The sequence below is a fragment of the Grammomys surdaster genome, unplaced genomic scaffold (genome assembly GCF_004785775.1).
Source record: "Grammomys surdaster isolate TR1022 unplaced genomic scaffold, NIH_TR_1.0 169, whole genome shotgun sequence".
Lineage (NCBI taxonomy): Eukaryota > Metazoa > Chordata > Mammalia > Rodentia > Muridae > Grammomys > Grammomys surdaster.
The window spans coordinates 316,736-388,824 of record NW_021604617.1 but is presented as its reverse complement, the minus strand read 5'-3'; the positions used below and the strand labels follow the sequence as shown (position 1 = coordinate 388,824).

General features: G+C 36.2%; 1 protein-coding gene, 1 long non-coding RNA gene and 1 pseudogene across 2 annotated transcripts; 2 read left to right on the top strand and 1 right to left on the bottom strand.

The window, feature by feature from the left end:
- LOC114620551 overlaps window positions 1–10,427 on the top strand; it is a 44,607-nt pseudogene extending 34,180 nt beyond the window's left edge.
- A 12,869-nt stretch (window positions 10,428–23,296) lies between these two features.
- On the top strand, window positions 23,297–50,242 carry LOC114620501 (vomeronasal type-2 receptor 116-like). The gene is made up of 6 exons (XM_028766600.1): window positions 23,297–23,493; window positions 33,033–33,324; window positions 33,960–34,766; window positions 35,819–36,046; window positions 36,394–36,523; window positions 49,335–50,242. Exons 1-6 carry the CDS (start codon window positions 23,297–23,299, stop codon window positions 50,240–50,242), a joined length of 2,562 nt encoding a protein of 853 aa, XP_028622433.1.
- Window positions 36,378–37,590, bottom strand: LOC114620502. The gene is made up of 3 exons (XR_003711327.1): window positions 37,528–37,590; window positions 36,928–36,980; window positions 36,378–36,563 (listed from the first exon to the last, which is right to left on the bottom strand). It is a non-coding gene; the product is annotated as an uncharacterized LOC114620502 (long non-coding RNA).
- Window positions 50,243–72,089: the final 21,847 nt, after the last annotated feature.

Below are 72,089 nucleotides of genomic sequence, written 5' to 3'. Positions count from 1 at the left end.
CATCTAAACAGTCTCATAACCACTAAGGAAATAGAAGCAGTCCTTAAAAGTCTCCCAAAATAAACCAACCAAACAAATGAAGAAAAACTACTTTGGACAATTCTATCAAGCCTGCAAGGCATACCTAATGCAAATATTCTTCAAACTGTTGCACATAATAGAAAAAAAAGATATACTACCCAATTCATTCTATGTAGCCACAATTACATTTATACCTAAACCACACAAAGACCCAACAAATAAAGGAAATTTCAGAACCATATTCTTTATGAATATTGATGCAAAAATACTCAATGAAATTCTTTTTTTTTCAATGAAATTCTTACAAATTGAATCAAAGAACACATGAAACAATCATCCATCATGATCAAGTAGGCTTCAACCCAGGAGTGGTATAGTTGGTTCCTCAGGTAGTACTATTCCCAATTTTCTCATGAACTGCCTGACTGATTTTGAGAGTGCTTGTACCAGCTTGCAATAGCACCAACAATGGAGGCATGTTCCTCTTTCTTCACATCATCACCAGCATCTGCTGTCACTTGAATTTTTAATCTTTGCCATTCTGACAGGTCTGAGGTAGAATCTCCTGGGCGTATACCCAAAAGATGCTCAAATGTATAACAGGGACATATGCTCCACTATGTTTATAACAGCCTTTTTCATAATACCCAGAAGCTCAAAAAAATTAAGATGTCCTTCAACAGAGGAATGGATACAGAAAATCTGGCACATTTACACAATGGAGTACTACTCATCTATTATAAACAATGACTTCATGAAATTCTTAGGCAAATGGATGGAACTAGAATTTATCTTCCTGAGTGAGGTAACCCAGTCACAAAAAAACATACATGGTATGCACTCACTGATAAGTGGATACTAACCCAAAAGCTAAGAATATCCAAGATACAATTTACAGACCACATGAATCTCAAGAAGAAGGAAGACCAACATGTAGATGACTTAGTCTTTCTTAGAAGGGAGAACAAAATACTCATGGGAAGAAATTTGGAGACAACATGTGGAAAAGAGACTGAAGGAAAGGCTGTTCAAGTACTACCTGACCTGGGGATCCATCACATATATAGACACCAACCCAGACACTATTTGAGGATACCAATAAGTGCTTGCTGAAAGGATCTTGATATAGCTGTCTCCTAAGAGAATCTGCCAGAGCCTGACAAATACAGAGTTGTATGCTCACAGTCAACCATTGGAGGTCCCCAAAGGAGGGGTTAGAAAAAGGACTAAAGGAACTGAAGAGGTTTGCATCCCATAGGAAAAACTAAAATATCAATGAACCATAATCCCCAGTGTTGCTGGGGTCTAAACTACCAATCAAAAAGTACACATGGAAGAACACATGCCACATATGTAGCAGAGGATGACCTTGTTGGGCATCAATGGGAGGAGAGGTCCTTGGTCTTTTGAAGGATAAATGCATATGAGAAGGCCAGGGTGGGGAGGTGGGAATAGGTGGGTAGATGTGGAAGCACCCTCATTGAAGCAAGGGGAGTGGAGATGGGATATGGGGTTTCAAAGGGACACTTCTGTAAAGGGGAAAGGGGATAACATTTGAAATATAAAAGAAAATATCTAATAAAATAAATAAATAAATGAAAGATGTGTAAATAAAATTACTAACCAAGAATCTAAAAAAAAAAAAAGTACCTTGTCCTGAGGTTGAGCAGATAGCTCTGTGGTGAACAGCATTATGATACAAGGATGATGAATACCTTAGTTATAACCTATAATGGTCACATTAAAACAGGATATGGCTATACAGGTCTGTAATCCCAATGTTTCTTGGCAAAGACAAGTGACCAAGTAATTTCTAGATAGTCATCTGAGGTTCAAGTTCATGGGGGAACTCTTGTCTCCATGGAACTGATAAAAGAATACATCCTGTATGGTCCTCTGACCTATGTGTTTCATACATCTTGGTATAAAACACACACATACACAAACATAGGCATATTTATACAAACAAAATGCATACATGTGTAACAATACATACAATGTACACTACATACATATTTATACTCCACAAATATGTAAACACATGACACACATACACACACAAAAATACATAGATATGCACACTTATAGCTATATATGAAAGCTCTAGTTCAATCTGGATCCTGAAAAACACATAAACATATATTGATATAACACAAGCATGTCTATAAGTATATGAAATTATGATTATGATGTAATTAAATACATAGTGCATTGTGGGAAAAAATTAGAAAGCCTGCAGTGGTGGAGTCCGTAAGGCTTCCACACTGAGCCAGGTCCCTATACTCAAGGAGGTCTAAGGTTCCCAAGGCCTGGAGGCTTTAGCGGTGGCAGGCCCCAATAACATGAGGAAGTCTTTGGTTCCAAAAGGGTTTATTGTCATGGCGGATGGTAGATGGATCTGGAAGTACCCCCATAAAACTCAGGCCAGTCCCGAGTTAAATAGGGAGGGAGAAAGGGGGAGCATTGCGGGAGGATCTGGGGAGGACCTGGGGAGGCATGCTTAATTTGTTCCACCCTCTGGCCTTCATTAGTATGTAAATCCCTAGGGCCTGAGGCCTCTAGTCACACCCTTTACCTGTGCACTTTGGGAGGGGCTGTCTGGCCTACATGACTGAACAATGTAACACTATGGAGACTAGACTGCTTTTCAGGACCCTGAGTTCTGGGTGTGCACTGAACTCCTGCTGGTTCTCACACAGAGTCTCAGGGTTCTAGGAAACTGCCCAACCATGACCCAGAATACCCGTACGAAGTCCCACATCTCTTCCCTTTTACTTTTTTAAAAAAGGGGTGTCACTGTGTCATCTGTGGTGAAAATTTTGGATGAGGAAACCAAAAGAAAGCACTATATAGGCCAGAGGAGTTAGCACAATTAAGTCATAGGATAAGGGGAGTTCAGGGGGTGTTGAGAAGGTAAGGGATCATTGAATCAATTGATTACAGTTTGAGGTGGTACAGTTTGAGTGTAATAACATCTGACTAATTTAGATAGACATTATGTTTTCCTCACTAACATGTAATTTTAGCTATTTGACTTTGGCAAAAGAGTTCATTTGTAGCTGGAAGGTCTGAATCTGTAGGAATCAGTGTCTCTGGATCTTGGCGTGTGTCTGGAGTTCAGTGTGTGTCTCTGGATCTCAGCATGACTCTGGAGTGTGCAGTCAGGCGGTGTGGCTGCAAGAAGATAGCATGGCATCCTAGGCAGGTTCCAGGAGGTGGCATTGTCTCTGCAGGACTTGTGGGAGCACCTGTAGAATAATCACAACAGGGAAGCAGCACCCAGGTAGGGGGTTGTCTGCAAAGGGTGTGTAGTAAGCATTAAGCTATTTGGGATCAGGCACGTCATGGTGTGCCCTTGAGATCCTAGAAAGACAAAGGTGTTTGAGGAAATTTTAGTCTTTGAAGGCACCTTTGAGTCTGTTTTTGATTGCTGAGGAAGAAAAACATCATGTTAATTATGTCAGCAGCAGTTTGTCTGTAAAAGGAAACTAGTTGTTACTTAAGAGCTGAGAAACGGTGATCAGCATTTTGATTTAACCTGTAGAAGTAGATTAGATGACTTTTGAACCTTTAAGAAGTCTTAAAAATTGAAAAAAAAATGTGGCAAATATATCATGGGTGTTAGAGAGAAAAGGAGACATTTAAACAAAAAGCAAAAAATCTTGGGTTGAAAAGCACAAACAGTTTTGTTTTAGGTGTTCCTGTTGGGGGAAAAGGCATTAATGCCGAGAAAGCATGGACATTGTTGCAGGCATTCCTGTTGCGGAGAAAAGGTTAATGGTGGATTTAGAATTAGTAGGGGAGGGGCTTGCTCTTCCATGTGGTGACTGCTCTAGCAGAGAGGCCAAGGCATTCCCCATTTGTTTTTCTTAGGAATCCTAGATGTAGAGGAGAAAAAGAAGGCCAACCTTGAAGAAAAGTTCAAAGCAAGAAACATAGGTGTTTGATAGGAGAGTCAGAAGGAGTAAAAGGCTGTGTAAAACTGAGCCATGGTGGGGAGACATGTGGAAGCTGGCTTATAGCTGGCAGCTCCTGGGAGCTGGCAGGCAGTGTGCAGTTTCTCCAGGCTCAGCCCAGAGTCTTTAGTTGCAAGAAAGAAACTGTGAGGTACACAGGGGCGAAGGGAGCAGACAAAGTCTCAGACCCTCTGCTTTCAGGCAAGCCAGCTGGGCTGTAGCTGGGTGCAAATGACCTAGGAGGTAAAGGAGGGAAGGGAGCAAGCAGGGAGCCAGCCCTGTTGCTTCAGACAAGCTGGCTGGGCTGTAACCAGAAGGCAGCAAATGGCGGAGGAGTGGAGGACGTCTACACTAGGTTAGCAGGTAGCCTGTGAAAGACTGACCCCTGGGGGAAAATCACTGGGGGCTAGAGTTTAGAGCCAGTGATACTGAGAAGCTAGCAGGCAGAGCTTGAAAAGCTGACCCCTGGCGGAGTGGTAGAGAGCAGAGATTAGGGAATTGCCACCATCTTGTTAAGTTGGAGAACTCGTGGGAAGAAAGAAAGCTATGATAGCAGGCAGCTCCTGAAAGACTGAAGTAGGCACTCCTGAGAGCTCAAAATGAAAGGGGAATCTCTCAACCAAGGAAAAGAGTCTTAGAACAAGAGTCATAGCAGGTGCTGTGGCTTGAAACAGCTGTTAGCTGTGAAGGAGACCTCTCTGTGGAGCTGGGGGATGGGAAAAGTGGAGGCTAGGGAGCTTCTGCCATCTTGCCCTTGAACTGCAGAACTCATGGAAGAGAGGGAGAGAGAGATGGACCTAGTCTTTTGAGCTAGGCAGGAGCTAGTGGTAGCTAAGAGTCAGAGAGAAAATGCTGGCCTGAAATATGTGGAGAGAGAAAGAGAGAGACCTGCCTAGTCTTGGGGACTAGGCTGGAGTTACTCATGGTTCCATGGAGAGGGTCTTCGTAGGTGCCAGCAAGGGGGTATTCTTGGAGCTGGCTTTGGCTGAATCCTCTACCACCTGTAGAGAACGATGTAGGCCCATGCATGGGCAATCACGAGCATGAGTCTCTGTTGTGTTGTGGGTTCATGTGTCTGCCAAGATGTGGTAGGATGGGATTGTAGCTCAGCATGGCAGGAGCACACAGGATCTTGGCTGAGTTTATTCCCTACAACACTGGACTAGCACAGTGGGGCCCCGCCCTGCATGGGGAATTCTCACTCTGGTTCTGCGGGGGTGCAGAGCTCTTGGATTGGAGATCCCTGGGCCAGAAGATGGCCGGGGACTGACTGGTCTCAAGTCCTTGGGCTCTCAGACCACTGAGAGGCCTCCGAAGGACCAAGATGGGGAGATGTGGGTGCATGACCAGACAACCCACAGCCAAGAAAAATGAGGGGGGAAGAAGAAAGAGGCCCTGGCAGCACCCGCGGGAGAGATTTGGTTACTTGCTTAGAAGATTTGGTTGCTTGCTTAGTCAGTGGCCTGGCTAGCTTGCTTGAAGATGTGAGTCCTTATGGCTGAGAAGAGTCAGCATGGGAGAAGCACAGAATCTTCACTGAGTCCATTCCTCACAGCATCGGATAAGCAGGGTGGGAAGCTCGGCTGCATTCTGTAGCAGACTGGGGCAGCCCGGTTCTTGAAATCCTTGAGTGTCTGTGCCCCACCTTGAGTGCCAAAATGTGGGGAAAAATTAGAAAGGCTGCAGCAGTGGAGTCCGGGAAGCTTCCACGATGCACCGTGTCCCACATACTCAAGGAGGTCTAAGGTTCCTGAGGCCTGGAGGCTTTGGCGGTGGCATGTCCGAATGACATAAGGAAGTCCTTGGTTTCAAAAGATTTTATTGTCATGGTGGATGGTAGATGGATCTGGAAGTACCCCCATAAAACTCAGGCCAGTCCCAAGTTAAATAGGGAGGGAGAAAGGGGGAACATTGGGGGAGGATCTGGGGAGGATCTGGGGAGGCATGCTTAATTTGCTCCACCCTCTGGCCTTCATTAGTATGCAAATCCCTAGGGCCTGAAGCCTCTAGTCACACCCTCTACCTGTGCACTTTGGGAGGGGCTGTCTGGCCTACATGACTGAACAATGTAATTCTATGGAGACTAGACTGCTTTTTAGGACCCTGAGTTCTGGGTGTGCACTGAACTGCTGGTTCTCACACAGAGTCTCAGAGTCCTAGGCAACTGCCCAACCATGACCCAGAATACCCTTATGCAGTCTCACAGTGCATAATCTCAATTATGAGTAAATAATAGTTGTGAGTTATGGCCTGAAAATTTATGAAGAAATACAGCATTCTGTATAATATCTACAGGGGGAAAATATCTAATGTCAGCACAGAGCTAGTTCTGATAATATTGGCAAGAGAACACAGAAAATCTCAGAACCATTAGTGCTTCCTGACTAATAGCCACAACATAGGAAGTATGGTGAGACAAGGAACTGCAAGTTTTACTCTAGTATACTTGGCTTCAACCTCACACAGGCCATGCAAAGTGGAAATCGGACAAGAACATATAGTTCAGTTTCTCTCTGTCCTTCATCATGGCCCTTTAGAAATTCTTGATTCACTCTGCCAATCCAGAGGACAACAGTCACTCTTATCAGAACCTCATAAAATATTTTTTTCACTTTTATGAAAGATAGGCATTCAAAGTTAAAAGCATGAGACCACTTTTCATTGGCTGCCTGCTTCATTATTAGGAGACAGTCTTCTTACTTGGTCCACATAAAGTAAATAGATGAAGAAAGTGACCAAATTTTTAAAAAGACTGTAAACTCTGTATGAACAGTTAAACATGACCACAAACAAACCTAGTAATGCCCACAAAAAACTTCTGTTGTAACTGTTTGGTATAGCAAGGTACAGTTCTAACATGGAACCTGTGTGGGGAAGCTTTTGCTCAGTGAATGACAGTTATTATATTCAGTTTGAAATCAATGGTGATGGAAAATTGTTCTATAGCATGTTTTATGTCCTCTACACAGGATCAGTACCAACAACTACCAATTTGTGGTAGCTTTGAAATTTGCCATCAAGGAGATCAATACGAATGCCCTCATTTTAGCTAACATATCTCTGGGATACAGTATTTACAATGCTGGGCAAAGTGAAGAGGAGACAATGAAAAGTTTCCTACTTTGGCTCACAGGGAAGTTCAAACCTTTGCCAAACTACAACTGTAAAAGTGAGGAAAAACTTGTGGCTGTAATCACAGAAACAACACGGGAAATTTCTTCCATAATTGTGATACTGCTGAGACTACATAAACATCCACAGGTGAGATTATAAGGATGGGAATAATTAAAGCATCCTCAATTTATGATATTTGAATACCAAGAAAAAATATAAATGAAGAAGACTTTGCCTGTGTATGATTCAAAATATAATATTTTGGGCTTGATTATGGTCCAGGAGTCAAGAATACATTCTGTGAAATCAAGATGACAGAAATTTAGATGTCAGCACCACTTATGTCCCCATAACAGCATAAAATACCAAAAGTGAGTGTGAATGCCAGGGTTGGAAAAAGATTCTGCCTCAAGAATAAGTGGATGAAAGCAAAGACACCCAATACACACTTTTTCCCTTCTCATGTTTGCATGCACATTCATAGAAACAACCAATAAAAAAAAGCAGTATTTTAAAGTACATGAGCTATATGTTCTGAGACTGTTGGCAATCTACAATTTTTTGTTTGACAAATATAAGAATTGCAGGATACCTTCACAAGTATTTATAATATGTGTGAATATTTCAAATAATTTTCTGAACTCGTCTTCAATATTAGAGTTTGCTCTAAATATAAATTTTACTTTCTATGAATTTAGGTTACTGTTTTATACTCATTGATTCTATAATTTCTGGAAACTCTATGATGGAAACTCATGTCAATTCCTGTTCTCTATTTTTCAGCTCATCTTTGGAACTTTTGAACTAAATATGAATGATCCAGGGAAGGTTCGAATTGTGTGTCAGATGGCCTCCAAAGTCTCTTCTCTGGCCTTAGGCATGGTCTCATTAATTACACATTTCAGGTGGAATTGAGTTGGGATGGTCATCTCAGATGATGAGAATGGCATTCTCCTCGTCTCAGAGTTGATACCAAAGATGGAAAGAAATGGAGTTTGTGTAGCTTTTATGGAAATGATCACTGATGAGCATTGGTTCAGTATAAGAGAATCTGATGTCTATGATAGCCCAATTGTGAGGAACTCAGTAGAAGTTGTTATCATTTATGGTAACACTGACTCTTCTTTAGGTGTGCTCTTTAAAATATGGGAACATATATTTCCATGAAGAATGTGGGTCACTACTTCAAAATGGGAAGTCATCAGTGCTATGAGACATTTCATTCTTGACTCATTCCATGGAACTCTCATATTTTCACAACACCATGGAGAGATTTCTACTTTTAAAGAGTTGTAAAGACAGTGAGCCCTTCCAAATACCCAGATGACATTTTCCTTGCAAGGTTGTGGGAGATTTACTTTGATTGCAGAATAGCTAATGCTTCCTGTAAATCTTTAAAACAATGTTCTTCTAGAGGTTCCTTGGAACTTTGACGTTGGTATCACATTGACATGGCAGTAAGTGATGCCAGTTACCATGTATATAATGCTGTTTACACTGTTGCCCACACCCTTCACAAGATGCTTATACATAAAGTAGACAAACCAGAAATGAAAAATCGAGGAAGAAAAAAGTTTCCTCCCTTTAAGGTAATGGCTTTTCCTATGGATTCTGTACCTGTGTTACCAGGGTAACTTAAAAATAGCATCAAAATGCTTTCAACAGGTACCTTGGAGTTCGTTTTTCAAAAGAGAAGCTTTGTAGACTCCTTTAATGCTCAAAAGAAAATTCTAGACCTGGGAAAATCATAATTAAGATGAAAACATCATAGACTAGAAGTAACTTGAAAATATAGGGAAAAGATTTGAGTGAAAGAGGCAAACAGTATTCTACTATTCAAAGGCCCTCAACTGGAATCTCTTTGCAGGAAGTTCATAAATATGAAAAAGCATAAACTGACAAAGCAAGACACTACATAGTGTATTGTGCCACCAAATAAAGTAATCCTAATACATTGAAGAAAACTATGTCTAATATATACTCTGTTTTAGTTTTATTTACACTTGGTATAATAAATTGTGTGCACAAAATCCACTTCTGTGAGAAAGGGTTTATTTTACTCATAATACCAGTTTGAATATCTTCACAAGGAAGAACTCAAAGTGATGGAGATTTGAAGCAGCTCTCCACATTAACATCCACTAACAGCTGGGAGCAATTAATATGCTATTGCTCAGATGGCTTACTTCAATATATTTGGTCCTGGTCCTGCTCAGGAAAAGAGCATGCTTAAAATCAGGGTGTATTTCATGTGTTAATTAAATCATGTTAGAAAGTCTCTCATAGATGTGCTCAGAGTCCAAATTATACCACACAGGTTGTCAACTGAATCTTTATGCCTAGGTGATGAAGAAATTGTCAAAATAATAATTGAAATTAAAATCAAAAGTTTTGTTGATCAGTGGTAAAATCTAGTAGACTGATTAACAACTTTGTATTTAACTGAATAGTCTATTCACACATTATGTGGATTATGATGTTATTTCATTGTTAGTATTGTTTTTGTTTTATACATGTAATTATGATTTATTTTGAAGTAAAAATTGATGAAATTAACAAAATGGTGTAATTTCATTTTTTATCTTAACAATGACCATGCCTATCACAAATCATGCAACTCTCTTAGTTGAACTACATACTAAAGACCATTCAATTCATGAATCCCAGTGGAGACCTAGTAACATTGAATCCTTCGGAAAGTTTGTATGTAGAATATGACATTCTGAACTTCTGGAATTTCCCACAAGGTCTTTGATATAAAGTAAAACTAGAAATGTTTTCTTCCATATTTTCCACCTGGTCAACAGCTGTTATTGTCTGAGGAATGTATAGAGTGGCATACAGGACTGGGACAGGTGAGTCAACACTGAATTTTACTTAGCCATATGCTTCTCCATAGTTAAAAGATACCTTCACTGCTACATTTACAAATCATTTCCCACATTCAAATATTTTCTTTGTACATTTATCATTACCAATATTTAACACATAATTCAATGTGTATTCACAATGCTAAACATTACATGTGTTTGCATATATATTTTTATGTGTACTATGTATATATCCTATTAGAGTGTTTATATATAATCCATCAGTTAACTGTGTAGGTTTCATAAAAAATCTAATAGCCTAATCAAATTCAGTTACTAGATGAATTCTTACAAATCTTCATATCTCTTATTTTGTCAGACTCCCATGTCTGTACACAGTGAAAGTTGTGGACTTGGATTCAGGAAATCTCTTCAGGATGGAAAGGCTCTATGTTGTTTTGATTGCACCCTCTGTCCAGTAAATGAAATCTCCAATGGAACAGGCAAGTGTGTGCATTTCAGATGAGGTTCCAACTTCTGTTTTTAATCTGTATATTGTAGTGAAAACCATATATGTTATTGTTGCACTAATTTCCTACTCCAAAACGTCCATATAAAAATACACAATCCAGTTACTATATTTATGAGCTACATGCCTAGATTGAGCAAATCTAGAACTATTATAAATTATTCCCCTGCTATGAGACCCTTTGGTGCTTGAAGTATCTCCTGACCACATGATTCTGCTCCATCTTCACTTCTTCCACCTCAATCTGCTTTCCTTCCTTTATTTTTGCTGTCTACCTGCCCCTAATCTCAAAAACGTACTATCCCACCTTTCTCCTTTACTATCACATAACAAACTCTTGCCTTTATTGACTAGTAAATATGGAGAAGGTTCATATGACTTCACCTGAGTATGGGATCCACTGTTCATCTGAGGGACACAACTCTTGAGGAAGCAGAACTAACATCAGATTTCAGACAGCATCAGGACAACCCACAATATTTTACCCTTTATTCCAGTTAAAAATGTGTATTCTCACAGAATGAATTGAGCACAACTATAACAATTATGAAAAATATAAGGTATGATATCCATTTAATGTCCAGTACCTCATAATTGTCAATTTATGCAATGTACTCTACCATCTACCATAACTTATAAAGTTTATAATTTTGTGTCTGCATTATGTTATTTTAACTTTTATTACCATCTGAAACACATCCTTTCAAATCTGAAATATCTTCTTTAATGCTAAACAACTGAAGTTCAATTATGAGGCTATAACTAGACTTCAATCCCGCCACACACCTGAGAAGAAATTAAATACTACTTAAGTATTTAAGAAGCAAAAAAAAAAGATTTCAAACCTATACAATTTTTAGAGACAGCTGACTGCCAGAACAATCTGCTGATTTCTTGTAAAGGTAAACAATCTGTCTTCAGCCTTCTGGTCCAGAACCGTCTGACAGACCTTAAGGGAAGCAGGAATAATGAAGAGGAACTCGCTTACCATCTCTTGGCAGACCTTTGCAGTTGACTATCCCACATATGTTTGTGCTTTTTTTGGACAATATTTTTGTCTGAATCAGAATTAGGGCAATTCTTGCTGAGTAGCTACATTGCCACGTTCGAATCAACTCTTACCTGTAGCTAATGATACTCAATATTTTCCATGAAGAGGAATGGGAATACTGTCAGGAGCACACATGTCTCATAGTTAATTGCTCTCAGTAATGAAGTACTATTAAAGCTATACTCTATGTATCTCATATATATATATATATATATATATATATATATATATATATATATATATGCTGAATTGTCAATAATTGGCTATTGTTAGTTATTAGCTAATTGAATAATATTGAGAACACTTGCTATAATTAACTAAATTAGAATCTAATACAACCATTAGTGAGTCTTACATTCTGACTATTAACTTCTATTATTTAATCATCTTAAACCGCATGAAATAACAGCCATTAAAAGGGCTGGGTCGAAGTCTTTGTATTCTTGAATGATTTACATATGTACTATACTTATATATGCACTATACTTATATAAGAGTGACAGTATTTATTTTAATTTTTTGTCAATACACAAAATATGATACAAATAATAACCTACAATAACCTATATATTAAATCTATAATAATCTATATTCTCAGTGCCAGTGTAAGAAATTATAAGTTTCTATAGCAAGTGGTTTTACCTTTTGAGCCATCTTTTCAGACCCATACTTAATTTCTTACTGTAGGGCATTCCTTACCATGTACCCTAAATCCTTGAATTACAATAAATAAAAACGCCCTTTGGCATTCCCAAGAAAAAAATAGAAATTATAACTTCAATGTTGCAATAAATGTAAAGATTCAATTAATATAAGATAATGGCTAAACAATAATAAAGACTAAAATGAATATCTTATACATATTTATCTACCTTTTTAGTTTCTATAATATTACTATAACCCTCATTTGCTTTTCCATTTCTATATTCATCTAGAAAGGAGAAAAGAGAAGAAAAAAAGAAGAGGTAAAAATCCCTGAGTCTGAGCTTTTTAGTTTCCTCCCTGTCTAAGGCTACCATATATACAAATAATCCCTTAAATGACAACATATCTATAATATAAAAAATAAAAACAGAAACATTCATTTAACATAGGAACTGGGTTGATGACCTTCTTTTGCTTCCTTCTGGTGGTATTGGATCCAAAAATTCCCTTATGGGGACCCAGAGGGATATAGGAAAATCGGATTTGTTAAAGAAAAGCTAGATGGCATCATTTGATGTCTAGTCTCTATGTCCTGAGAAAGTTCATGGCTTAGCTGAAATCCTGACTATAACAGTCTGAAAGGCTGGTTATATGAGATAGCTGTTCTGGAAATGTCCTGGAAGCAAGTCTTTAGAAGAAACAGCTTCCATGCAGTTTAGTTAGAATCAAGCAAAAAGCTAGAATGGCATGTTCCAGAATCTCAGCATCCCTGAGTATAATTTTTGTCAGGGCAGTCTTTCTCTCTTATCATTCTACAATATACAAACGTTACAAGCAACACATAGCTCTGTAAAGATATTCATATGAAACAGGCAGGGTGCACAGGTCAGTTAAAAAAGATCAATAAAGAAAGACAGGTGCTTCACATTAAAGATTAGTTTGATCACATAATCAAACTTCAATACAAATTTCCATTCCTGTCATCTTAAAGGATGGTATGTAATAGCATGTCATTAGAATGTTTTACTGAAAAAGAGTTATTGGCTGAATATAGACATTTAAGTCTCAGCCAGTCCCACTGCTGTCACTATACAGACATATACATCACTTATCTTGTTGATCATGTTGATCTCTTATAATAAAACAAGAAAGGTGGTATATAAATCTGAAGATGTAAGTAAGGTGGCTGAGATTCCATACAAATTTGTTCAAAACTCTGATTTATGTACAATACTTTTGGTTTTATCTGACTTTCAGGAGACTTTTGCTATAGAAACTGACTCTCAATGTCTGGAAACGGTTGTTTTATACTTAGACACTGCTGAACTTATTTGGGATAATTGTGATTTGAATTCACTGTTTATTCAGATACAACAAATGATCAGGAATAGGAATCATTCAAAGTATGTAATACAGATAAGATTCCATACAGGTCTCTCAGGCCTTTTATCACAAGGCAATAATAAAATTGATCAGCTACTTATGTGCTTGCTTTGCTTGTATTCTTTTTTAAAAAGCATATTATCAACTGATAAGTTATAACACTATTCACACTGAATTGCCCCTACCTTATTAAACATTACTTAAAAATATGCACCACAGACTTGTCATTTTCTCAACTAACATTCCTTCTCTCCAGAAACTTGTAGGTTTATATCATGTGATCAAACATCAGTAAGCACAGATATCCCAGAAAAAGCAATCCAATATGCAGAATCCATCTCCTAGAGCAAGGTCACTTGATCAAACATTTTCATTGACAATTGACTCACAATAGTCCAGCAAAGAAAATATTTTTTGTATCCATCAATTGACAAATATATGATTTGATTTTATACATATATGCAACAAAGAATTATGTGGTTAAGAGCAAATAAAAAAAACTCTCAGTTAAGAGGATGGAAAAACATATTCTCTGGATGAGGTTACACAGATAATGTAATACAAATGCTGCAGATACTTTTTAATGTAGATGATAGATATACAGACAGATAGATACAGAATATAGATATAGAAGAGAGAAAAGACACAGACACACACAGAGACACACACATACACACATAATCACTGAACTTAGAAATAATTTCATTTTAGAGTACTGATAGAAGTCATGAAACTAGGGAGGTCCAGTTACAAAGGAGTTTTTGAGAAATAGGGGACAGAGTACGAATACTATAAAGGTAAGAAATGAAATAATGATGCAAGAAGTACTGTACAGGTTCAGGAACTGATGGACAAATTAAAGAGGTATAACACAGGAAGTTATAAATAATATAATAATCCTTTGACAAATTTCTTGAGAAACATTCAAGTAAGAAGCTTGTGAACTATTGTTTACAGACATAGTGATAGTTTCAGTGTGATAACACTGTGTGGGACAACAACACCCTAGTGAATCATCATAGGCTGTCAAACAAAAAGTGAATTAGAAGTATGGGATATTTTTGTTTCAACACTATGGTCAGTGGAATCCCTAGTACAACCTCAAATATTACAAATGAATTCTATAGGTTTTGTTATTTTCCTGAACTTGGTGGTAGTGACTATAGACTTAAGATATTAGACACAAAGAAGGCAAGCAAAAACTGATTTTGAAGCTCTTTACCTACTGACAAGATGACACAGGAAGTTTTTTAAACATAATACTGGAAGAAAAATTATAATCTGTCTTAGTGTTTTGTATCAGTTTTTTCCAAGATAAAGAGCCTGAAGACATAGGATTATTTAAAGGCAGTAAAAATCCCATCCCACAAAGTTTCTTAAGTACAATATATAAAGTAAAAGGCTTCAAGAATCTCCTGAAACTTACCAAATACATTAGAAAACTCCATCTAAAAGTAAATATGAGAAGGAAGGAATATGGGGAAAAACTATAAGAAAAAAGAAGCTGCACAGAAAAGTGACTATCCAAGATGATTGAGATGCTATGAAATTTGTGAAGCTGTTTGAAATTTGTGATATAAACCTCAAGTTCCTTGTTTTTGTAAGTCATCACTCCTCTTGGGTTGGGCTTGTAATGACAGAGTTCCACAAGATATATCTTAGCCATTTTTCTAGTTTTATACAAAACTTATGAGAATTTTGTAAAATATTCATTTACAAGGTATTTAATCATTTAATTTTGTCATCATGTTTTCAGAGGACATTAGTGCTTATGACCAACATATTGGGAAGCCAGATAAGACACTAGCTGACACATTGTTGGAGACATAGCAGAGTGTTTGAAGAGAGACAGAGAGACAGAGAGAATATGGTATAGTACAGTCTCATAAATATTCAGAGACCAACAAAGTGGCACACTTCTGCCATCAATATGAAATCTCCTAAACCTAAATATTTTCACAACACAAACCAAGGATTCATATGGGCCATTCTAATTGAGCCTACCATAAGTATTATTTCCTCTTATTTCTCACATAAATAAATCATTTCTATAAGTCTCCTCAGTAAAGCTCACTGACACTCCAACTTATGTTTTGATGGTATCCTTACTTTGGTCTCCTGTAGGATCAATATCTAGAGTGAGGATATGTCTTCCAAGGAGTAGTGTCACACAAACACTTAATTATCTTTTAACCCTGTGTGCTAAAATAATGTCTCGCCTGAGAATTTATACTCATTGACATACAGTATTTTGGGGAGTAGTCAAACACCTTCTTATTTCTTTAAAAACCCATAACAAATGTTGAATTAATATTTGGTACAATTAACTTAGATAAAGTATGTAGTAGTTAGGTTACAGGTTTAGGGAAAATAGTGTACTATCATTTACTTAAATGGACATAGTAATATATTCATTCCTGATATTACACATATATTCAAAATTATAGAAGCATTATACCAAATCACAGATAATTATTTTTCAGTAGATGGCAGTCAACACAGAAACCAATAGATAAGCAAACAGATAATAGGAATCTGTGGGGACACCTCCAATATAACCCCTAACTCCGTATATCATAGAATATCACTGAAGATTCATAAAATAGGTTATAGAAGCCAGGGTCAGAGGAAGGATTCATCAAACACTATTTTCATATAAGCCAATGTGACATTACTGAGACATACATGTTCGCAAAGCAGCTGTGACTTTATGCTTAGTTCACAGCAAGGTCAAGCCAGGAAAACTCTTTGACTGAAGAAGTTGTTGGATAATGAAGACAAACCCCTAAGTGAGCAGCAATTGGCAGAGAAGTATGAGTCAATTTTCCTTAGACATCAGTTTTCTGAGGGGCTAGAAATGATACAGTGGATGATGCTACATCAATGTACATTCAGACAATATTAAGGAGACTTAGGTAACTTTCAAACAAAACATAAAGTTGGAAAACCAAAGTTTAGAAGATAACCTGGAAGGAGTTGGAAGGGAAAATACACAGTTAGGGAATGACCAAAATGCATATAATTGTTTAGAAAATTCTCCAAAAAGAAGATTAGATAGATAGATAGATAGATAGATAGATAGATAGATAGATGATAGATAGATAGATAGATAGATAGATAGATAGATAGATAGATAGATAAAATGTCTTAGCCCTCTAATCAGCCATTTATAACTTACATCTGTATGTGACTTAGTGTGGGGTAGTGGGCTGTGAGAAGCAGCTGGATAACTGGTAGAGAATTCTTTGAACCCTAAAATTTGAATATGTTGTACCCTAAAGGGATGTTAGGAGTTTGGCATCACTCCATTTGGACAATGTCCAAATTAAGAAAATACGATAAAAAAAAGAGACATAACAGCACACACTGAGGAAATTGAAAAAAAAAAAGATCATTAGCTCTACCTTCAAAAGCCTGCCCAAAGAACAGGTCCACATCTTTCTTTTTCTTATTAAACTTTATTGTTTTCTTTGTTTCTAGTTAAGTGATTTCAGGCCTGAGTTTGATTATTTCCTGCCCTGTAATCCTCTTCAGTTTGTTTGCTTTTTTTTCTTGAGCCTTTAGGTATATTGTTAAGAGGCTAGAAGAAAAAGTCAAACACAAGTAGGTTAAGTACTACCAAGAACAACAAAAATTTGATAAATCCAAAAGAATTAAATTACATGCGCACACAAGCCTTGACACACTCACACACACAAGTGCACACACAGAGTCACATTTACAATATCAAGATAACTGAATTTAACAACAGTTGGTCATCAATATCTCACAACAGCAAGAAAGTCAATTCACCAGTAAAATGACATATGATAACAGACTAGATTTATAAATAGAATCCATAATTATGCTGCATATAAGAAAAACACACTTCAGCAACAAAGATAGATACTAACTCATTATGTCATGAAACCTTCTTAAGTTGATTATCACAAAGGTAGCCTTAACAGAACTATAAACATTTAAATAACATTTTCCATCTTTTCAGATCACTAAAGGCAGATCATTAAAGGCAGACATCAACAACAAAAGAATAAACATATATCCTACAATCCTGTGGAAACTGGACACCTTTATTCTCAAGTATCACTTGGTCAAACAAGAAATAAAGAAATCAAAGGCTTTATAGACTACAATGGAAATGAAGGTACAACATGCTCAAACATATGGGACACAATGAAATCAGTTCTAAGAGTATTTGGCACTAAGTGCCTTCATTTAAAAATGGAGGGATATCAAATGAAAGACTCAAAATGAAAGAACAACATATTCAAATTTAGCACCTTAACTATATATCTAAAAGCTCAAGAAAAAAGCAAACAAACTGAAGAGGATTACAGGGCAGGAAATAATCAAACTCAGGCCTGAAATCACTTAACTAGAAACAAAGAAAACAATAAAAACAAACAAACAAACAAAAAACAACAAAAAAACAAGAGCTGTTTCTTTGAAAAACTCAACAAGATAACCAAACCCTTATCTAAATTAATAAAAAACCACAGAGACGTGTCCAAATTAAGAAAATAAGATATAAAAAAAGAGACAACACAGCATACACTGAGGAAATTAAAAAAAAAAATCATTAGGTCTACCTTCAAAAGCCTGCCCAAAGAACAGGTCCACATCCTTCTTTTTCTTATTCAACTTTTTATTTCAATTTCACTGGTTGGTTGTGGGCTAGCAGAAAGGGTAAAGCATTTAAGTACCCTCAAAAAAGCAAATTTTGGAAAATATAAGCCTGAAATGGAAAACATCAACTCTCAAAGAAAATAGAAATTACAAAGAGCTCCTTTCCCAAAACACCCAGGAAATCCAGCACACAACGAGAAGACCAAACTTAAGGATAATAGGTATAGATGAGAGTGAAGATTCCCTATTTAAAGGACCAGTAAACATCTTCAACAACATAATAGAGAAAAACTTCTCTAACCTAACACAAGAGATGTCCATGAACATAGAAGAAGCCTACAGAACACCAAATAGACTAGACAAGAAAAGAACAACTTGACAACACACATGAAAGCTCTAGAAAAAAAGAGGCAAATACACCCAAGAGGAGTAGATGGCAGGATATAATCAAACTCAGAGCTGAAATCAACTAAGTAGAAACAAAAAGAACTAAACAAAATATCAACAAAAACAGGAGCTGGTTTTTTGAGAAAAGCAACAAGATAGATAAATCCTTAGCCAAACTAACCAGAAGGTACAGAGACAGTATCCAAATTAATAAAATCAGAACTGAAAAGGAAGACATAACAACAGTAATTGAAGAAATTCAAAAAATCATCAGATCCTACTACAAAGCCTAAACTCAACGAAACTGAAAAATGTGGATGAAAAGGAAAAGTTTCTAGACAGATACCAGGTACCAAAGTTAAACCAGGAGCAGATAAACCATCTAAAGAGTCCAATAACACCTAAAGAAATAGCAGCAGTTATTAAAAGTCTCCTCCCCCCCAAAAAAAGCACAGGACCAGATGGGTTTAGTGCAGAATTCTATCAGACTTTCAAGAAAGATCTAATACCAATTCTCTTCAAACTATTCCACAAAATAGAAACAGAAAGAACAATACTCAATTCGATCTTTGAAGCCACAATCTTGCTCATACCTAAATCTCACAAATACCCAACAAAGAGAACTTCAGACAATCTTCCTTATGAATATTGATGTAAAAATACTCAATAAAATTCTCACAAACCAAATCCAAGAACACATCAAAGCCATCATCCATCATGATCAAATAGACTTTATCCCAGGAGTGCTGGGATGGTTCAAAATTCAGAAACACATCAACATAATCCACTACATAAACTCAAAGGGAAAAAAATGATTATCTCACTCACTAGATGCTGAGGCCCCATTTGACAAAATTCAACATCCCTTCATGGGAAAAGTCTTGAAAAGATCAGAAATTCAACGCCCATAACTAAACATAGTTAGAGCAATATGCAGCAAGCCACTAGCCAACATCAAACTGAATGGAGAGAAACTTGATGCAATTTCACTAAAATCAGCAACTAGAAAAGGCTGCCCACTTTTTCCCTACCTATTCAATATAGTAGTGGAAGTCCTAGCCAGAGCAATTAAACAACAAAAGGAAGTCAAAATAGATACAAATAGGAAAGGAAGAAGTCAAAATTTCACTATTTGCAGATGATATGATAGTATACTTAAGTGACTGTAAAACTTCCACCAGAGAACTCCTAAATCTGATAAACAACTTCAGCAATGTGGCTGAACAAAAAAATTAACTCAAATAAATCAGTAGCCTTCCTCTACTTGAAGTATAAACAGGCTGAGAAAGAAATTAGGAAAATGACAACCTTCACAGTAGTCACAAATAATGTAAAATACATTGGTGTGAGTCTAACCAAGCAAATGAAAGAGCTATATGACAAGAACTTCAAGTTTCTGAAGAAAGAAATCAAAGAAGATGTCAGAAGATTCAAACATCTCCCACGCCCATAGACTGGCAAGATTAATATAGTAAAAATGGCCATCTTGCAAAAAGCTATTTACAGATTTAATGTAATCACCATCAAAATTCCAAATCAATTCTTCATAGAGATAGAAAGAACAATCTAAAAAACTCATTTTGAATAACACCCAAGATAGGAAGAACTATTCTCAACATTAAAAGAACTTCTGGGGGAATCACCATCGTTGACCTCAAGCTGTTCTACAGAGAAGTAGTGATAAAAAAAAAAAAAAAACAACTGCATGGTATTGATACAGAGACAGACAGGAAGATCAATGGAATAGAAGTGGAGATCTAGAAATGAACCCAAACACTTATGATCACTTGATCTTTGACAAAGGAACTAAAACTGTCCAGTGGAAAAATGACAGCATCTTCAACAATGGTGCTAGTTCAACTGCAGGTCAGCATGTAGAAGAATGCAAATCGAGCCTTTTTTATCTCCTTGTACAGAGCTCAAGTCCAAGTGGATAAAGGACCTTCACATTAAACCTGATATATAGAAACTAATAGAAGAGAAGGTGGGGAAGACCCTTGAATACATAGGCATGGGAAAAAAGTTCCTGAACAGAACAACAATGGCTTATGCTCTAAGATCAAATGGGACCTCATAAAATTGCAAAGCTTCTGTAAAGTAAAGGACATTGTCAATAGGACAAAATGGCAACCAACATATTGGGAAAAGATCTTTACCAATCCTACATCCTATAAGGGCTAATATACAATATTTACAAAGAAGTCAATAAATTAGACTTTAGAGAATGAAATAACCCTATAAAAATGGGGCACAGATCTAAATAAAGAATTCTCAACTGAGGAAACTCAAATGGCCAAGAAGCACCTAAAGAATATATTCAATATTCTTTAATGCTCAATAAAATGTTCAATATGCTTAGTAAACAGGGAAATGCAAATCAAAACAACCCTGAGATTCTACCTCACACCAGTCAGAATGTCCAAGATCAAAAACTCAGGTGATAGCAGATGCTGGCAAGGATGGGGAGAAAGAAGAACACTCCTCCATTGTTGGTGGGATTTCAAGCTTGTACAACCATTCTGGAAATCAGTCTGGTGGTTCCTCAGAAAATTGGACATAGCATTATCTGAGGACCCAACTATACCACTCCTGGGCATATACCCAAAAGATGCTCCAACATATAAAAAGGATATATCCTCCAATATATTCATAGCAGCCTTGTTTATAATATAGCCAGAAGCTAGAAAGAACCCAGATGTCCTTCACCTGAGGAATGGATACAGAAAATGTGGTACTTTCACACAATGGAATATTACTCAGCTATTAAAAACAATGAATTCTAGAAATTCTCAGATAAATGGATGGAACTAGAAAATATACTGAGTGAGGTAATGCAATCACAATGGAAAACACATGGTATGCACTAACTGATATGTGTATATTAACCTAAAACTTTGGAATAACCAAGAAACTATTCACTGATCACATGAAGCTCAGGAAGAAGGAAGACCAAAGTTTGGATGCTTTGATACTTCTCAGAAGGGGGAGCCAAATGCACACAGATGAAAATCTGGAGACAAACTGTGGAGCAGACACTGAAGGAATGGCCATCCATAGATGACCCCACCTGGGGATTCATCCCATATACAGCCACCAAACACAGACACTATTGTGCATGCCAAGAAGTACTTGCTAACAGGAGCCTGATCTAGCTGTCTTCTGAAAGGATCCACTAGAGCCTGACAAATACTGAGGTGGATGTTCACAGTTCATTGAACTGAGGACTGAGTCCCCATTGGAGAAGTTAAAGAAAGGACTGAAGAAGCTGAAGGGTTTTGCAATGTTGCAGGAAGAAAAATAATATGAACTAACCAGACAAACCCAGGGTCCCCAGAGTGTAAACCCCCAATCAAAGAGTACTCATGGATGAACCCAGGACTCCAGTCACATATGTAGTAGAGGATGGTGTTGTGCACCAATGAGAGGAGAGGACCTTGGCCCTGTGAAGGTCAATGCTCCAGTGAAGGAGAATGCCAGGGTGGAGAGCCTGTGTGTGTGGACTGGGCAATACCCTCAAAGAAGCAAGGTGAGGAGGGATGGAATAGGAATTTTCAGGTGTGGTGGAGAACCACAAAAGAGGATAATATTTCAAATGTAATAAAAGTAAATAACCAATAAAATGTTGTCTTTTAAAAAGAGAAAAACCATGACCAAAAATAAATTTTCAGTGGGAATAATTTTCTTACCTCCTACTTCTGTATCATCATTCATCATCAATGAAATCAGGACAGGAACTCAAAAAGGGAAGGAAACAGCACCAGTCACTGATTGAGTGTGTGTTTTACTGTTTTTCTTCTTAAGGCATCTCACTATGCTTTCTTATAGAATCCAGGCCAAGAGAGGCCCTGGAATAGAACTTTCCATAGTAAGCTGATCCTTCCCACATTCTTAATTGATCACTAATTAAGAAAATACCTTATTATGCTACCTACAACTCAATCATAGAGACATTTACATAGCTGACATCTCTTCCTCTCTGAAGACATTAATTTGTGTCAAGTTGACATAAACATATCAACCAACTATCTATTTAGCAAAACTCTGTGATATCCTCCAAGAATGAGGCATATGATCTCACTAACCAAAAATTTTGATGAGGAACATAGTCTTAGGTATATTTTCTTTAGTGTGGTGTTTGCTGCTGATTCAATTGAATAGCAGTTGGTCATGATCAGAATATTTGTAATAAGACCCTACTACATTTTTTGGTCATTATGCAAAGGAAATAATTGCACATACTAATGGGTATTAAGTGTAGTCAAGTGAGTCCAGAGACACTGTATGTATGAGCTGATGTACCATACTGTGGACTTTGTAAAGCACTTATATGTAGATATTTCCTTCCTGTACATATCCTTGCTCTGTAGAGTTTATTTTGAATCCTCAGAGACTTTTGAATTTCATCATGTCAATCGGTGTTTCTGCCAATGGCATATGGACACTCTTGCCCCATTGGGATCCTGGTAGCTTTGCTATTCTTGGACTGAGATAATGACATAATGACTCCAGCAAATTGAGAGGCTGATCTTCAGATATATTTTTTTCTGCCATGAGTTTGTTACTTGGACAGAAAACTTAAGATGTAAAGCCTGAGGGTAGAAAATGTTGAAGATTTCTCCAGAGAGGGGAGCAAGATGCCATGGAATGAATATGTATCTTAGAGGACTCCACTCTGCAGCATTTATAAATCCACAGACAGGCATAAATGTTCACCTACTGCAGCCTTCATCTGGAATAATTGCTAGTTTCATTTATGCCCAAAGAAACATTCATCATGCCTACTTTGATTTCTTTCTTCTTGATACTGAAACTTTCTATGCTCCAGTGCAGTTTAGATATGTCAAGGTGTTTGAAATCCATGGCAAACAATGTATACCAGGATGGAGACATGGTGATCAATGTATTCTTGCCTCTGTATACCTATCAAACGAAACATACTGAAGGTCCAGAAAACACAAACATTCATCTACGGTAAGTGTCTCCAGTCCTTTCATCCTAGTCCAAATTTCCAATTTTCAGCCTTAGTCTATTTTATCATTTCTTCTCAAGAATTTTCTTCCAGAAAGTGCTCCACTATCAAACTTGTAATCATTTTTGTTAGATGTCTTCTATGTCTATGAATGAATACTGAGCACAAATATACTATCTAGCCATTTTTAGCACATGGGTCTCTCTGAACGATGCCATGCAGGACAGAAATGATGTTTCTTAGAAATATACATTCAGGTATAAATATAGGTCAATAATGAAAGGTGTCAACACAAAGTTGCTTCTACAAAAGTGATTCATCAAAAGCTTCTTCTATGTATTTCCTAATATTCGTACTGACTGGATGCTACTTTGTGTGTCACATTCCTTGAGAGACTACCTACTGTATTTTATGATTTCAGACTATTTGAAATCATGATTTTCTACAAGGTGTGCCCCTGCCACTCCCCCTTGGTACTATTAGGCAGTCAGTAACTAATCTTAGAATGCTTTGATATTTATATTCCCTCTAGTTTGTGATTGATTCACATACAGTACATACTTTTGACTATAAAGATACCACCACTGCAGTAATGAAATAATTAATAAAAGAGTGATACAGACTGGCAGACATTATGAACAGGTTGCTTTTCTTTCTGAGCAGTGTTATTGCCAATGAGAGCAGGTATTGCATCTGCTGTCAGAAGCTGAGGTGGCAGATGTCTACCTTTGTCAGTTGTGCAGAGTGTTAAAGAGAGGTGTCATGGACAATAGGCAACAATTCTTGCTTAGAAATGATCTTATTTCCCTCCAACACCTGTTTGCTGGTATGTTTATATTCTTTTCCACTTTCTTCTATTTGTCTTCTTTTCATATTCTGTAAATCTGCTATTCACATTTACATGCTGGTGTAACTATGTTACCCTTCTTATTTGACTTTCATGTCTGCTGCTCCTCAATAGTGCTTAGAGAGAGATAGCTCTCTCAAACTTTCATGCTTGTAATTGGATTTCTGAATACAACATTTAATTTTTGTGTGTGTGTAATTTGGTAGTAATGTAGCTCTCTAGCATTGAGGACCTGCAGCAAACCTGCTTACTCAGAAGCTTATAGGTAATAAACCCTGGTATATAATTGTAGGCATTTTGTCTTATTTTGTTCATGAACAAATCATAAGTTTATACTTTAAGAGAGTACAAAGTGATATATTGCATAGACAATAGGGTGGCATGATATCAAACTATATAAAATTTAACATATTGAACAATAGGTCCTATGGCAAAATAGGCAATTGCAAACCATATCAGTTGTGCTTTCTCTAATGCAAAGGCATGTCCTTAGTGACAGCATTGTTAACCATGCAGTGTATTGTGTCTTCATATTTTATCCATAATTTTTTTCCTAATTTGAAGTGAAGATTTATCTTATTGCTGATTATTCCTACAATATTTTGTTAATCATTCAATAGATTACAAATATACATATTATATTAAAAACATGTATTCTTGCAATGCTTGCTATTCATTCTTTCCCTTTATCTTTTATTTTTGAATAGCATGCTACATATTAGTTTGGAAGGATAGTGAAATGATTGTATGATTAGTGTATGTTTTACATATGTACTATTGTGCTGTGTTTAAATAGAAAGACTACATGTAGTTAATGAGATTTATGGTTTAGTAAAGGCATGTTTGTATATTATCCTCTAAGATCCATGGCTTCATGACATCTGGGGAGTTGGTTCAGTTTTGATTCCAGTCACAAATCCACACTCATTGAGCACATATTAAGTCCAATGTGGTCTCTACCTGTTCTTTATACTGCTCCTGCTAGCTACAGTTTCACAAAGAGTTCTGATATGGCTATGTTACTTACTCATAAGCTTCTTTCAAATGCTTGTATTTATTTTGCCTAAAAATTACTATATAAACTGGTTTATATATTTGTCAGTCCTTCACTGTGTCTGTCTGTGTATGTTCCGTTTGTCTTTGTGTCTATGTTCCTGTATATGTCATGAGTACAATTTCATTTATTTTTCTGCACTCCACCTTCTTGGAGATCCGGTGTCTTATTCTCTGATCTATGGACAAGGCTAGCTGGCTTATAATGTTATCCTGTATCCATGTTTGATGTACTGTAGAAATGCTGGGTTGCACAAGCCAGCTAACATATGTATGCTTTCAAAATGTAAGTGTATATGTTATTGTGTGTGAATGCAAGTGTGAATGTCTATGTACAAGTATGAGTATGTTAATGTGTGCAAATATGTGTCAGTGTGTTTTTAACAGACATTTGATTCTGTTTGAGAATGAGTGTATATTAGTGTGTGTGTGTGTGTGTGTGTGTGTTGATTGTGTATATATGTGAGTATGGTTGGGTGTGGACATTGAAGTATTTGTCTCTGTGTGTGTGAAGTACATGGGAGAATTTCAAATGCTGTTCCCATCCACTTTGATACAAAGCACTTTTGTTGTTCATTGCTGAACTTACCAGGATGGCAGGGTCATGGCCTTTTAGAATTTTCCTACGTACTCTCCCATCTTTACATGAGAGTGCCAGCATAAAAAAATTTTGCTATTTAATCCTGAATGCACATATTCAAGTACTAATGCATATGAATTCCCAGTATTTGCTCTCACAATCAATTTGAGAGCTCACATGCACAGCGTGACAACTTTACCTGATTCAGATATACTTTTTCTCCAGTGTTTTTTTTTTATCATGGAATTTACAATTCAAGGAACATATTATTTTTGTCATTCACATTTAAAAAAAGCAACAAAAAAACTTGTGTCCTAAGAATACTCCGCTCATGTAGAACAATGCCTTCTCTGAAGGTTTTGGTCCTCCTATTTTTTTTTTTTATAGAATCCAGAACAACTACATTTGAGTTTTGACCTAATTTCTGTGTCAATATAATAACTGCATACAATTTAGTGTGCACATAACTTTATTTATAAAAGTATTTTTTTGCAATTAATGAGAATTAGTTTGTTTGAATGACAAGGATTTGAATGTCAAATCCTTGCAGAAATAAATTGAAAGAGACCTCAGAAGATGGAAAGTTCCTATCTGATCCTATGTTCAAGGATCAGTAGTAGTAACAAAGAAAAAGTGGACATCTTGCAATAATCAATCTACAGATTCTATGCAATTCCAAGCAAAATGCCAACACAGTTCTTCACAGATATAAAAATAGGAATTCTCAACATCACATGGGAAACCAAAAAAAGAAAGTAAGAGAGAGAGAGAGAGAGAGAGAGAGAGAGAGAGAGAGAGGAAGAAAGGAAGGAAGGAAGGAAGAAAGGAAGGAAGGAAGGAAGGAAGGAAGGAAGGAAGGAAGGAAGGAAGGAAGGAAGGAAGAAGCTAACAAAAAGAAACAGGATATCCAAAACAAACCTTGAAAATAAAAACATCTTCTAGAGGAATCAAAACATATGACTTCAAGCTGTACTCCAGAAAAAAACTGATAAGAAACACATGGTATTGGTACAGAGAAAGACAGGTCAATCAACTGGATGGAATCATACCCAGAAATAAACCAACACATCTACAGACATTTGATCATTGACAAAGAACCCAAAACTATACAGTAGACAAAAGAAAGCATCATTGACAAATGTTGTTGTCCTGACTGGTGGTATGGATGTGGAAAAGGCAAAATGATCCATACTTCTTATCCTGCATAAAACTCAAGTTCAAGTAGAATAAAGACCTCAACATCAACCAGATTCCAAGACTAATAGAAATGAAATTCTGAAATAGCCTCGATTGTGTTGGCACATGTAAAATTTTCCTAAAATTGAGAGATGCTAAGAAGTTACAAAAACAATCAGGATCCTTGTGAGGATGCTTCAGTTCCACTTAGAAGAAGAAAAATAGTCATGAGTGGCAAAGGAATTGATCAGGGTGCAAGAGGGGAGAGACAGAAGAATCCATGAAGCTGGATCAGATAGGAGAAAGTAGATAGAGGGCTAGGGACATGAATTGAAATATTCATCTGCCAGCTGCTTGGAAGACATGGAAGAGGGGAGGCTTCCAGGACACATTATTGGTTACCTTAGCAAAAATTCCCAACAGTAGAGATATAGAATCTGAATAGACCACCTTCAGTAGTTAGACATGGTTTCAAGTGGAGGGATGGGGACAACATCCCAACATTCAAGTTTCCACAAAAATCTTTTGATGCCAAAAAAATGCAGGAACAAAAATGGAGCAGGGACCAACTGAATGGCTGGCCAGTGATGAGCCCAACAAAACTTGCAATTTATCCCATGAGCAGGCACTAAACACAGAAACATTAAATACCATATGGGAAAGGAAAGTTACATACCTCATTCAGGAGAAATAAATGTTAAGCGAACATGAAATGTGCTAGAGATACTTGTTTATCAAACTAAAAGTGTGGTCTCATATGCTTGGCAAAGTATAAGTGAAGCAGTACTAAAAGGGACTTGGGAATCCAGGTTCATAAGTAAAAACACTTGTCCAGCAAGCATGAGGATGTGTGTTCTGAATTCTAGCTCCCATGTGAAATATTAGTGTGGCTGAATATGCACCTGAACATCGAGCACAGAAACAGGAAGATCACTGAGGCTTCCTTGTTTCCAGTAAGTCATGCACTTTCAACGAAATAATTTACAGAGACAAAAGGACAGTAGGTCACAAAAATATCTTCTTCTAGCCTATAAATTAACATATATAGATAAACATAAAGTATGCAATACATGACATTACATGACATGACATGTATTACATGACACATGAACACACAAATAAATAATGTTAATACTTATGAAAATATAATACAAAATATGTGAAACTCAACATAAAATCAGAATGATAAAAGTTAAACAAGTACATTCAAAATCAAAATAAATTAAAAAAAATATCCTAGTTACCTATACTCTACAGAATTACAAAGGAATACTCAGCCTTCATAGCTTCACCAAGATATTACTTTATCTGTAACAATCAGAGAATATAAAAAGGACATAAATGAAACATGCGGGAAAAGGCATACCTGGAATTTAGAGCACAGATAAAAATTTATAATTACAAATCACATTATAAAAATGAAGACATCTAATCATTTCTATATTAAGTGTTATTCAATTAAATAAACTATAAGCAGAAAAGGGAAGAAACAAGAATAATAAGTAGAAAATTTCTGTGTTATTCCCTTGTGTTTAGTACAAAGAATTTGTTATACAGAATTCACAAAGAAGACAGAAACTTTATTCTTAGATCACTCTTAAAAAGACTGATTAAATTTAAAAAACCATTAGATCCTACTACAAAAGCCAATACTCAACAAAATTGGAAAATCTGTCTGAAATGGCCAATTTTCTAGACAGATACCAGCTCCCAAAGTTAAATCAGCATCAGATAAACCATCTAAACAGTCGCAAACCCCCCCAGGAGGGGCAAGGGGTGGTGAGAGGTCTCCCCCCCCAAAAAAAAACAACAACCAAATGAAGAAAAACCACTGTATATGAATCTATCAGGCCTGCAAGGAAGACTTAATACAAATACTCTTCAAACTGTTGCACATAATAGAGAAAAAGGTATACTACCCAATTCATTCTATGAGGCCACAACTATGCTTATACCTAAACCACACAAACATGAAACAAAGAAAAACATTCAGAGCAATTTTTTATGAATATTGATGTAAAAATGCTCAGTAAAATTCTTACAAATTAGTGAAGGAACACATGAAAACAATCATCCATCATGATCAAGTAGGCTTCAAACCAGGGATGCGGGATAGTTCTATATATGGAAGTTCATCAAGATAATCCAATATAAAGAAATCAAAAGAAAAAAAAACACCTCATGAACATCTCTTTGGATGTTGAAATAGCATTTGACAAATTTCAACATCCCTTCACAGTAAAAGTCTTGGAAAGATAAGGAATTCAAGAGCCATACATAAACACAGTAAAAGCAATGCACAGGAAGCCAGTAGACAGCATACAATTAATGGAGAGAAACTTGAAGCAATCCCATTAAAATCAGGGGCTAGACAAGGTTTCCTACTCTCTCCCTATCTAGTAATGACAATCTTGCCAAAAGCAGTCTGTACAGTTAAGGCAATTCCCATCAAAATTCTAACTCAATTCTTCACAGAGTTAGAAAGAGCAAATTGTAAATAAATTTGGAATAACAAAAAACTGAGGATAGTGAAAACTATTGTCAACAATAAAGGAAATTCTGGAAGAATCACCATCCCTTCCTTTAAGTTATATTATAGATCAATAGTGACAAAACCTGTGAGGTATTGGTACAGAGACAGGCAGGGAAATAAATAGAATAAGATTGAAGACCCAGAAATTAACACACACATCTATGGTAACTTGATCTTTAACAAAAGAAATAAAGCAATCCAGTGGGAAAAAGACAGCTTTTTTTTTAACAAACAGTTATGGTTCAACTGTGGGCAAAATGTAGAAGTACACAAATCAATCCACCCTTATCTCTTTGTACAAAGCTCATGCCCAAGTGGATCAAGAACCTCCACATAAAACCATATACACTGAAACTAATAGAAAAGTAAATGGGGAGAGCCTCAAATATATGAGTGAAGGAGAGAATTTCCTGAACAGAATACTGATGGCTTCTGCCTGAAGATCAAAAATCAACAAATGGGACCTCATAAAATTGTAAAACTTCTGTAAGGCAAAGGACACTGTCAATAGCACAAAATTGCAACCAATTGATTGTAAAAAGATTGTTACCAATCCTGCATCTTATAGAGGACTCATATACAAAATATACAAAGAACTCAAGTAATTAGACTCCAGAGAACTGAATACCCCTATTTAAAATGGGGTGTAGAGATAAACAAAGTATTCTCAACTTAGGTATATTTAATGGACAAGAAGCTCCTAATGAAATGTTCAACATTCTTAGTCACCAGGGAAATGCAAATCAAAACTACCATGAGATTCTACTTCACACCAGTCAAAATGATAAACATTAAAAATTCAAAGTGACAGTACATACTGGTGATGATTTGGAGAGAGAGGAACACTACTCCACTGTTGGTAGTATTGTAAGCTGGAGCAACCACTCTGGAAATCAGTCTGGCAATTCATCAGAAAATTGGGAGTAGTACTACCTGAAGACCTAACTATACCACTCCTGGACATATACCCAAAAGATCTTCAATTGTAAAGCAGGTACATATGCTCCACTATGTTCATAGCAGCTTTTTTCATAATACTCAGCTCATAAAAATTCAGATGTCCTTCAACAGAGAAATGGATACAGAAAATGTGGCACATTTACACAGTGGAGTACTACTCATCTGTTATAAACAATGACTTCATGAAATTCTTAGGCAAGTGGATGGAAGTAGAACTTATCTTCCTGAGTGAAGTAACCCATTCACAAAATACACACATAGTATGCACTCACTGATAACTGGATAGTAGCCCAAAAGCTCAGAATATTCAAGATACAATTTACAGACAACATGAAGCTCAAAAACAAGGAAGACCAAGTATAGATGATTTAGTCCTTCATAGAAGGGAAAACAAAATACTCATAGGAGGAAATTTGGAGATGACTTGTGGAAAAGAGAATGAAGGAAAGGCTGCACAAGGACTGTCTGACCTGGTGATCCATCCGATATATAGACATCAACCCAAACACTATTGGGGATGCCAAGAAGTGCTTGCTGACACGTTCCTGATATAGCTGTCTCCTAAGAGAATCTGCCAGAGTCTGACAAATACAGAGGTTTATGCTTGCAGCCAACCATTGAATTGAGCAAGAGGTCCCAAATGGAGGAACTGAAAGTGGTTTGCATCCCATAGGAAAAACTAAAATATTAATGAACCAGACCCCCCACAGTTGCCCTGGTCTAAACTATCAACCAAAAATTACACATGGAAGGACACATGCCACATATGTAGAAGAGGATTGCCTTGTTTGGCATCAATTGGAGGAGAGGCCCTTGTCCCTATGAAAGATCAATGCAAAGGGGAAAGCCAGCATACGGAGTTGGGAATGGGTTGGTGGATGGGGCAGCACCCTCATAGAAGCAAGGGGAGGAGAGATGGGATAGGGTACTACCAAGGAGGGATTCTGGAAAGGGGGAAGGGGATAACATTTAAATGTAAATAAAAAATACAATATGAAAATAAATAAATGAAAGTTGTGTAAATAAAACTTACTAACCAAGAACATTAAAAAAGTACCTTTTCCTAATGGTTAAGCAGATAGCTCTGTGGGAAACAGCATTCTAATACAAGCATGAAGAAGACCTTCGTTATAACCTATAAAAGTCATACTAAAACAGGGTATGGCCTCATGGGCCTGTAATCCCAAAGTTTGTTGGCAAAGACAAGTGACCAAGTAATTTCTAGATAGTCATTTGAGCTTCAACTTCATGGGGGAACCCTAGTCTCCATGGAACTGATAAAAAAAATATACCTTGAATGGTCCTCTGGCCTATATGTTTTCATACATCTTGGTATAAAACACACACATACACAAACAGGCATATTTATACAAACACAATGCATATATGCATAACAATAACTACAATATACATCACATACATATTTACACTCCACAAATATGTATACAGATAACATACACACAAAATACATAGATGTACATATTTATAGCTATATATGGAAGCTTTAGTTTAATCCTAATCCCTAAAAACATATAAACATATGTTAATATAACACACACATGTTTATAAGTATATGAAATTATGATTATAATTATTATGTAATTAAATACATAGTGCATAATCTCAAATATGATTTAATTATAGTTATACCAAAAGTTGTGAGTTATGGCCTAAAAATTTATGAAGAAATACAGCATTCTATATAATATCTACATGGGGAAAATATCTAATGTCAGCAAAGAGCTAGTTCTGATAATATTGGCAAGGGAACACAGAAAATCTCAGATCCAGGGGCCTCATGAATGACAGCCACAAAATAAGAAGTGTGGTGAGAAAAGGAACTGTAAGTTTTACTCTAGTTTACTTGGCTTCAACCCTAAACAGGCTACATAAGATGAAAATTGAACAAATACTTATCGCTCAGTTTCCCTCTGTCCTTTCTACATAGCCCTTTAGAAATTATTGATCCACTCTGCCAATCCACAGAATATAGTCACTCTTCCCAGAACCACATAGAATATATTTTTCCACTATTATGAAGGATAGGAATTCAAAGTTAAAAGCATGAGACAACTTTTCATTGACTGTCTGCTTCATTATTAGAAGATAGTCTTCTTCATCCATCCATATGAAGTAAATGGATGAAAGAAGTGATCAAATTTCAGAAAGACCTGAGACTAGGTATGAGCAGTTAAATATAACCATACAAACAGACCTACTGATGTCCAGAAAAAAAATCTTCTGTTGTAACGGTATCAAATAACAAGGTACAGTTCTAACATGGAAGCTGTGAGTGAGAGCTTTTGCTCAGTGAATGACAGTCATTATATTCAGTTTGAAATCAATGGTGATGGAAAATTGTTCTACAGTATGTTTTATGTCCTCTACACAGGATCAGTCCCAACAACTACCAATTTGTGATAGCTTTGAAATTTGCCATTGAGGAGATAAATAAAAATGCCCTCATTTTACCTAACATGTCTCTGGGATACAGTATTTACAATGCTGGGCCAAGTGAAGTGGAGACAATGAAAAGTTTCCTAGTTTGGCTCACAGGGAAGTTCAAACCTTTGCCAAACTACAACTGTAAAAGTGAGGAAAAATCTGTGGCTATAATCACAGGAACAACATGGGAAATTTCCAACATAATTGGGACATTGCTGGTACTATATAAACATCCACAGGTGAGATTATATACACAGGAATAATTACAGCATACTCCATTGATGACAACCTTTGAATACCAAGAGAAAACATAAGTGGAGAAGACTTTGCTTGTGTATGATTCAAAATATAATATTTTGGGCTTGATTATGGTCCAGGAGTCAATAATGCATTCTGTGAAATCAAGAAGATAGGAATTTAGATTTCAGCACCACTTATGTCCACATAATAGCATAACATACAGAATAGAGTAAGAAACCCAGGGTTGGAGAGAGATTCTGCCTTAAGAATGAGTAAGTGGAGGAAAGCAAAGGATACTCAATACACACTTCTTCCCTTCACACACTTGTATGCACATTCATGCAAACAACCAAAAAACTAAAAAATATTATAAAGTACATGAGATATATGCTCAGAGATTGTTGGTTTATCTACATTTTTTTGTTTGACAAATGTAAAAATTGCAAGATAAACTCACAAGTATTTATGATATGTGTGAATATTTCAAATAATTTTCTAAACTGGTCTTCAATATTACAGTTTACTCTAAATACTAATTTGAGTTTCTATGAATTTATGTTACTGTTTTACACTAATTGATTTTATAATTTCTGAAACTCTTCTTCCATTTTAATCCATGTTCTCTTTTTTTCAGCTCACCTTTGGACATTTTGAACCAAGTATGAACGATCCTGAGAAGTTCCCATCTCTGTATCAGATGGCCTCCAAGGACTATTCTCTGGCCTTAGGCATGGTCTCATTAATTACCTATTTCAGGTGGAATTGGGTTGGATTGGCAATCTCAGATGATGAGAAAGGTGTTCACTTTGTCTCAGATTTGATACCAATGATGGAAAGAAATAAAGTTTGTGTAGCTTTTATGGAAATGATCCCAGCTGACCATAAATTCACTATTATAGAATCTAATGTCTATTATAGCCCAATTGCGAGGAACTCAGTAAAAGTGGTTATCATTTATGGTAACACTGACTATTCTTTAGGTGTACTCTTTAGAAGATGGGAACATATATTTCCATGGAGAGTCTGGGTCACTACTTCAAAATGGGAAGTCATGAGTGCTAAGAGACATTTCATTCTTGACTCATTCCATGGCACTCTCATATTTTCACAACACCATGGAGAGATTTCTACTTTTAAAGAGTTTGTAAAGACAGTGAGTCCTTCTAAATACCCAGATGACATTTTTCTTGCAAGATTGTGGGAGATTTACTTTGATTGTGCAATATTTAATACTACCTGTAAATCTTTAAAACATTGTTCCTATAAAGGTTCCTTGGAACTTTTACCTTGGTATCACTTTAACGCAGCAATGAGTGACGGCAGTTACCATGTATATAATGCTGTTTATGCTGTGGCCCACACCCTTCACAAGATGCTTATACATCAAGTAGACATACAAGGAATGAAAAATAGAGGAAAAATAATCTTTCCTCCTTGGAAGGTAAGGGCTTTTCCTATGGATTCTGTACTGGTGTCACCCAGGTAACTTTTAAAAATGCTGTCAAACATGCTCTTAACATCTACCATGGAATTCTTATCAAAAGATATATTTGTAGACTCTTATAGTGCTGAAAAGAAAAATCTAGACCTGGTAAAAAATCATAATTAAGATGGAAACATCACAGAATAAAATATAAAAACATAGGGAAAGGTTTAAGTGAAAGTGACCAGCAGAATCCAACTGTTCTAAGGCCGTCAACTGGAATTTCTAATCAATTTCCAGGAAGTTCTTAAATATGAAAAAAGCATGAACTGACAATGCAAGGCACTAAATAGTGTATTGTGCCATGAAACAAAGTAATCCTAAAACATTGAAGAAAACTATGTCTAATATATACTCTGGTTTTGTTTTATATACACGTTGTATAATAAAATGTGTGCACAAAATATACTTCAATTAGAAAGGGATCATTTTACTCATAATACCAATTTAAAGATTCTCATCAGGAAGAACTCAAAGTCACAGAGATTTGAAGCAGCCCACCACGTTAACATCCACCAAGAGCAGGGAGCAATGAATATGCTATTGCTCAGATGGCTCACTCCAATATATTTGGTCCTGGTCCTGGTCATGCTCAGGAAATGAACCTGCTTAAAATCAGGGTTGATTTTATGCCTTAATTATATCAATTTAGAAAGTCTCTCATAGATTTGCTCAGAGTCCAAATTATGCTATACAAGTTTTCATCTGAGTCCTTGTGCCTAGATGATTGTAGAAATTGCCAGAATCATGATTAAAACTAAACATCACAAATTTTGCTGATCAGTACTAAAAACTAGTAGATTGAGTAACAATTTAAGATTTATCTGAAAAGTCTATTCACATATTATTAGGTTGATTATGATTTTATTTCGTTCTTAGTATTGTGTTTGTTTTATACATGTAACATTGCTTTATTTTGAAGTAGAAATTAATGTAACTAACAAAATGGCATGATTTCATTTTTGTCTTAACAATGACCATGCCTATCACAAATCATGAATCTTTCTTAGTTAAACCAGATACTAAAGACCATTCAATTCATGAATCCAAGTGGAGACCCAGTAACATTGAATCCTTCAGAAAATTTTTATGTAGAATATGACATTCTGAACTTCTGGAATTTTCCACAAGGTCTTGGATATAAAGTAAAAGTAGGAATGTTTTCTCCATATTTACCACGTGGTCAACAATTGTCATTGTCTGAGGAAAGTATAGAGTGGAGTACAGGACTGGGACAGGTGAGTGGACACTCAATTTTGCTTAGCTTCATGCTTCTCCAGAATTAAAAGATTCCTTCACTGCTGCATTTACAAATCGTTTCCCACATTCAAATATTTTCTTTTTATCATTACCAATATTTAACACATAATTCAATGTATATTCACAATTCTAAATGTTATATGTGTTTTCATGTATACTAGTATGTGTAATATATATATTATATAATATATATATCTATCTCCTATTACAATGTTTAACTATCTCATCAATTAACTGAGTGTAAGTTTCATTAAAAATCTAATACCATAATGAAATTCAGTTACCAGATGAATCTTGTAAATCCTCCTGTCTCTTATTTTGTCAGACTCCCATGTCTGTATGCAGTGAAAGTTGTGGACCTGGATTCAGAAAATCTCTTCAGGATGGCAAGGCTCTATGTTGTTTTGATTGCAGTCTCTGCCCAGAAAATGAAATCTCCAATGGAACAGGCAAGTGTGTACATTTCACATGAGGTTCAGACTTCTGTTTTTTAATCTATATATTGTAGCAAAAACCATATACAGTATTATTGTATTAATTTCCAACTCCAGAAAGTACATATAAAAACACACAATCCAGTTACTATATTTATGAGCTATATGCCTAGATTGCGGAGATGCAGAACTATTATAATTTATTACTCTGCTATGGGATCCTTTGCTGCTTGACATATCTACTGGCCATATGGTTCTTGTCCATCTTCACTTCGTCCACCTCCACCTGCTTTCCGTCCTTTACTTCTCTGTCTACCTGCCCTTACTTTCAAAGACCTCCCATCTCACCTTTCTCCTTTACTGCCACATAAAAGACTCTTGCATTTATTGAGTAGTAAATAGGGAGAAGGTTCATATGAGTTTACCTGAGTATGTGATCCACTGTTCATCTGGGGACACAGCTCTTGAGGAAGCAGAACTAAAATGAGATTTCAAACAGCATCAGGACAACCCATAATATTTTACCCTTATTTCCAGTTAAAAATACTTCTTCTCTCAGAATGAATTGAGCACAATTGTAACAATTATAAAAAAATAAGGTATGATATCTATTTAACATCCAGTTCCTCAGACCTGTCAATTTATGTAGAGTACTCTACCATCTACCCTAACTTATAGAGTTTACATTTTTGTGTCTGAATTATGTTATTTTAACTTTTATTACAATTTGAAACCCATGCTTTCAAATCCAGAATTTCTTCTTTCATGCTAAACAACTGAAGTTCAATTATAAGACTATAGCTAATGTTCAACCACACCAGACCCCTGAGAAGGAATAAATTACTACCTAAATATTTAGGAAGCAAAGAAAAATAGCTTTCAAATGTATGCAATTTGTAGAGACAGCTGACTGCCTGGACAGTCTGCTGATTTCTTATAAAGCCAAACCACCTGTTTTCAGTCTACTTGTCCAGATCCATCTGACAGACCTTAAGAGAAGCAGGAATAATGAAGAACTAGCTTACCATGTCTTGGCAGAGCTATCCCACATATGTTTTTCCTTTTTTTGGACAACATTTTTGTCTGCATCAGAATTAGGGCAATTCTTGCTGAGTAGCTACATTGCCATGGTTGAATCAACTCCACCTGGAGGTAAAGATACTCAATATCTTCCATGAAGTGGAATAGGGATACTGTCAGGAGCACACATGTCACATTGTTAATTGCTCCTTGAATTGAAATGCTATTAAAGACATATTCTGTCAATCTTTTATATAGAGATAGAGAGAGATAGAGCAAGATAGAGATATTCTGAATTGTCAAACACAAGTTATTGTTAGTTATTAGCTAATTGAATAATATTGAACACATTTGCTGTAATTTACTAAATTAGAATCAAATATTATCATTAGTGAGTCTTACACTCTATTATTTTACATTGTTCAAGTATCTTAAACAGCATAAAATAACAACCATTAAAAGGGCTGGGTCTAAGTCTTTGTGTTCTTGAATGATTTACATAGGCACTATACTTATATAAGTATTACAACACTGATTTTAAATTTTGTATCAATACACAAAATATATGAATGAGTAACTTAAACCTATAATAACCTATATATTCTAAGCCAGTGTAAGAAACTATAAGTTTCTATTACAAGTGGTTTTACCTGTTGAGTCATCTTTTCATACTTATACTTAATTTCTTACTGGGGACTTTGCATACCATGTATCTTAAAAACTTAAATGACAATAAATAAAACCCCCTTTGATATTTCCAAGTAAAAAAAAATTATAACTTCAATTTTGCAATAATTATAAAGATTCAATCAATATAATATTATGGCGTAACAAAAACTTGTTTAAAAGTAAGTTTAATGTCTTATATACATTTGTCTACCTTTTTTCTTTTCTATAGTATTTCTATAACCCTCATTTGCTTTTCCAAATCTATATCCATCTAGAAAGAAAAAAAGAGAAGAAAAAAGAAAAGGTAAAAGTCTCTGAGTCTAAGCTTATCCGTGTCCTCCCTGTCTAAGACTGCTACATATACAAATAATCCCTTAAATGATAACATATCTATAATTTTAAAAATAACCAGAACCATCCATTTGAACCTAAGGAACTGGGATGATGATCTTCTTTTGCTTGCTTCTAGTGGTATTGGAGCCAAGGATTTCCTTATCAAGACCCAGAGGGATATAGGAAGATAGACTTTATTAAAGAAAAGCTAGATGGCATCATTTGATGTTTACTCTTTATGTGCTGAGAAAGTTCATGGCTTAGCTGAAATCCTGACTGTAACAGTCTGAAAGGCTGGTGATGTGAGCTAGATATTCTACAAATGTCCTGGAATCAAGTCTTTAGAAGTAACAGCTTCCATGTAGTTTAGGTATAATCAATGAAGGAGCTTGAATGGCATGTCCCAGAATCTCAGCATCCCAGAGTATGAGTTTTGTGAGGGCGGTCTTTTTCTTCTACTATTCTGCAATATACAAAACTTATAGGCAACACATAGCTCTGTAAAGATATTTATATGGAACATGCAGGGTACATGGGTCAGTTAATGAAGATCAATAAAGAAAGACAGCTGGCTCACGTTGAAGATTACTTTGATCACATAATCAAACTTCAATATAAATTTCCATTCCTGCCATCTTAAAAGATGGTATGTAATAACATGTCATAAAAATTTTGTACCCCAAAAGGGTTATTGGCAGAATATAGACATTTAAGTCTCAGCCAGACTCATAGCTGTCTCTGTACAGAAATATGTATCACCTACCTTGCTGATCTTGTTGATCTACAAGAAATCAAGAAAGGTGGGGTATAAATCTGAAGATGTAAGTAAGGTGGCTGAAAATCCATAAAAATTGGTTCAAAACTCTGATTTATGTACTATACTTTTGGTTTTATCTAACTTTCAAGAGCTTCTTAACATAGTACCTGACTCTCAATGTATGGAAGTGATTGTTTTACAAATAGAGACCACTGAACTTATTTGGGATAATTGTGAATTGAATTCGCTATTTATTCATATACAACAAATTATCAGAATAGGAATCATCCATTATATATAACACAGATAAGATTCCATGCAATTCTGCCAGGCCTTTTATCAAAATGTAATAATAAAAACGATGGATACATATAGGGAAAGTACTAGAAGCTTCAGAATTCCATTAAAAAACAAAACACGTTAACAGCAAAGGTTTAAAGAAAGAATACTCTTAACACTTATCAACAAGCCAAGAAAATTATGAGGCAATGTCCCACTTGCTCACTGTATAACCAAAAACCATTAATTAAACCAAGTATGCTAAAGGTACCCAAAGAAATGAAATTTGGCAAAAGGTTGTGTTTCATTTACAGAGTTTTGTAAAATGATATATGTGCATCATAATATAGACACATATTAAGAATTTCATTGGGCAACTGCCTTTGCTTCAGGAAAGATTGATTCTATAATTATGCAGTTGTTATAAGTTGTGGCTATTATGTGAATACCCATACAAATTAAAACGGAAAATGGTTCAGTATATGGCTTTAATAAGATTAAGCAGAGTTTTTACATATTGTAATATAAAACATGTTACAGGCATATCATATAATTCTACAAAACAAGCAATTATGTATAGATAAAATCATACTCTAAAACAGATGCTTAAGAAACAAAAGGTGGCAACAATGAACCCCAGAGTTGGATTACATAGTGCTTTATTAAACTTACATTTTTAAATTCTAATGAACAAAAACTTTGGCTTCTGAAAGACATTGGATTGTGAAAAAAACTGCTGAACTAAAGCAGCCTATTTATTTTAAGGGTGTTCTAACACCACAATGGAAAACAAGAAATGAGTTATACTGGGGGACAGGTTATGCCTATATTTCCACAGGAATAAAAAGCTATGCGTTCTTTTCAAGTTGATAAAAATAACACATGACAAAGGGAGAGTTCCTGAAGACCTTGACTTCAAACATGGAGGAGATTGACAAGATCGAGAATATAGGTGATGTATACGTGATGGTGTACATGTCGCCGTACAGAGAGACAGCTCTGTGACTGACTGAAACTTACAAGTCTACATATGACCATACAAGACAACTGTGCAGACTATATTCTTCTTTGTCAAATATTTTATTTATTTGTACTTCAAATGTTTCCCCTCTTGGAGACTTCTTCACATTACCCACCCTCTCCTATGCCTCTGAAAGTGGGATCCCCAAAGATTTCATGGTGCTAGTTAATATTAATCATAAGCAATATAACTCTGAAGTATAACCCACATTTAGTTGGTTTGTATGATTATAAGTTATATTTTATTCATCTTATGCAATTTCATAGTTTAACATTTGGAATCTATAAATAGGTACATATGTGAAACATTCTTGATGCTGTATTATCAACACATTAAAAGCCTTAATCTCTTATAGTGTCATCATCCCAGAGCCTACTAGTGTTCCCAAAATAGATAAAATACTAATAGACAGTGTGTTTTCTTAAGAAATTCAGGGAATGGAAAAATGGTTTAGTAACTAAGAGCATTGGAGATATTTTTGAAGATAGGGATTTGGTCTCCAGCATCCACAAAATGACATTTAACTGTGCCTCAATTCCCAGGATTTCTGCCACCATATTGTGGCCATGTGAGAAACACATACATATAGTGCACATTTTTAAAGCAAACCCATAAAAAATAAGCAATTCATGTATTACAACATATCATATGGATTTCTTCCAATTAAAGAAATTGTGTTTCTTGGTGTCTGTAGTTTACAGATATAGAGGGAAGAAAACCTGTCTTAAAGATGAGAAATAGTGCAGATTCCATGAATCCTCACAGAGAATACCCAAGACTCAAATGTTCTGTAAAATAAGTGAGTGCTTTATTCTGCAGACATTCAACCTGCAGAGATTTGAACATTTACCAAGATGGGAACCACAGACAAAGGCACACTAGCCCTTTAATACAAAACAAGGAATTTTAGCAAAGGTTAGGCAGTCAAGAACTTTATTGGTGAGTGCCAGGTAAGTTACATGTAGTAATTTCTGATTGTCAGCTATGTTATATTCACTATCTGTGGTGAGATCTTGAGAATGTTCCAAGAACAGGCTCAGATCCAGCCTCATTAATTAATTCAATACCTCAGGAACTGTCTTATTTCTCAGATTATCCACCATTTTCAAAGATACCAATGATTAACACCCTATTGCAGCAACTCTGTCTGCGGAGCAGAATATTCTTCCTTTAGAAATGAAAACTTTTCCATTTTGAAGATTTTTACTTCTTATCTGACATCTAAATTGTTTCAACAAAATTCTGTCAGATTAAGTAACTGACGCTACAGATATTTTGAAAGAAAATAGATATTTAAATGGTGTTGTTGCAGAACAAAAAACACGTAAATTGGTTGTTAATACTGTTGGAAATTGCCAAGTATTGAAAATTTTAACATCATGTAATATCTAGTACATAATTAATTATACCCACATAATCTCTTCCACCAACCAATAATAGGTTAATATACCTTCTTAATATAGGAGCAATAATTCTCAATGAAATCCTACAAGATTAATTCAGTAGCAGATTTTTTTTAAAAAAAAAATAAATCATAAACAACCATAATAATGACTATCTTCTTGAGATGTGGGGTGCTGCAACATACATAAATTGTTATTTGTAGTATACCACATTAATAGTTTCAAGAACTGAAACTGTATTTTAAAATAATTAAATACAAGCAAAGTTTTGAAAAATTTAGAATTTCTTTGTGATAAAATTTTGGAAGAATTTAAGCTTATAGCTGACATATCTCAAGAAAATTGAGGCAACATACAAGATCAGATCTGACATCACACTCAAAGAATGGAGACTCAAATTATTTGCACTAACTAAGGAATAAGACAATGATTCTACTCTATGCAGTGAAGTAGATGAAGGGGGATAAAGATGGAAAAGAGGAAGATGAATTACTTTTACTTAGGAGTGAGAATATTCTGTCCATGAAAGACCCAAAAAACCCACAATAATCCTCTTGTAGCTGATAAATACATTCAGTAAGGTAGCAATACAAAACAAATTAATTATAAAAAGTATCTTCTTATACAGCACAACTACCACCACCGAAAAGAACCAAAAAAAAAATAACAGGCAAAAAAATTGACAAATAATACTTACTATCTTAATAAACAAAGACAAAACCTTAAATATCATACCTTACAGTAGAAACTCTAGTGCACTGAAAGCTTTTACACAGTGAAAATTTGAAAAACACACAAAAGAACAGAATAACTCCCTTCATCAATTATAACTGAATAATGTTTTAGGTGGTGGTTTTATTGCTATTAAAAAAATCAAATTTTCAACTAAGCCAAAAAAAGGTTAGACTTATGTTATTGCCCTGAGGATAAATTTGTCATTAAGGGAAACTAATATAATTGGGAGCAGAAAACTGGAGGCAAAATCTCATAAAAAATCATGGAACAATGCTACTTACAAGCTTGCTTTGCTGGTATTCTTTTTTAAACAGCATAATATCATCTGACAAATTATAGCACTGTTCACACTGAATTGCCCCTATCTTATCAAACATTACTTTAAAATATGCTCCGCAGGCTTGTCATTTTCTCAATTAATATGCCTTCTCGCCAGATACTTTTAGGTTTATGTCAAGTTATCAAACAACAGTAAGCATAGATATCCCTCCAAAAGCAATCCAATCCACAGAATCCATCCTTAGAGCAAGTACAATTGGTCATACATTTTCATTGCCATTTTACTCACAAAAGTCCAGCAAAGTGAACATTATGTATATCCATCAATTGACAAATAGATAATATGATTTTATACATATATGCAACAAAGAATTACATGGTTAAGAAAAATAAAAAACTATCACTTAAGTGGATGGATAAACGTATTTTCTGGATGAGGTTATACAGATAATGTAATACAAATGCCACAGACATGTTTTTATATATGTAGATATAAAGATGATAGATGATAGGTAGACAAATGATAGAAAGAAAGATAGATGATAGATAGACAATAGATAGATAGATAGATAGATAGATAGATAGATAGATGATAGTGAAGATAGTGAAGATAGAGAGAAAAAGACACAAATACATACACAGATACTCACACACACATAATCACTGAAACTATAGAAATCATTGCTTTTAGAGTACTGATAGAAGTCATGAAACTAGGGAGCTCTAGTTAGGAGGGAGTTTTTGAGAAATAGGGGACAGAAGACCAGTACTATGAAGGTAAGAAATGAAGTAATGAAGCAAGAAGTACTGTACAGGTTCCAGAATTGATAGGCAAATTAGAGAGGAAGGTACATAGGAAGCTATAAATAATACAATAAGCCTTTGACAATGTTCTGGAGAAACATTCCAGTAAGAAGTTCATGAACTATAGTTTACAGATATATAGTGAGAGTTTCAGTGTAATAACCCTGTATGGGGAAAAAGATCCTACTGATTCATCATAGGATGTCAAATAAAAAGTGAACTAGAGGTAAGGGATATTTTTGTTTCAACAGTTTGGACAGTGGAATCTCTAGTACAACCTCAAATATTACAAGTGAATTCTATAGGTTTTGGTTATTTTTTCTTAACTTGATGGTAGTGACTATAAATTTAAGATATGAGACACAGGGAAGACAAACAAAAACTGATTTTGAAGCTCTTTTCCTACTGACAAGATGACACAGGAAGTTTTCTGAACAAAATACTGTAAGAAAAATTATCATCTGTCTTAGTGCTGTATATTAGTGTTCTCCAAGATAAAGTACATGAAGATATAGGATGGTTTAAAGGCAGTAAAAATGGATCCCACAGAAAGTTTATTAAGTTCAATATGTTAAGTAAAGGCTTCAGGAATTTCCTGAAACCTAACAAATACATTAGAAATCTGCATCTAAAAGTAAATATAAGCAGGGAGGAATATGGGTAAAAACTGCAAGTCAAAAGAAGCTGCACAGAAAAATTGACTTTCCAAGATGACTGAGATGGTATGAAATCTGTAAAGCTGCTTGCTATTTGTGATATAAACCTTGAGTTCCTCAATTTTGTGAGCCATCACTCCCTTTAGGTGGGCTTGTAATGATGGAGTTCCATGAGATATATCTTAGCCACTTTTGCAATACTATGAAAACTTCATTTACAAGGCATTGAATCATTTAATTTTGACATCATTTTTTCAGAGGACATTAGTGCTTATGACCAACACGTAAGGGAGCCAGACAATAAACTAGGTGACACATTGTTGGAGGCATAACTGAGAGTCTATATGTGATCCACTGGGGATGAGGAGGTAGAAGAAAGACACAGAGACAGAGAGCATATGATATAGTATGTGCTGATAAATATTCAGAGATCATCAGAGTGGCACACTTCTGCCATCAATATGAAATCTCCTAAACCTAAATATTTTCACAACACAAACCAAGGATTCTGATATATGAGCCTATAGGGGCCATTCTCATTCACCCCACCATAATTATTACTTCCTCTTATTTCTCCCATAAAAAAAAATCATTCCTGTGAGTTTCCTCAGTAAAGCTCACTGACTCACCAACTTACATTTTGATGGTACTCTTACTTTGGTCTTCTGTAGACTCAATATCTGGAGTGATGATCTGTCTGTCAAGGAATAGTGGCACACAAACACTTAACTGTCTTTTAACCCTAAAATACTATCTGGTCTGAGAACTGGCTAAAATACTATCTGGTCTGAGAACTTATATTCACTGGCATACAATACTTTGGGAAGTAGTCAAACTCCTTATTTCATTAAAAGCCCATAACAAATGGTGAATTGATATCTGGTACAATTATCTTACATAAAGTATGTAGTGGTTAGGTAATAGGTCTAGGGAAAAATACTGTACTATCATTTACTTAAATGGACATAGTAATATATTCCTTCCTGATGTTTTACATATGCTCATAATTACAGAAGCATTAAACCACAACACTGTTGATTCCTTTTCAGTAGATGGCAGTTAACACCGAAACTAATAATAGTCATCAAACAGATAATAAGAATTTGTGGGGACACCTGCAATGTAATCCCTAACTCCACATCTCATAAAATATCACTGAAGACTCAACAAATAGATTATAGAAGCCAGGGTTAGAGAAAAGACTCAACAAACACTATTTTCACATAAACCAATGTGACATTGCTGAGACACAAGTGTTCACAAAGCAGCTGGGATGGTTTCCACAGTTTACAGAAAGGTCAAACCAGGATAATTCCTTAAATGGTTGAGTTATTGGATCATGAGGACACACCCCTAAGTGAGCAGAAATTGGCAGAGAAGCATGAGTCAATTTACCTTGGACATCTGTTTTCTGAGGGGCTTGCAATGATACAGTGGATGATGCTACATCAAGGTACATTCAAACAGCATCAAAGAGTTTTTGATAACTTTCACAACAGAACATAAAGTTGGAAAACCAAAGTATTGAGGATAAGAGGGATGGAATTGGATGGGAAGAAAAAGAGTTACAAATGACCAAAATATGTATAATTGTTTAGGAAATTCACCAAGAAGAACAAAAGACAAAATAGATGATAGATAGATAATAGATAGATGATAGATAGATAGATAGATAGATGATAGATAGATAGATAGATAGATAGATAGATAGATGATAGATAGATGATAGATAGATAGACGACAGATAGACAAATAGATCGACAGATATAGACAGATAGATAGATGACAGATTGATAGATTGGTAGATAGATGATATATGGATTGATAGAAAGAGATAGATGATAGATAGATAGATAGATAGATAGATAGATGATAGATAATATATAGATAGATGATAGATGATAGATGGATGGATGGAATGATGGATGGATGGATGGATGGATGGATGGATGGATGGATGGAAAGACAGACAGACAGACAGACAGACAGACAGACAGACAGACAAATAGTTCGGTAACTGTGAATGTACATGTCTACATTTATATGATGTATATAGACATATATACTATATGTTTATGTGTATATATATATGCACATGTACATATATATATATACATATATATATACATACATACACATACATACATACATACATACATACACACATACTTACATGGCTGTATCCTAGTCCCAGTAAAATATATTACATTCTTTTGAACATAAAGATATGTGGCATACAAAGACCTAAATACAGAGTAAATATAAATTCATATAACATTTGAAAATAATGAAACTTTAAAGAAGTTGAAATACTGACTTTTAAAAATATTTTTTGAGATGTAAATAAATTTACATTTCTCTTCTCAATTTTCTCATTCCAAATCTGCAATATATACCTTAAAACCCTCCTTCTCGTTCATGGCCTCCATTACTCCCTAATTAATGTGTGCTTAAATACATGCATATCTCTATAAAAAATTACTAATTATAACCTATTCAATCCAAATAATGTTACTTGAATATATGTTTTCAGGGCTAACTCTTTGACATTAAAACTAATTGCTGTGCATTTCCCTGATGATGACTGCACATATTGTTTTAATGAACTTTTCTAATCTTGTATGATCATGATCCCTTCTAGAGCAAAATATCACCTAATGAAAACCTCAGAATTAGATGTGAGAAACCATCTTGGAGTTGTTCTTCAGTGATGTTCAAAGGACTACCAAAAAATACACCGGTTATTGTTGATTTCCCTTATTTCACCAAGAGTTTGAAGGCAAATCCCTACTGATGAAAGTACCATGTACTTCAGTGACGGGATCCAATACACCTGAGCTTCAACTGACACATGTGTGCTCTCCCCAAGTACCATATTTAAAGATATCAGATGGCATCATGAAAACTTCCAAGGGAGCAAGACATCCAACAGTCTTAACCCAAATATATGGATGAACCACATCATTTACTATCGTGGTATTATACCCCATAAAGTTGCAGCAACAGAACACATATCTTTGTCAAAATCAACATTTCCATAACTGGATATAATATCTGTTCAACATTACACATAATATGCCTGATATTTGAAATTTACCTCACTAATCAGCAATAATAAAACCATACATATTGTATGACAATTTACAACCACTAATTTAATAAAACAACCTAATAATTTCCAAAATCAATCTAGAAATATTTGTGGTAATACAAACAGATAAGTATATTCTCAGCACCTTCATCATGTAAATTTCTCTTGCCAACAAATGGAGTCAATTACAAAAAAACAAAAACAAAAAACAAAACAAAAAACACACAATCAATGAAACTGCACAGTGGTGGATCTCAGTCCCAATTGTAGATATATCTACAAAACATTGTAAAACCTTAGACTCAGGGAAAATTATGAAGAGTTAGAAGAGGATTGAAAGTGCCAGGGGAGCAAGAAGTTTGCTGCAATATAACACTTCTGGTAATATTGAAATCTTCACCCATAAAGACCCATCACCATTACCACATAAATGTAAACTGAATTGAGATGACAATATCAGATATATTAAAGTGGGTGGGAGACAGACGATGAGGCCTTACTCCTACTCAAAGAACTAGTGATAAGTTTATAAATCTGGATCAGGAAATCTGGGAAGCTGAACAAGCTTTATCTATTGTTTGTAACTAAAATAAAAATATTTAACATTTTCTGTAGTATAATTTAACATTTATATTTAGAGAGATCATGCTCACCAAGAAACACGGAGGACATCATCCATATATTTTTTTCATTTTCAAGTCATCTTACTTGGGGTAGTTTTGAAGACTATATGCTGTACAATGAAACACTTTATAAGATTTGAACAGATTATTTAGCAGAACACAAATGTGCTTCAGATTCTACAAAAACAGATGATAGATAATGCCTTATATCAAAGGTGATACAGTAACTATCTTTCCATTATTTTTATAAAGACCTTTGACAAAAACTGAAATTTTGGAAGTAACTAACTTACATTGCCTACAGCTTACAGTCTTACATAAAGAGAATTTATAGAAAAATTCAAGAAAGGACTATAGATGTGTAAACTGAAACAGAAACCATGAAGATGCTTACCATTCTGCTCCCAATATGTCATTCAGATTAATTTGTTAATATAACCTAGAACTTATTTTCCATGCTGGCACCATCTGCCAGTATCTAGATTGTCTTACAAAATTAGTAATTATGAATATACACTGAAAGAGGTACCTATTGCCCAGTCTTATAGATGCCTTTTCTTTCTTGACATTCCCTTTTCAAAAATTAATTTAGTTTGTGCAAATTTAAAAAAACAAAATTAACCCATGAAAAGATAGTTTTTAAAGTATAAGATTTGAAGATTGTTAATTGGTGTGGCATTTAAACAGAATGATGTGAGTCACAAAGTTCTTCACATTTTGGGGGAATTTAATTTATGTAATTGAACATGTGAAGAAGGAATAATAATGTGCAATGGACAGAAAAAACATTCTGGTTCTCAGGAACTGTGAATACAGATTTATGAGTAATAAATGTTTGCTTTGGTGAAATTTCAGTCTAAATTATCATAATATAAAAAATATACATGAAAATATATATGTTATATTAACTTGGAGATAAAAATGAGTGTCATGAAAACACATGACAAAGAAGACATTACTGATGTATTTGCTTGATACTAAATAAGAACAGCAATATTAAGGGGGGAAAAATCTCCAAATTTGTAGTCCCTTATTCATTGCTCTCAATTGGTCCAAGAAAAATTGGCTAAAATATGGCTTACTTCCTTGTGTGTGAGGGATATGTGACAAATGAAAGAAATTCATAGCTGTTATGCTGATACCATGTTGAATTTCTTTCCAGATGTGGATCACTGTGTGAAATGTGCAGATGATCAGTATGCCAACACAGAAAGAACTCACTGCCTCCAAAAAACAGTGACATATTTGACTTATGAAGATCCTTTGGGGATCACACTGGCATGCATGACGCTGTGCTTTTCTACTATCACCATGCTTGTATTTGTGATTTTTATCAAGTACCAAAATACTCCTGTTGTGAAGGCCAATAACAGTACTCTCAGCTACATACTGCTCATCTCCCTCACCTTCTGCTTTCTTTGCTCCTTTCTCTTCATTGGTCAGCCAAATACAGACACTTGCATCCTGCAGCAGATTACATTTGGAATTGCTTTTACAGTGGCTGTATCTACAATCTTGGCCAAAACCATTACAGTAATCCTGGCCTTCAAGATCACAACTCCTGGAAGAAGGATGAGGAGATTGCTTAGATCAGGGTCACCCAAATTTATCATTCCTGTCTGTACACTTATACAAATTATCTTCTGTGGAATCTGGCTGGTAACTTCTCCTCCTTTTGTTGATGAAGATACACATTCTGAACATGGTCAGATCATGATTTTATGCAACAAGGGCTCAGCCACAGCTTTTTACTGCAACCTAGGGTACCTTGGGGCTCTGTCCATTGGGAGCTTCATAGTAGCTTTCTTGGCCAGAAACCTGCCAGACACATTCAATGAAGCCAAGTTCCTGACATTCAGTATGCTGGTGTTCTGCAGTGTATGGATTGCATTTCTCCCTGTCTACAATAGTACTAAGGGGAATGTTATGGTGGCTGTGGAAGTCTTCTCCATCTTGGCCTCCAGTGCAGGGATATTAGGCTGTATTTTTATCCCCAAGTGCTATATTATTTTCATGAGACCAGAAAAGAACTCATTGAATGTCATGAGACACAGATTTCCGTGGAAATAAGTTGTACTTAAAATACCTCAAGTTATGTTTTAAGGGATTTGAGGCGTGTCAACAGACATTCTCAGGTTAAACTGCAGTAAAACATAATACACCCCACAAGGCTCGATGATTAGTTGTATATTCAGTGTATATGTAACACTTGAATTATCTTTGGCTGTCTTAGCCTTCTAATCATCAAGCTATAACTTGCATCTGAACGTGACACCCAAACAAGTACTTTATAATATACAAAATGATTTACCATCTACAAAATCAAAATTCAAGCTAATATAGAATAATATTATACAATAATTATACCATAGAATTCCCAGGTTTACTGTACCTTGACCAATTGTTCATGAAATACATTTTTGAAAGTGACTTGATTATATTTTCTGAGACTTTAAGCTAAAAATCTTCTCCTTCTTCTATTCCTATTATTAGAAGTTCTGATCTTTTAATAGTGTTCCAAAGTTCCTTAAGGTTTTGCGTTAGAAACTTTGTGTATTTGTCATTTTCACTGAATTACATATCAATTTCGTTTACAGAATATTCAACACCTGAGTTTCTGTCTTCCATTTCTTGTATTCTGTGTTTGAAGATTGTATTTCTGGATCATGTTGTATTTCATACATTTATAATCTACATGATTTACTACATTTCTGTTTCCTATATTACCATTTTCAGGTTGAGAAAATATCATCAACAAAATCATACAAGAAAACTTTCCTAATCTAAAGAAGTAGATGTCAATGAATGAACAAAAAAGATACAGAATACTAAACAGATTGAACCAGAAAAAAATTCTTCCATAACATTACAATGAAAACACTAGATATACAGAAGAAAGAAATTTAAAAGCTTCTAGGGAAATAGATCAAGTAACATAAAAAGGATGACTTCTCAGAATTACATCTGACTTCTCAACAGAAACACTAAAAGAAAGAAGGGCCTAGAAAGATATTTTTTGCAAACCCTGAGAGATTACAGATGTCAGCCCAGATACTATACCCAACAAAACCATCAATCATTATGGATGGAGAAACCATGGTATTCTATTACAAACCAAATTATAAAAACACCATTCTAGTAATCCAGCATTACAGAAGAGGCTAGAAGAAAAAAGGTCACAAATAGGGAAACTTCACCATAGAAAAACCAAGTCCACCTCTAATAATTAAAGTAACAGAAAGCAATAATAAATATTCTTTAATATCTATTAACATAGTGAATTAAATTCCCCAATAAAAAGGCATAGACTAAAAGACTTGATACCTAAAAAGGATCCAGCATTTTGCTGCATACACGAAATGCAACTCAGTATTAAAGACAGACACTACCTTATGTTTAAGGGCAAAAAAAACAAAAACAAAAACAATTTTCCGAGCAAATTGTGCCAAGAAACAAGCTAGAAAACCCATTCTAATATCAAATAAATTTTCAACCACAAGTTATCAAAAAAGATAAGGATGAACACGTTGTATTCATCAAAGTAAAATTCTACAAATAAGAATCCTCAATTATGAACATCAATGCACCAAACGCTAAGGAATGCACATACATAAAAAAAAATAAAATTTAAAAACACTTTATTAAAGCCAAAAGTACACAGTGTGCAACCCACAATAAAGTGTGCAACCCACAATAATAGTGGGAGACTTCAACACCATACTCTCATCAACAGACAGATCAAGAAAAGAGAGAATAAACAGAGACACAGTGAAACTACCAGAAGTTACAAACCAATGGATTTAAACAGGCATCTATAGAATATTTCATGATAAAACAAAAGAATATACTTTGTTCCCATCAGCTCATGGTACCTTCTTCAAAACTGATGATATAATTGGTCACACAAGAGGCCAAAACAGGTACAAGATTGAAATAAGCCCATGCATACTATCAGATCACCACAGACTAAGGCTGGACTTCAATAAAAACAAAAAGAACAAAAAACCCACATACATTTGGCATTTGAACAATGCTCTACTCAATAACTTCCTCAAGGAAGAAATCAAGAGAGAAGTTAAAGACTTTTTTAGAATTTAATGACAAAGAAGGCAAAATATACACAACACTATGGGACACAATGAAAGCAGTGCTAATAAGAAAATACATAGCTCTAAAGGCCTCCAGAAAGAAATTGGAGAAAGCATCATAAACTAACAGCTTAATAGCAACCTGAAAACAAAAATAAGCAAAAACACACAAGAGAAGTAGACACCAGGAAATAATCAAACTCAGGGCTGGATTCAACCAGGTAGAAACAAAAAGAACTATACAAAAATATCTATAAAACTAGGAGATAATTCTTTGAGAAAATCAACAAGATAGAGCAACCCTTAGCCAGAACAACCAGAGGGCAAAGACACAGTATCCAAATTAACAAAATCAGAAATGTAAAAGGGAGATATAACTACAGAAACTGAGGAAATTCAAAAAAATCATCAGATCCTACTACAAAAGCCTATATTTAACAAAACTGAAAAATAGCGATGAAATAGACAATTTTCTAGACAGATTCCTGGTACCAAAGCTAAATCAAGATCAGTAAAACCATCTAAATAGTCCTATAAGCCCTAAAGAAATAGATGCAGTCATTAAAATTCTCCCAACCAGAAAAAGCTCAGGACCAGAGAGGTTTAGTGGAGAATTCTACCACAACTTCAAAGAAGAATTAATACCAATACTATTCAAACTATCCCACCAAGTAGAAACAGAAGGAACACTGCCCAATTCATTCTCTGAAGCCACATTTACACTGGTACCAAAACCACACAAAGACCCAACAAAGAAAGAGAACTTCAGACCAATTTCCCTTATATAAAGCAATGCAAAATTACTCAATAAAATTCTCTCAAACAAAATCCAAGAACACATCAAAATGATCCACAATCAAGTAGGCTTCATTTCAGAGATACAGGAATTTTTCAATATAAAGAAATCCATTGATGTAATATAATACATAAAAAAAATCACATGTGAAAAGGACCACATGATCATTTCATAGAATGCTGAAAAAACATTTGAAAAAAATTCAACATCCATTCATGTTAAAAGCCTTGGAAGATCAGGAATTCAAGCCCCACACATCAACATACTAAAAGTAATGTACAGCAAACCAGAGGCCAAAATCAATATAAATGGAGAGAAACTAGAAGCAATACACTAAAATCTGGGACTACACAAGGCTGCCCATTCTCTCTCTATCTATCTATTCAATAAATTACTTGAAGTTCTAGCTAGCACAATTAGAAAACAAAAGGATTTCAAAGAGATATAAATTGGAATGGAAAAGTCAAAATACCATTATGTGCAGATGTTATGATAGTATATGTAAGTGACCCCAAAAATTCCCCCAGAGAACTCCCAAACATGATAAACAACTGCAGCACCATAGCTGGATATAAAATGAAATCAAACAAAACATTAGCCTTCCCATACTCAAAGGATAAATGGTCTGAGAAAGAAATTAGGGAAATTACACATTTCACAGTAGTCACAATATAGAATATCTTGGTGTGACTCTAACCAAAGAAGTTAAGAATCTAAATGACAAGAAATTCAAGTCTCTGAAGAAGGAAATCAAAGAAGACATCAGAAGATTGACTGATCTCCCATGCTCATGCATTGGCAGGACTAATATAGTAAAAAGAGCCATATTATCAAAATCAACCTACAGATTCAACATGTTCCCCATTAAAATTCCAACTTGATTCTTCATAAAGTTAGAAACAGCAATTCTCAAATTCACTTGTAATACAAACAACAACAACAAAAAAACAGGATAGTTAAAGCTACTCTCAACAATAAAAGAACATCTGGGAGAATCCCCATCCCTAACCTCAACCTACAGTACAGAGCAAGAGTGATAAAACTTACATGGTTTTGGTACTGTGATAGGCAGGTAGATACATGGAAAAGAAATGAAGACCCAAAAAGCCTATGGTCACTTGATCTGTGACAAAGTAACTAAAAACATCCATTGGAAAAAAGAGACATACTTTTCAACAAATGGTGCTGGTTCAACTGTCAGTCAACATGTAGAAGAATGCAAATAGATCCATTCTTAACTGCCTGTACAAAGCTCAATTCCAAGTGGATCAAGGACCTCTACATAAAAACAGAAACACTGAAACTAATAGAAAACAAAATGAGGAAAAGCCTCAAACACCTGAAAACAGCAGCAATCTTTCTGAATAGAACAACAAGGGCTTGTGCTCTAAGATAAATAATAGACAAATGGGACTCATAAATTACAAAGCTTATGTAAGGCAAAAACACTATCAATAAAACAAATTGCAACTAAAGTGCTTGGGAAAATATCTCTAAGAATCCTACATCCTATAGAGGGCAAATATCCAATATATACAAAGAATGCAAAAGTTAGAATCCAGAGAATGAAATAACACTATTAAAATGAGGTACAGAGATAAACAAAGATTTCTCAACTGAGGAATATCGAATGACCAAGAAGCACATAAAGAAAATTTCAAAATCCTTAGTCATTAGGAAAATGTAAATCAAAACAAACCTGAGGATACATCTCACACCAGTCAGAACGGCAAAGATCAAAATTGCAAAATCTCAGGAGACAGCAGATACTGGCAAGGATGTGGAGAAACAGGAACACTCCTTCGTTGCTGCTGGGATTACAAGCTGGTATAACCACTCTAGGAAATCAGTATGGTGGTTCCTCAAAAAAATTAGTCATAGTACTACATGAGGACTCAGCTACACATCTCCTGGGCAATTACCCAAAAGATGCTCCAACATATAACAAGGACACATGTTCCCTTATGTTCATAGCAGCCTTATTTATAATAGACAGAAGCTAGAAAGAAAGCAGATGTAACTTAAATGGAGGAATAAATACAGAAATTTTACTAAATGAGTTACATCATGAAATACTTAGGCAAATTGATGGAACTAGAAAATATTATCCTGTCTAAGGTAATCCAAATCCAAAAGAAAACACGTTATACACTCGCTGATATGTGTATATTACCCCAAAACTTTGGGATAGCCAAGATACAATTCACAGACCACATGAAGCCAAGAAGAAGGAAGACTAAAGTTTGGATATTTTAATCCTTCTCAGAAGAGAGAAGCAAATACTCACAGATGAAAATCTGGAGAAAAAATGTGGAGCAGAGCCTGGAGGAAAGTCCATCCATAGACTGCCCCACCTGGGGATCTATCCCATACACAGACAACTAACACAGACACTATTGTGGATGCCAAGAAATGCTTGCTGACAGGAGCCAGATATAGCTGTCTCCTGACAGGTTCTGCTAGAGCTTGACAAATATAGAAGAGGATGCTCACAGCCAAACATTAACCTGAGGACTGAGACTACAATGGAGAAGTCAGAGAAGAACAGAAGGAGCTGAAGGGGTTTGCAATGATACAGGAAGAACAACAATATCAATTAACCAGACCGCCCTCCCACAGAGCTCCCAGGGAGTAAAGCACTAACCAAAGGGTACACATGGAGGGACCCATGGTTCCAGCCACATATAAAGCAGATGATGGCCTTGTTGGGCATCGATGGCAGGAGAGACCTTTGGTCATGTGAAGACTAGATTTCCCATAGTAGGGGAATCCTAGGATGGGAACCACGAGTGGGTGGGTGGATGGGGGTACACCCTCATAGAAGCAGGGTGAGGAAGAATGGAATAGGAGGTTTCCAGGGTAGAAACTATGAAATAGAATAACATTTCAAATGTAATTAAATTAAATATCCACTAAAATATTCTCTTTTTAAAAAAAGAAAAAGAAACACCAAGACCAAAAATAAATTTTCAGTGGGAATAATTTTCTTGACTCATACATTTTTATCATTATTCATCATCATTAGAATCAGGACAGGAACTCAAACAGGGAAAGATTTTGCACCAGGCAGATTCAAAATGTGTGTGTTTTACTGTCTTTCTCCTTAATGCTCCTCAATCTGTTTTCTTATAGAATCTAGGCCAAGAGAGGCTCTGGAATAGAAATTTCCATAATAAGCTGAGCCCTCCCACATTAATCACTAATTAACAAAATACTTTATTATGCTCCCTACAACTAAATCATGGATACATTTGCATAACTGACATCTTTATGTCTCCAAAGCATTACTTTGTGTCAAGTAGATATAAACGTACCAGGCAAAGTATCTATTTAGCAAAACTCTGTAACATCTTCCATGAATAAGGCATATGCCCTCACTAACCAAAAACATTGATGAGAAACATAGTCCCAGTCACATTTTCTTTAGTGTAGTGTTTGCTGCTGATTCAATTGAAAAGCAGTTGGTCATGATCAGAATATTTGTAACAAGATCCTACTACATTTTGGGGTATAAATGGGAATAAATGTACATATTAATGGGTATTAAGTGAAAGTTGACTGAGTCCAGAGACACTGTATAAATGAGCTGATCTACCACATTGTGGACATTGTAAAGCACTTATATGCAGAAAAGTCCTTCTTGTATGTGACCATGCTCTGTAGTCTATTTTGAATCCTCAGAGACTTTTGAATTTCATGTCAAATGATGTTTCTGACAATGGTATATGAACACTCTTCCCGAATTTGGTGCACCCTGGAAATTTTGCTATTCCTGGTAGGAGATAATGACATAATGATAATGACTCCAGCAACTTAAGAGGCTAACCTTTGGACATATTTTTTTCACCATGAGTTTGTCACTTGGACAGAAAGGCTAATATATAAAGCCTGAGGGTAGAAAATGTTGAAAATTTCTCCAGAGATGGGAGCAAGATTGCATGGAATGAATATGTAGCTTAGAGGCTTTCCACTTAGCAATACTTATAAGTCCACAAATAATCATATGCATTCACATACTGAAGCTTTCATCTGGGGTCATTGTTAGTTCCATTTATGCTCAAAGAAACACTCAGCTGGCCAACTTTGATTTCTTTCTTCTTGATGCTGAAGATTTCTATGCTCCAGTGCAATTTAGTTATACTAAGGTGTTTAATATCCTTGACAAACAATGTATACCAGGATGGAGACATGGTGATCAATGTATTCTTGTACCTGTATACCTATCAAATGAAACACACTGAAGGGCCAGAGAACACAGACATTCATCAATGGTAAGTGTCTCCAGTCCTTTCACCCTAGACCAAGTTTCCAAGTTGCACCTTTAATCTACTTTATCATTGCTTCTCAACCATTTCCTTCTAGAAAGTGCTGCACTTCCAAACTTGTAAGCATTTTTAGATGTCTTCTATTTTTATGGGTGAAAACTGAGCACAAACATACTGTCTAGCACATCTGTCACTCTGAAAGTTGCCATGCAGTAAACAAATGATGTTACTTAGAAATATAACTTCAGCTATAAGTACAGTTGAGTAATGAAAGGTGTCAACCCAAAATTGCTTCTACAAAAGTAAATATATAAAGTGCTTCTTTATGTATTTCTTAATATCTGTATTGACTCAGTGCTACTTTGTGTGTCACATTCCTGGAAAGACCACCTACTGTATTTAATTATTTCAGATTCTTTGGAGATCATGATTTTCTGACAGGTGTGAACCTGCCCCTCCTCCTTGTTGTTATTAGGCAGTACAGTGACTAAAAGTGGACTGCTGTGATATTTCCATTCCCTCTAGTTTGTGATTGATTAATATATAGTACATAATTTTCTCTATAAACATACCACCACTGCAGTAAGTGAAATAACTAATAAAAGGTTGATACCGACTTGCAGACATTATAGGCATGTGACTTCACTTTCTATGAGCATGAATGATGCCACTGAGAGCAGTTATACCATCTCCTGTCAGAAGATGGCATGGCAGCTCTCTGCCTGTGTCTGTTGTGCACAGTTTAAAAGACAAATGTCATGAACAAAAGGCAAAAATCTTACTTAGAAGCTATCTTATTTCCCTCCATCACCTGTTTGCTGGCATTTTAATATTCTTTTTCACTTTCTCCTGGTTGTCTCCTTTTCACCTTCTGTAACTCTGCTACTCATAAATGCATGTTGGTGTAACTGTATTGCTCTGCTTATTTGACTCTCATGGCTGCTGTTCCTAACCAGTGTTTACAGAGATCCAGCTCTATCAAACTTTCATGTCGATTTTGGGAGTTTTGACCTGCATTCCCTAAATTTCTCAGTAAAACATTCAATTTTTGTGTGTATTCAACTGGATAGTAATGAAGCCTTGCAGTTTTGAGGCCATGCAGTAAATCTGTTTACTCAGAAGCTGATATATAATTAACCCAGTTGTAAAATTACATGTATTTCATCTTATTTTGTTCATGAACCAATCTTAATTTTATACTTTCAGGTAGTACGAAGTAATACATTGCATAAACAATAAGAGGCATGATATCAAATTGCATAAAATTTAGCATCTTGAACAATAAGTCATTTGGCAAAATCTGCAATTTCAGTGTACATCACATATGCATTCTGTAGTGCAAAGGCATATTCTTAGTGACTGCATTGTTAAACATGCATGGTATTCTACCTTCACATTTTATCCATAATTGTCTTCTTGATTTGAAGTGAGGATTTGTCTTATTGCTGATTGTGCTTACAATCTTTTAATGCTCAACAGATTATGTATGTACATATTATATTAAAATACATATTTTTGCATGTCTTGCTAGTCATTCTATCCCTTTATCTTTTATTTTTGAATGGCATGCTACATACTGGTTTTGAAGGATTGTAAAATGATTATATGATTAGTGTCTGTTTTACATATTTTCTTGTGTGGTGTGTTTAAATAGGAAGACTACACATAGTTGATGAATTTTCTGGTTTAGTAAAGGCATGCTTCTACATTATCCTCTAAGAAACAGGGCTTCAGTAGGCCTGGGGAGTTTTGTCAGTTTCCATTCCAGTCACAAATTTCTTCTTGTTGATGACACATTTGTTCCCTACCAGTTGATCTCTACCAGTTTTCTATGCAGCTAATCCTAGTTACAATTTGACAAAGAGTGTGTTCTGTTATAATTGTGTTACTTACTATTAGACTTCTTTCAAATGCTGGTATTTATTTTACCTAAATTTTTAGTATATAAACTGATTTACATATCTGTCAATCTTTCTGTGTTTCTCTGTGTTTGTTCTGTTTGGCTATGTGTCTATTCCTCTGTATATAACATGAGTACAGTTGAATTTATTCCTCTGAACTCCATCTTCTTTGAGACATGGTGTTTCATCTTCTGCTCTTTAGACCAGGCTACCTTGCCAATAATGTTGTCCTATATCCATGTTTGATGTACTGTAGAAATTCTGGGATGCACAAGCCAGCTAATGTATGTATGCTTGAAAATATATGAGTGATATGTGATTGTAGGCTAATGCATGTGTGAATGTCTATGTAGATGGTGTATGTTTGTAAGTATAGTTATATGTCGACATTTAGGTGAGAATGTGTGTTTGTGAAGTTTATGGGAGAGTTTCAAATGTTGTTCTTCATAACTCATTTACTTTGATACAAAGCCCTTTTTTGTTCATTGTTTAGCTTACTAGTATGGCAGGGCCAAGACAAATTTGTCTATGTCCTGTCCCATTGTTACATGAGATTGCCAGCATAGGAAATGTTTGCTATTTATCCTAGATATTTATATTCAAGTACTAATGCATATTATTGGCCAGTATTTGCTCTCACACTCAATTTGAGTGGCCACATGCATAACATGACAACTTAACTTGATTCAGTTTTACTTTTTATCCAATATTTTTTATCACAGAAGGTAGAATTCTTTGTCATTCACATTAATAACCTTTTATTCCCTTCTATAATTCAGAACAACTACATTTGAGTATTGATGTGATTTTGATTTCAATATAATATCTACATGCTTTTTAGTATACATATAGCTTTATTAATAAAATCAGTTTATGCAATTAATGGATATTGGTTTGTTTGGATGACAAGAAATTCCAGTTCTTGCAGTAATAAATTGAAGAAGACCTCAGATGATGGAAAAAATCCCATGCTCAAGGATCAGTAGGATTAATATAGAGAAAGTGGACAACTTACCAAAAGCAACCTATAGATTCAATGTCATTCCCAGAAAAATGTCAACACAGTTCATTACAGATATAGAAAAAATTTCTCAACTTCACATGGAAAACAAAAAGAAAGAAAGAAAGAAAGAAAGAAAGAAAGAAAGAAAGAAAGAACAAATAAAAAAAGAAAGGAGAAAAGAGAAAAGAGAAGAGAATGGAAGGGAGGGGAGGGGAGAGGAGGGGCGGGAAGGGAAAGGAAGGGAGGGAAAGGAAGGGAAGGGAAAGGAAAGGAAGAAAAGAAAAGAAAAAAGAGAAGAGAAGAGAAGAGAAGAGAAGAGAAAAGAAAAGAAAAGAAAAGAAAAGAAAAGAAAAGAAAAGGAAAAGAGAGATAACAGGATATCCAAAACAAACACTGAAAATAAAAAATCTTCTAGAGAAAACAAAACACATGACTACAAGCTGTACTAAACAAAAAAGTCATAACAACTGCATGATATTGATACAGAGACAGACAGGTCTATCAACAGAATGAAATTAAATCCCAGAAATAAACCAACACCCCTATAGACAAGTGACCAGTGACAAAGAAGCCAAAACTATACAGAGGACAAAATAAAGCATCATCAACAAATAATGCTGTTCTGACTGGTAGTCTGCATGTAAAAAATGCAAATTGATTCATATTTATCACCTCACATGAAACTCTAGTGCAAGTGGAACAAGGACCTCACTATAAAACCAGATTCACTGACTTTAATAGAGGTGAAATTGGGAAATAGTCTTGAATATGTTGGCACAGGGGAAAATTTCCCAAAATTAAAAGATGGTAAGAAGTTAAAAAAACAATAGTGATTCATGTGAGGATGTTTCAATCCCACTTATAAGATGGAAAATAGTCATAAGTGGCAAAAGGAGGGATCATGGTGAAAGAGGGGAGGGGAAAAGGAAACCATTAAGCTGGATCCGATTGGAGATAGAAGAGAAGCCCAGAGGGCAAGAAACATGAATGGAAATATGCATCTGCTTGGTGATTGGGGCACATAGAAAAAGGGAGGCTTCCAGGACACATTATTGGTTACCTTAGCAGAAAATTCCAACAATGGAGATATAAACTCTGAAAACACCATCTCCAATAGTTATACAAGGTCTTAAATAGAGAGATGAGGACAACATCCCACCATTCAAAATTTCTACACATAACCTTTGACCAAAAAGACTACAAGGACAAAAATGGAGCAGGGACTGAATGAATTACTGACCAGTGACCAGCCCAATCCAACTCGGGATTTATCCCATTAACAGGCACTAAACCTAGACATGATTAATGATGCTATGGTATGCTTGCAGACAGGAGTTTAGCTAAGTGCCCACTAAGAAGACAACTAGTATTTTTCAGAAACACATGCAGATACTCACAGACAAGCATTTGACAGAGGTTGAAGACATCTATGGAACAGTAGGGAAGCACTGAAGGAACTGAAGAGGATGAAAACATCATAGGAAGATGAATAATATTGAATAATCTGGACTTCTGGGAGCTCCTATAGACTAAGCTACAAAGAGAAAGCATATATGGGCTGGATAAACCACAACCACCGACACCACCACCATCACAATTAAAAACACTACCACCACCACCCTGCACACATGTAGCAGATGACTGCGTTTTCTGTTCTCAGTCAGAGAAGAAGTGTATAATCAGGTAGATACTTGATACTGGAGAGAGACTGGATGCCTGTGGACACATTCTCAAAGGTGAAGGTTGGGGGGGATGGTGCATGCATCCTGAGAGAGGGAACTGAGGGAGGCAACCTTTGGAATGTAATAAATAAAATAACTAATTAATAATAAAAACAAAAACAAAAAACTGAATTTGAACATATCTGAACACATGATTACTGCTTCAATCAGAATATATGTGGCAGAGCAGGGAAGATCTCTATCATATTGAATTCTCCATAATGCTCAGTAGATGTTGACATATTTCTATTCACCCATACCTACTTTTAGAGTTTAAGTCTTTGTGAGTTCTATATGTCAACTCTCTTCCTACGGCCCAGCTACACAATGCTGGTCCCCCTGCTTTGATCCTCGAAGATACTTAAAAAAATAAACTAGTAGTCAATTGTATGATATCCATGACACCCAAGAAAGAGAAGGAAGAAGACCTTTAACATGTTTTCATTCTTTTTCACATCTTATTCACGTGGTGAAACTTGGTATACCTTCTAAATCTCTGTGAACTACCAGACCTTCACATGCCTAACAGACACTGTAACAACAATCCATGAATTAAGTTTGAAAATCTATGAGCTGAAAAATATTATACACATTTCAAACTAATTACGTATTTTTTTTACAATAGGTATAAGTTGTTAATGTGACACAAGCTCTGTGTTTAATAGTAAATCTGTAAGATTGCTGTAATAAATAGTTCCTGTGTTAATTTATTTTGGCCAAAGAACTTGAGACACCTTATTGCTCTTCCCATAGATGACTAACTTCCTTTGAAGCTCAAATTTCTAAAATCTTCATTTTAAAAATGAGTCTATATTAATCCTATTCTAAACCACTTCATTTGGGTTTCTTAAAATTTTTCTTGTATTTTCACTCTTTGTGCTACACTGTTTCTTAAATCTTGTGGAAAGAAATGTGTGATTAGCTAGGGCAATAAGACTCATAATTTTTCTCAAAAAATTTTGGTACACCTCACTTGTACACAATAATATATTTTATTATAATAATTGATATATGCATATAGTACAATATGATCATCTTTAGTCTCCAGGTTATTTATAGGAACACTGCACCATGCTCTCACAATGAGGAAAAATTAGACCCTTACTTTGTTAACATTAACTTCGCATATTACTCTAAAAAATTTGTATGTTATATTCCATATAGATTGTGTGTGTGTGTGTGTGTGTGTGTGTTTCTGTGTTTAAAGCACTTCATGAACTCTTAAAAATCATGGAGGTATATACAAGAGAACTTGGGCAAACAAAGGGGAGAAGCAATTGTAATTATATTGTAATTCTAAATTAAAGGAAACAATTTGAACAATCCCAGTGATGTAACCTTTACGATAATGAAATACCGATACCTAAAGTATAGTAGAAACAGAAACCTAGATCAAGCATATAAAATGAGGAACCCACAAAAGTGAAATTACATGAAAAATAAGAATGAGAAACAGGGACTTCCAGTTTGGGCCCGAGCATAGAGTAGGTCGCAGGCGGCAGCTCCGTACCCAACCCCAGAAAACCGAGAGAAACAGGAACTCCCAGGAGCTTGAACTCACACAGCATCCCAGGTAAGGTAAAAGCAACACTCACCCCAAACAGGGAGCAACCGGGACCCACTGGGACCCAGGAATTCGCTCCTGGCCCGGGGCGGGCTCCATCCGGTCTGGGCCCGAGCACTTGCGAATCCCGGGAGGCAGCAATGCACCCAATCTCGCAGAATCCAGAGGAAGCGGGGCTCGCAGGACCTCTGTGCCAAGCAGGGTCTTGGGCTAGGAGGTGACAGTGCTTGCCCCCAAACAGGGAGCGGCTAGGACCCAAAGGGACCCAGGAGTTCACTCCAGGCCCGGAGCGTGGATTCCTTCCGGTCTGTGCCGGAGCAGATCCCGAGAGTCAGTTCTTCACCCAATCTCGCAGAATCCAGAGGAAGCGGGGCTCGCAGGACCTCTGTGCCAAGCAGGGTCTTGGGCTAGGAGGAGGCAGTGCTTGCCCCCAAACAGGGAGCGGCTAGGACCCACTGAGACCCAGGAGTTCACTCCAGGCCCGGAGTGTGGGTTCCTTCCCGTCTGTGCCGGAGCAGATCCCGAGAGTCAGCTCTGCACCCAATCTCGCAGAATCCAGAGGAAGCGGGGCTCACAGAACCTCTGTGCCAAGCAATTTCTTAGGCTAGGAGGTGGCAGTGCTCGCCCCCAATCAGGGAGCAACTGGGACCCACTGAGACCCACTGGGACTCACTGAGACCCAGGAATCCGCTCCTGACCCGGAATACCGGCCCCTTCCGGTTCCCACCTGAACACTGAGCACATCTTGTGCCTCAGCTCTAACTCAAGCAGCAAAACCCATCCCAAACAGTTCTGACACAACCTAGATAATAGGAAAGACAGGCCCCAGTCAGAGACAGCACTGATAGCACAAAGGTGATTCAGATGGCGAAAGGCAAGCGCAAGAACAGAAGCACCAGCAACCCAAGGTACTTGCCAGTATCAGAACCTAGTTCTCCCACATTAGAAAGTCCTGAACTCTCCATATCACCAGGAAAACAAGAACCAGATCTAAAATCACTTCTAATGATGATGCTAGAGGACTACAAGAAGGAAGTAAATAACACTATCAAAAAACTTGAGGAGAACACAGGAAAACAGGATGAAGTCCTTAAAGAAACACAAAAATCCTTTAAAGAATTACAAGAAAACACAAACAAACAGATGAAGGAATTGAACAAAACCATTCAGGACATAAAAATGGAAATGGAAACAATAAAGAAAGCACAAAGGGAGACTATCCTGGAGATAGAAAACCTAAGAAAGAAATCAGGAGTCATAGACACAAGCATCACCAACAGAATACAAGAAATAGAAGAAAGAATCTCAGGTGCAGAAGATACCTTAGAAAATATTGACACAACTATCAAAGAAAATGCAAAATGCAAAAAGTTGTTATCTCAAAATATCCAGGAAATCCAGGACGCAATGAGAAGACCAAACCTAAGGATAATAGGTATAGATGAGAGTGAAGATTCCCAACTTAAAGGGCCAGTAAATATCTTCAACAAAATTATTGAGGAAAACTTCCCTAACCTAAGGAATGAGATGCCCATAATCACACAAGAAGCCTACAGAATGCCAAACAGACTAGATCAAAAAAGAAACACCTCCCGTCACATAATAATCAAGACACAAAATGTACAAAACAAAGAAAGAATTTTAAAAGCAGTTAGGGAAAAAGGCCAAATAACATATAAAGGCAAACCTATCAGAATTACACCTGACTTCTCACCAGATACTATAAAAGCCAGAAGATCCTGGACAAATATCATAGAAACCCTAAGAGAACATAAATGCCAGCCCAAGCTACTTTACCAAGCAAAACTCTCAATTACCATAGATGGAGAAACTAAGATATTCCGTGACAAAACTGAATTTACACAGTATCTTCCCACAAATCCAGCTTTACAAAGGATAATAGCAGGAAAGCTCCAATACAAGGAGGGCAATCATACCCTAGAAAGAGCAAGAAAATAATCCTTTTCCATCAAACCCAAAAGAAGATAACCACACAAACGATGTCTCCACTATTAGCAAAAATGACAGGAAGCAACAACACCCTCTCCTTAATATCTCTTAACATCAATGGACTCAATTCCCCAATAAAAAGGCATAGGCTAACAGACTGCATACGCAAACAGGACCCAGCTTTTTGCTGCTTACAGGAAACCCACCTCAGTGACAAAGACAGACACTACCTTAGAGTAAAAGGTTGGAAAACAATTTTTAAAGCAAATGGTCCTAAGAAACAAGCAGGAGTAGCCATTCTGATATCGAATAAAATCGACTTTCAACTTAAAACTATCAAAAAGGATAAGGAAGGGCATTTCATACTTGTCAAAGGAAAAGTCAACCAACATGAACTCTCAATTCTGAATATCTATGCGCCAAATACAAGAGCGTCGACTTTCATAAAAGAAACCTTACTAAAGCTCAAAACACACATTGCACCTCACATAATAATAGTGGGAGACTTCAACACCCCACTCTCAGCAATGGATAAATCATGGAAACAGAAACTAAATAGAGATACAGTAAAACTAACAGAAGTTATGAACCAAATGGACTTAACAGATAATCTATAGAACATTTCACCCTAAAGCAAAAGAATATACCTTTTTCTCAGCACCTCATGGTACCTTCTCCAAAATAGACCATATAATTGGGCACAAGACAGGCCTCAACAGATATAAGAAAATTGAAATAATTCCCTGCATCCTATCAGATCACCATGGTCTAAGGCTGGTCTTCAAAAATGGCAAAGAGAATGGAAAGCCCACATTTACATGGAAACTGAACAACACCCTACTCCTTGATAATCAGGTAAGGGAAGAAATAAAGAAAGAAATTAAAAACTTTTTAGAATTTAATGAAAATGATGACACATCATACCAAAATCTATGGGATACAATGAAAGCAGTGCTAAGAGGAAAATTCATAGCTCTAAGTGCCTACAAAAAGAAACTGGAGGGAGCATACACTAACAGCTTGACAGAGCACCTGAAAGACCTAGAACAAAAAGAAGCTAATACACCCAAGACGAGTAGACGGCAGGAAATAATCAAACTCAGGGCTGAAATCAACCAAATAGAAACAAAAAGAACTATCCAAAGAATCAATAAAACTAGGAGCTGGTTCTTTGAGAAAATCAACAAGATAGATAAACCCTTAGCTAGACTAATCAGAGGGCAGAGAGACAGTATCCAAATTAATAAAATCAGAACTGAAAAGGGTGACATAACAACAGAAACTGAGGAAATTAAAAAAATCATCAGATCCTACTACAAAAGCCTATATTCAACAAAATTGGAAAATCTGGATGAAATGGACAATTTCCTAGACAAATAACAGTTACCAATGTTAAATCAGGACCAGATAAACCATCTAAACAGTCCCATAACCCCAAAAGAAATAGAAGCAGTCATTAAAAGTCTCCCTACAAAGAAAAGCCTGGGACCAGACAGTTTTAGTGCAGAATTCTATCAGACCTTCAAGGAAGACCTAATTCCAATTCTTTTCTAACTATTCCACAAAATAGAAACAGAAGGTACATTACCCAACTCATTCTTTGAAGCCACAATTACACTCATACCTAAGCCACACAAAGACCCAACAAAGAAAGAGAACTTCAGGCCAATCTCTCTTATGAACATTGATTCAAAATTACTCAATAAAATTCTAGCGAACCGAATCCAAGAACACATCAAAACAATTATCCATAACGATCAAGTTGGCTTCATCCCAGGAATGCAGGGTTGGTTCAATATTCAGAAATCCATCAATGTAATCCATTATATAAACAAACTCAAAGGAAAAAACCACATGATCATCTCACTAGATGCTGAGAAAGCATTTGACAAAATTCAACACCCCTTCATGATAAAAGTCTTGGAAAGGTCAGGAATTCAAGGTCCATACCTAAACATAGTAAAAGCAATATACAGCAAACCAGTAGCCAGCATTTAACTAAATAGAGAGAAACTTGAAGCAATCCCACTAAGATCAGGGACTAGGCAAGGCTGCCCACTCTCCCCCTACTTATTTAATATAGTATTAGAAGTCCTAGCCAGAGCAATTAGGCAACACAAGGAGGTCAAAGGGATACAAATTGGAAAGGAAGAAGTCAAAATCTCACTATTTGCAGATGATATGATAGTGTACTTAAGTGACCCCAAAACTTCCACCAGAGAACTCCTAAACCTGATAAACAACTTTAGCAAAGTGGCTGGATATAAAATTAACTCAAGCAAATCAGTAGCCTTCCTCTACTCAAAAGATAAACTGGCTGAGAAAGAAATTATGGAAATGACACCCTTCAAAATGGTCACAGATAATATAAAATACCTTGGTGTGAACCTAACCAAGCAAGTAAAAGACCTGTATGACAAGAACTTCATTCCCCTGAAGAAAGAAATCGAAGCAGATCTCAGAAGATGGAAAGATCTCCCATGCTCATGGATTGGAAGGATTAATATAGTAAAAATGGCTATTTTTCCAAAAGCCATCTACAGATTTAATGCAATCCCCATCAAAATTCCCACTCAATTTTCTCAGAGATAGAAAGAGCAATCTTAAAATTTATTTGGAATAACAAAAAACCCAGGATTGCGAATACTACTTTCAGCAATAAAAGAACTTCTGGAGGAATCACCATCCCTGACTTCAAGCTGTACTACAAAGCAATAGTGATTAAAACTGCATGGTATTGGAACAGAGACAGGCAGGAGGATCAGTGGAATAGAATAGAAGACCCAGAAATGAACCCCCATACCTATGGTCACTTGATCTTTGACAAAGGGGCTAAAACCTTCGAATAGAAAAAAGATAGCATTTTCAACAAATGGTGCTGGTCCAACTGGTTGTCAGCATGTAGAAAAAAGCAAATTGATCCATACTTATCTCCTTGTACAAAGCTCAATTCCAAGTGGATTAAGGACCTCCACCTAAAACCAGCCACACTGAAACAAATAGAAGAGAAACTGGGAAAAAGCCTGGAATACATAGGCACAGGGAAAAAGTTCCTGAACAGAACACCAATGGCCTGTGCTCTAAGACCAAAAATTGACAAATGGGACCTCATAAAGCTGCAAAGCTTCTGTAAAGCAAAGGACACAGTCAATAGGACAGAGCGGCAACCAACAGATTGGGAAAAGATATTCACCAACCCTACATCTGATAAAGGGCTAATATCCAAGGTATACAAAGAACTGAAGAAATTAGACTCGAGACAATCAAAGAACCCTATTAAAAAATGGAGCACAGAGCTGAACAAAGAATTCTCAACTGAGGAAGTTCGAATGGTTGAGAAGCACCTAAAGAAGTGTTCAGGATCACTAGTCATCAGGGAAATGCAAATGAAAACAACACTGAGATTCCACCTCACACCAGTCAGAATGGCTAAGATCAAAAACACAGGTGACAGCACATGTTGGCGAGGATGTGGAGAAAGAGGAACACTCCTTCACTGTTGGTTGGATTGTAAACTGGTACAACCACTATGGAAGGCAGTCTGGCGGTATCTCAGAAAATTGAACATAGTGTTACCTGGGGACCCAGCTATACCACTCCTGGGCATATACCCAAAAGAAGTTTCACCATACAACAGGGACACATGCTCCACCATGTTCATAGCAGCCTTATTTATAATAGCCAGAAGTTGGAAAGAACCCAGATGCCCTTCGACAGAAGAATGGATGCAGAAAATGTGGTACATTTATACAATGGAGTACTACTCAGCTATTAAGAACAATCAGTTCACAAAATTCCTAGGCAAATGGCTGGAGTTGGAAAATATCATCTTGAGTGAGATGACCCAATCTCAAAAGAACATACATGGTATGCACTCACTGATAAGTGGATATTAGACCAAAAGCACACAATGTCTAAGAATCTACATATAGACCACATAAAACTCACATAGAAGAAGGAAGACCAAAGTATGAATGCGTTGGTCCTTTCTAGAAAGAGTATCAAAAGTTTCAACCAGAACTCCCAAAGTCTAAACCAGAGAGCACAAAGGGAGGGACTCACGCACCTGTATAGGGAATTGAGGGTGACCTTGTTAGACTTCAGTGAAAGTGGAGGGCCAAGGTCCCCGAAAGTTTGGATCCCCTACTGTGTGGGAATTCGAGAGCAGGGAGATGGGACTGGGAGGATGTTTGGAGCACACCATCACAAAAATTAGGAGGAGTGGGTATGGGATAAGGGATCTTGGGGGAGAATGAGAAAGGAGATAACATTGAAAGGTAAATACATATAATATCCAACAAAAAACCCACACAGATAAAGGATTTTTTTAAAAAAGGGAGTTTACTTATCTTAAATTAATTTCAAAAGTTTCTAGGAGTTGCAAATTGGCTAAGATCCTATTTTAAGCTCTCCACAAAAGAACTTAAATCTCTGTTCAATATTCTCAAGAGAGAGGTAAACCCTAACTTCCTCAACAGTTAATTGACAGAAGAGAGGTAATCTCACAAAAAGTAGAAAAAGCTATTTCCAATCGATATATCATATAGTCTGATTAATTGTCAGTGGTGATATAAAAGTCCTTTGACAAAAGATTATTAATATAGATTTATATATCCTTAAATAAGGTCTTCATGACTCTCTGAGTGTAGAAGGAGCAACTGTTGGCGCTTCTGCCCTGATTTTACAAGAACTCTGAAAAATTGGCTTTAAAAACAAAAGTGGGGGAACGGTACCCCCTCAGAAGGAGCCCCCCTGAAATACTCTCCATCATGCCTTGTTCACTTTTCTCTCTCTAAAGCTGAAAGCTCATGGCAAATCTCTTGCTGACCATGTTGGTGACCTCAGGCACCACCAAGACCAACAAAACTTTGCCACAGATATGGGGAAGGACCCTCATACCCGTAAAGGGAATGCCCCAGACCCAGCTCCCTTATGGAGCCGAGGACTGATATGCCTGTCCAATACCACAGAAGGCACAGCTAACCGGCTACCACAAATATTAATGAAAAAAATAGATACTCTAACAAAGCCAGGCCCAACCATAAATACGATGAATAACAATTTACATCCAGGGAAGAGAAATCTCCCTGAGAACCCCCTTCTTTTTTCTTTCCTGGTAAAAATGAATCACCCGTAATGCCTGCTATTAGAAGTTCTAATCCAGATGGGACAGAAGCCAGGATCCTCACCCTTACCCTCACCCCCTACTTTTTCCCACCTGCACAAGGTTCCCTGAAGCTTGGTAACTGCAAGATCCTGCTTGGCAACTGCAGATAGACTCAAAGCAGTGTACCATAGCATCTGAAGTATAGCAAGGAGACCATAACTCAAGCAGTGTACCATATCTTCTGAAGAATAGCAGGTTGCAGTCCTCCTCGCCCCCACGAATAACTAGGGCCTGCCGGTCGGGTCAAGTGGCACCCAGACGTGGGGCTCGAGGCACGGACCCCTCTGGACGGACCCTCATTGAGAGGATGTGCGCAGGACATCAAGATTGAGCGAGACAGAGATCGTCGCCCGCGACCTGTCATCCACGGAACCAGGTTGATGCTGCCATCAAGAAGACGGTTGAAGTTCATTACCATCAGCCGAAAATTGAAGAGGATCCAGAAGTGACTTCACAGGAGACTGACACAGCTGCCAGCTCCCCTGCCTCCCCCTACGGTCGACCGCTAGACTTCCATGCCCTCCAGAAGGGTTCCTGGTATGCCTGGCTTTGCCCCCGTTTCTCTCGCTAGAGAGCTTGGCCTCTTGATCACCACAACAAAAATTGGCTTTTTCCTAAACCAAGGCCGCCCTTGATATGGCCGCTAACATTGGGGAGCCTTCCTTTATGACAATATTACACCCCAAACTGACAAATGGTTGGTAAATTGAACATTTACAAGGGACTAGGATGGCTGTGAGTTAGCCCAATGACAGGATTATTGTAGGTCCACTTCCCAGGGGCCCACGCAATGCAGCCGAAAAGTAGTGTGTGGTGCTGGGAGTGGGTGCAGCCTACATGGCCTAAGACAGGGCTCTCACCCTCCTTTCACCCACATCAGAGTCCCTTGACGTTGCCCATCGTCGACAGCCTAAAGCCTTCGACCATCGATGTGACTCGTCTCACATCAGTGTTTTGGGGTTGTGAACTTGTCTAAGACCCCCCATAATTAGACATCCAAATTCAAAATTCACATAGTTGGGATTGATCATAAGATGCCGTCTCTAACTAAACAGAGAAGGGGGAGATGCCAGAAGCCAGGACCCTCGCCCTTACCCTCACCCCCTACCTTTCCCCACCTGCACAATGTCCTCTGAAGCTTGGCAACTGCAAGATCCTGCTTAGCTACTGCAGATAGACTCAAAGCAGTGTACCATATCATCTTAAGAATAGCAGGGAGACCATAACTCAAGCAGTGTACCATATCTTCTGAAGAACAGCAGGTAGATCATAATTCAAGGCAGTGTACCGTATAGGCCATGACATGTTTCAAGGCACAGGCCAAGAAGATTTTGTACTTTTCCACCACCTGGCCCCTCTTACCCCCTCCCCTTGTAAAACATGCTATAAAAAGCATTTCATGTTCAATAAATAAATAAATAAATAAATTATTTTAAAAAAAAGAAATTTACTCCCTCCCCCC

Excerpts from the sequence above, each read along its gene's own strand:
- LOC114620501 (XM_028766600.1), top strand. The coding sequence starts at position 23,297 with ATGCCTACTTTGATTTCTTTCTTCTTGATACTGAAACTTTCTATGCTC. Across the intron at positions 33,325-33,959 it reads TACTATATAAACATCCACAG|CTCACCTTTGGACATTTTGA; the intron begins GTGAGATTATAT and ends TCTTTTTTTCAG. Across the intron at positions 34,767-35,818 it reads TAATCTTTCCTCCTTGGAAG|TTAAACCAGATACTAAAGAC; the intron begins GTAAGGGCTTTT and ends AATCTTTCTTAG.